General features: G+C 41.6%; 2 protein-coding genes across 2 annotated transcripts in view; one reads left to right on the plus strand and one right to left on the minus strand.

The window, feature by feature from the left end:
- Positions 1-6992: 6992 nt before the first annotated feature.
- qdpra (quinoid dihydropteridine reductase a) lies at positions 6993-20227 on the minus strand. The gene is made up of 7 exons (XM_080466059.1): positions 20049-20227; positions 19843-19935; positions 18646-18742; positions 17571-17711; positions 13652-13760; positions 10565-10648; positions 6993-8110 (listed from the first exon to the last, which is right to left on the minus strand). The coding sequence occupies exons 1-7, from the start codon at positions 20133-20135 to the stop codon at positions 8008-8010; spliced, it is 714 nt and encodes a 237-aa protein (XP_080322185.1). The 5' UTR covers positions 20136-20227; the 3' UTR covers positions 6993-8007.
- Positions 20228-59620: 39393 nt separating this feature from the next.
- The window catches only part of fstl5 (follistatin-like 5), a 228696-nt gene continuing 216227 nt past the window's right edge, over positions 59621-72089 (plus strand). The window contains exon 1 of the mRNA XM_080465684.1: positions 59621-60213. Coding sequence (XP_080321810.1) covers positions 60191-60213 — 23 coding nt within the window. The 5' untranslated portion in view covers positions 59621-60190. The remainder of the gene's footprint in view (positions 60214-72089) is intronic.

Below are 72089 nucleotides of genomic sequence, written 5' to 3' on the forward strand. Positions count from 1 at the left end.
ACACACACACACACACACACACACACACACACACACACACACAATATCCACTCACTATGCTGGCATGCACCCAAACGCACACACTTTGCATACACACTCATTCACATGCATGTGTGTGTGCACATGCAGAGAACTGGAGAGGTTTGAATGCGGGGGGGATGGGAAATGGGGAGGGGGTGTGTGGGGGGGGGGGGGGACTTTAATCAGGAAATTCACCTCCAGGGGTTTCCTCTGAGCCGGACTGGACGCTGCTCTTCTCGCCGCTTCACACAATGAATTGAATCACCGAGACAGCCCGTGTCCTCGAAAGCCTCGATCCAGTGTCAATATAGTTAATGCAATCACAGGTTGTTGATTTGTTGGTTTTTTGTGCAGAGTAATCTATTATATAGCTTCATATGCAGCAGTGTGAACAAAACTCAGCAACAATCTGAGACGAAAACAGTTTTTAATCTCACCCTGAATGATCCGAATAATCAGCTGCTTTGAGTTCTCACGGCGCTGCGTTCACACAAACACATACTGTATGTTCGATAATCTGTTTGGACGCAGGTTTTAACTGTAAAAGGAAAAGAAGATGTGCAAGAGGCCGTTTGTTGGTTTGACCTTCAATTAGCCCTCCTCACTTCATATAGGAAAGAGTGGTTTCCTGACACCAGAGCACACTGGGATTAATGTGTGAGATTATGAAGGAGAAACTAGTGTTTTTCTCTATAGTTTATAATAAGTCAGGAAATTATTCAGTTGTCTTTGTCCCTTCCAGCGAGGTGGGTGTTCAGGTGGGTGTTAAAAAAAAATAAATTAAATCTCTGCTTCAATTCAGTCGGGGAAATTAAAGTTTATTTTCGAGTTAAACACGGCAGCCATTGTGATCTCATGGAAATTGATGCAAATTCCTGAAACTCCACCTGTTATCCTGCGTCCGCCTCCTCTTATACCCAGTGTCACTTAGTTTAAACATCATCGCTGACAGACAATAAGTGTCAAGAAGAAAAAAAACAAACTGCTTCAATTAAAACTTCTCTCTGACAGCGTTAATCTATTGTGGTAAGATTCATTAAAATAAGCTGAAGCTAATGAAGACAGAGCTTCAATTATTTACCGTTTTGTTTACATGAACATAAAGTCGTTTGATTGATTTTATGATGTTAATCACTTAATTGTGGCCTATAATAAGACGCAAAACACAAGAATGTGCATTAAATCAGCCTGAGACGATGACTGGGAGAAGTTAGACGTCAATAACATGCGGTTGAAGGTACAGAGACATTTTAAGAATTGGATCATCACATGATTGTGCCGTACCGTGTAGTTCAGAGGAGACAAATACACTGATGGGAAAACGAGGTGGTTTAAATGGGATATTTTCATCTAATTGATTCCACTCACTTGGTTTTTTCCAGAAACAAAACTTTCAAACTGCAACTCACACAGAACAGTTCATTTATGCTTCACATCCAGGTTCTTTCTTTTTTTGTCATTTACATCCAAATTCTAGTCATTTTTACTTTTCAATGTATTTCCACCACGTCAGTACAAAAGAAATGCAAAAGTGCCGATATAAATATTTGTTAATATTAATCAAGACATAAATGTTATTATAATCATTATTATAATAACTCATGAGAAATTCTTCGACATGATATTTTTATTAAGATCGAAAGTGTTTTTGAGGATGTTGCATGATTAATATTGCTGTTTTCATTGAAACGATTTGAAACTTTAATAAATGACATTAATGAAATGGGGCCTTCAAACAATACAACATTTGTATTTATGGAACTTTTCTAGTTTAGTTTTTTGACACTTTTTACAAATGTTTTCTGGATTTTTGTTCCAGTTATAGAAACATTAAAACTCACAAAGCAGACGAAGGTCTTCAGTAAACTGATCTAAATATAAATTACGAAGACAGCTTCTTCACTCTGGCCCCGCTCTGGTTCCGGTCTGGTTCCGGTCTGGCCCCGCTCTGGCTCCACTCTGGCCCCGCTCTGGCCCTGCTCTGGCTCCACTCTGACCCCGCTCTGGACCCGCTCTGGACCCGCTCTGGTTATGGTCTGGCCCCGCTTTGGCTCCACTCTGGCCCCGCTCTGGCTCCGCTCTGGCCCCGCTCTGGCCCCGCTCTGGTTCCGGTCTGGCTCCGCTCTGGTTCTGGTCTGGCCCCGCTCTGGCTCCGCTCTGGCCCAGCAATGGAGTGGGGCCATAGCGGAGCCATAGCGGGGCCATAGCGGGGCCAGAGCGGGGCCAGAGCGGGGCCAGAGCGGAGCCAGAGCAGAGCCAGAGTGGGGCCAGAGTGGGGCCAGAGCGGGGCCAGAGTGGAGCCAAAGCGGGGCCAGACCAGAACCAGAGCGGGGCCAGAGCGGGGCCAGAGCGGGGTCTGACATGCCATCAGCTGTGGGCAGAGTTATCGCTGGAGTTATCACTGCCTACAAGGTAGAAGAGACTCTGAAGCAGCTTTCTGAAATCTGCAGCGAACATGGAGCCCCGGAGTGGTTATAGAGAAAATAAATAATAAATAATACGAGGGAACGAGATAATTTAAAGGGCGATGGCGGAGCCGGTGGCTCTCGAGAGTCCCGCAGAGCTCCTCCTGTCACACTAAGTCAGCTGGTCGGCTCTAGAATCTAGAAGCAGTTTTTTTCAGGCTTTTCATGGTGACACCATTATAACTAACTTCACTTCCAGGTCTTGTTTGGCGTTCTGACTGCGGTGCAGCAGGGGGCGCTCCACAATGAGACGCATCATTAACATTTTCTACCCACAGAACTTCTTTATAATGAAGCCAGACTTTTGGTTCATCAGTAACTACTAAACAAACTATCCATCCATCCATTTTCTCCATCTTCTCCGTGTCCGGGTGGTGGTGGTGGTGTCAGTCTGAGCACCGTCACCCAGATCACATTCACCCATTAAGAACCTTCCTGCAGGTGGAGAGCCCACAGGAAGGTGGAGAGTACACAGGAAGGTGGAGAGCCCACGGGAAGGTGGTGCCCGGCGTGACGCCCTCTAGCAGAAATTCACTCCGAAATGCTGAAATGTTGAAAAATAAGACCCAAGATCATTCATCTTCTTCTTCTTCTTCTTCTTCTTCTTCTTCTTCTTCTTCTTCTTCTTCTTCTTCTTCTTCTTCTTCTTCTTCTTCTTCTTCTTCTTCTTCTTCTTCTTCTTCTTCTTCTTCTTCTTCTTCTTCTTCTTCTTCTTCTTCTTCTTCTTCTTCTTCTTCTTCTTCTTCTTCTTCTTCTTCTTCTTCTTCTTATTATTATTAATATTATTATTATTATATCTATATAATCTATGGCCACTCCGGGGCTCCAGACTAAAACAAGATGGAAGTCAAAAAAACAGCAATAGAGGTACGAGGAGACTCAATGTTTTCATCCGAGGTTCAGGTCAGACGAGATGGAGCGACCCGGACCAAACCACTGTTACAGTCCGTCTCCTGGTTCCTCTATGAGCGCTGTCAGTGCTAAATTGGTGAAATCAGTGACGTACCACGTTCTGGAGTGACGCAATGACGTGGCTCTCACTGGCTCCGTTAACGGTGGAAAGAGAACCGGTTCTCTGGCGGTGCTCATTTAAGAACTGAACTAGAACCTGGTTCTTGTTGGTGGAAACGCCCTATCAGTGTCTCACACAGAGTGACTGAACCATTCTGGACTAAGTTTTCATTCCATTTTTATGTCCCTATAATTACAATTTAGTTTGTGAATTGGTTCTCCTCCTCCTCCTGTTCTCCTCCACCTCCTCCTGTTCTCCTCCTCCTCCTCCTGTTCTCCTCCTCCTCCTGTTCTCCTCCTCCTCCTCCTGTTCTCCTCCTCCTCCTGGTCTGGTCGGTCCAGAAACCTTCAGTATTCTAAGTTTCTAACTCCTCCTTGATTTTCCTCATTTGAATATTGGATCATAGGAGCTGCAGTCAGAATCTGCTGTGTCTGTGTGAGCTGGACTGGCTCCGCCCACACATGCCCATCTTGGGAAGAGGAGGAAGAACTTCCTCTCGTGGTGCCATGTGCCAGAGCAGAGCTGCCTAATTGTGGGAGGAGTCAAAGGGAGGGCCTACCTTGATTGTGATTGGCTAAACCCCCGATGACACTATATAGGGTTTGATTTCTGATTGGCTGCTTGGAGCAACACACTTTTTAAACCCTGAAACAAGCCAGGGAGAGAGAGGACAGACTGTCTTCACTTCTGGGACGTCAGTCCAGGTATGGGGACGGTTAGTACTGCTGGAGAACCTTTAGGAAGTGGATTCTGCATCTTATCAGCCCTTCAGTGTTTAGTTTGATAAAGAAAGTTCAGAAGATGGATAGATTAGAAATATACAAACAAATATAAATGTAAAGCTGACATGTTATTTTAAATGTATTTAAATAAAATAGATTATTTCATGTGTTGGTATAAGAACAGCTTAATTAGGAAAACGCTTGATCCTGCTGATCTCATCTGACTTAAACCTTCTTAAACAGTCGTTCTGAGTTTAAATGTTCAGCATCAGAACAATCGATAACAAAGAGAAGGTAAAAAATAAAATATGTTTCAAAAACTCTTAAAAGACCGATTTTAAAAGAAAAGCACTGATCCTGACGACCTTCCTCTTATTGTTAAATCATCTTCAGGGTGATGGATAACTAACTAACTAACTCACTTAACTAAATAAATAGATTAACTAAATGTAGCTATAATAATGAGCTGGAAGTTTTCCAGCAATAGATTCTACATCGGTTTCATCCCAACAGTTCGTGTGAAATTTGTTGGGAAAAATACTGTGTCCGCCTGTAACTTTGATGCTGTAGAACAGAATAAAAAACTTTATTAAATAATATTAATTGTTGTTTATTCATCAGCAAATGGACGGCTGGATAATTCACTAACAAACTGAAGTTTTAATAAAAATCCTGACGTCATGTGAGCGTGTGCAGTAAAACACTCTAACTGAAAACTATCTCCATAACATCTTAGGCTGACGCCACATTTGAAATCTATTTATCTGAAAAGGAAAACTCCAGCTGAACTGACTTGGCTGCTTCGTCCTCCTTGATGTGAGCGCTCACCATCACACGTGTAGAAGAGGAAAAGCAACCCTCAGAGTAATCTGGATACATTCTCTTTAGCGTGCAGCCGACTGGTGACACACAAATAATTTGGTTTACATTGTTCAAAACAAAAGCATCAGTGGCAGCGGGTGACGAGTTATCTGGCCCAGCTGAAACAGGAGCAACGCGCTCGGCTCAGCGCTAATCTTTGATCAGCTGAAACGCTTTCTGTGATAAACATTGACTCCGTCCCCGTGGGCAATCACTCCATAGTGCCGGCGTCATGGGAGGTAATGTATGCATAGACGTGTTGAATCCGCCTGGGGGCCCTCACACACACACACACACACACACACACACACACACACACACACACACACACACACACACACACACACACACACACACACACGGTGTACACAGTGAGATGAATTGCTACGCCACCTAGAATAAATACATATCAGCTACAGTGAGCCGAGGCGCTTTGCTCTTTCCTATTAATCCTCAATGTGGTGATTTATTGCGCTGAGCTTGTCAACAGTCCCCTGGAACTGTGGCGGTCCGGACCAACTCTGGGAGTTCAGGACGAAGGCCCGGTGGCTGCCCACAACAACAAACAACAAACAACAACAACAACAACAACAACAACAACATTATTCTCAGTGGCTGTAAAATAATCTATTTGTCATAATCCAACTTTTTAAATTGATGTCTTCCCAGATGTCGCTGCTGTGGAGATTTGCATTTTCCAAGGTGAAAGTCCTGGATGATCTGTGTGTGTGTGTGTGTGTGTGTGTGTGTGTGTGTGTGTGTGTGTGTGTGTGTGTTAACTCAACCATTTGATTAATATGACTTCCAGGGAAAAACACTGACTGGCAGAGAGGCAGTCGGACCCTGGTGGAAGAGCGCCATCTCGTGGACGTTTCTAATCATAACTGGAGATATTTGATCTAACGGAGTTCCTGTTATGATAATGTTTGTCTCTCTTTTATATATATATATATATATATAATGATTCCTTTTAACATCTAACTGTGTTTAGAAAAGTGCTACACAGAGATATTCTTCTTATTATTATTATTATTATTGTTTTTAATACTCAGCTGGGGAAACTTCAGCTTTCACTGACAAGGACAAAGCAGGTTCTTAAAATGAATATTTAAATTCATTAATTTTCTATTCAGGCTTCATCCAACTTGGCTTGTAGCAATCAACAACATAACAGTTCTAAATGTAATAAAGCCAATATCATAATAAAAAACTGCCAATTTCAATAAGTTAATACATTATTTAAGTGCAGAATTTAAAAAAAGCTACTGAAAATGTAAAAACTGGAGCAAATAAAAAATACATAAATATGTTATTATTGCTGATCAGAAATTCTAACAGCAGTCATTTATTCACCAACAATACATAGTGTATGGATGCATTTGTCTTTAACCATATTATCACTATTAAATCAGCAGAATAAAATAAAAGATGCGACTCTAAAGAGCCTGAATCGTCTTTATCATCCAGATTGGCGCCGCCAGGCTGCAGACGTGTTGAACTAAAAGTTCAACATCTTTTCCTCCTCGTGCAAAGCTGCACTTTATCATACTACAAAGAATACACACCAATAAAGGCTGTACTCCTTGTTAGTTTGCTGTTTCTATGCACCCATGGTGAGGTCAAAGTTCAAACCTCTGCAGCACCGTGAGGCTCCTGGAGGGATTATTAAAGATTATTTAATGCTGGGATTAAGATGAAATGTCACAAATGAACATATACGGATATAAATATGGAAAAATAAAGTTAGATTTATGCATCAACAGGAAGCTTGCCAATAAAAAGACGTAATTTAGCCGTGTTTACATTAAAAAACATCTTTTCTATCCGTCCGTTGACCTTTGTAATGTGGATGATCCTTCATTTCAGTGTTTTCACTGAGGAGGAACTAGAAACCGACGCTGAAACGTGAATCTGTGTTTCAGATGATCTGACTAACTTTGCTCACCTTTATTAAAATATCAGGGCACATTTCTAACAGCAGCGTCAGGTAATGAATGAAAACCTTAAAGACTTTTCCATTTTCACTGGTTTATTGTGAATTTGACACGAGACAGAAAAACCAACGGGAGGAAGAATCCAGCGTTTCCACACCGCGGACACAAAAGGACACTTGGACTCTGAAAGCGACGGAACAGAAGAAAGACGTGAAGCGAACAGGAGAGCGACACACCAGGTTAGAGAACAAGGACGTTTCTTCTGTATCCGACTGGGAGGAGGATCAGTCCATGGTCACGTGAAACCAGCTGACAGAATATCAAGGTGATTGTCATTAAATGTCATTTGGTCACTTTAAGGGACTTTGTTTGAGAGGTAATGATGAGAAGCAGCCTGGAGATCGGTTCATGTCGTCTCCGATCTGCTTCAGACTTTAACTGATCCGTGTGTGATTCTGTGGTAGAAGATGAACTACATGTTTAAGACTGGCTGGTTCATTTTTTACACAACTAAAACAAGGTAAAGCAGATTATTTGAGGTGCGGGGTCCGTCTGCTGTGATACTCAATAAGGCCACAAACTCCACTTTACAACATTTTGTCTGTCTGAGAAAAGACGGCAGAGAGAAAACATGAGGGGCTGAATGTCGACACATGAACACTGAACTGATTTATAATCTGGGTATAAAGCCTCTGTGGTTAAACTGTCAACTGGTAATATTCAGCATTTCTCCACATCATAAGCGCTGTAATAACACGACTCACGAAGCGCCTCTTCACCACGTTCTGACCAGAATAAAGCTGGATTAGGAGCAGGAAGCAACTTGACACGTCTCAATCAGGACATTATGGAATTAAACCTCCACCTCTCAAAACAAAACCGCGTGAGAGAACCTGCAGCCAGATGGCGCTAGACGCCTGCGTTTGTAAACCTCAGCAGGCAGGTCCCGCCTCCTCTCCTCCTCCACCTCCACCTCCATCTTCATCCATCCTCTACTGATCAGCCACCGCCTGAGTTTCCCCTCCAGACGTCAGCAGCTGCATCAGGCTTCCCGAGGCCGGGCGCTTCTCACCTGACGCCCAGGTGAAGAACATCCTGCAGGGAAGAAGGGATGAAAACCTCAACATCGTCTCTGAACATCCAGCTTTTTACCCAACAAGCAAGATTTAATCCTAAAATAAAACTTTGTCTCTAAATTTAGTCTCATCGTTGCTGGAGAACGAGATATTCCTCTAAAGATATATTACGATGTGAGATAAAACCTGTGAGAGGATATCTGGGATTCTTTCTACACATCAAACATGAACCGTAAAGATCTAAATATTTGAATCTGGGCCTCAAAATTAATTCAACAAAGCTTCAATTATTGATTAAAAGAGACGACTGAGTTCAAGACGGAGCCGCTCTCATTTAATTAACGTCGTCCAATTAAAGACGAAGATAAAACATCCAAACTCATCATGCAACTTTACAGGTGATCAGTAGAAAAACTTTTCACTACAAGTTTTATCGTCTTCAAAGTGGATTAAATCCTCTTCACACATCCTGAAGTGTTCCTGCATCCGACAGACAGACAGACAGACAGACAGACTAAAAATCCTGCTTCCCTGTGCCGATTGGTGAAATTTATGTGAATATAATCTGCACAGATTTCCGCTCCACCATCCAGATTATAAACATTAATGTTCCTCTCCGGTTCTCAGACTGATGATCCATCGTGTCATGAAACATGTTGTTGGTGAATTTCAGTGTGTGAAGAACAAACTGCTCCGTCCTTCATTTCCGGCCGTTTCTATTTCAGACTTTCATCCGTTTCCTCGGGATTATCGGAGAGGATCCGATCCCATCTAATCTCCTCTGGCCGGCGCCGAGCCGGACACAGAATCAACTTTCTGTCTCCACATTCCTTCAGATGCACTTTAATCATTTAATCTGAGTTTCTAAGAGATTTCAGCTCTATTATTATTATTATTATTATTATTTATTACAGACTGGATCAAACATATCTGATCAGTTTATATTCCTGTAATCCAGGACACATGATCAATAAATTGATCTAAATCGATGAACTCCATAAATTAATTTGATTTATTTTTAAGTTTTCTATAATTGAATCCATTTCTTATTCCAATCAATGTTTAAATGACCAAACGTCACTGAGGATCATTTTACCTGAAGGTTTTCACACTAAACCAAAAAAACATACATGTGATGAATTTAAAGTAAAACTGTTTATAATCCGTGTTCAGATTCTTTCATTACTGCACATAAACGGTACTACATAAAGTATTTCTAGCAACTTTCAACTGACGTCAATAAGGGAAACGGTTCCTGTGATATTAGAGCATGAAGAACTAAACGATGGCTGCAGTTCCTGTGAAGAGACGCAGATTAACCAACAAATCAAACATCCACACACTTTGTTTGACCCGATGAAGATCCAGACCATCAGAAGTGAATCCAGACCTGCTGCTCAGAACACTGAATGAAAAGCAGTTTTAATTTGACTAAAATCACTAAAGCTCAAAGTGAATAAACACAAAAGTATTCAGACCTGGATATAAAGTATTGAATCAATTGAACTCGATATCCAAAGACTAAAACCCCAAATCACTGATGCTTATGATATTTCTGCCGACGCGTGATGTTGTTAGAACCCTCCGTGTTACAAGACATTTTTTAACGGCAGTAAAGTGACTTAACGTTTAACTTCTCAGACGGATCACATCCAGCATGCTGCTCCCGTTCCCGAGGCTGTCAAGCTGCTGCCATGCAGAACTCTACGTAACACCGGGACCAGATTATTACAGCCTGAATGTGAATCCACACATAAAGTAAATGGGCTGAAGATGAAACGGTCATATGAAATATTCTCACTCTGAGGGCCGAGGCTTTAGTTGGCCTGAGCTTTTCCTCAACAGGAATCATCTCTTGATTAAAGGCAGGCTTTATTTAAAACGTGATCTTATCAGCTTATCTTATTGCTCTGCAACACTTTTTCTTTCCGTCTTCGTCTGGAAATCCTGATTATTGTTTTCTAAATTTCAAGATTTTCTTTTATTTATCATCTTTTTTTCCATTTCTTTTGCAAGGTAACAGCTGTCAGACAACAATAGTGACATAATGGCCAATAACATGAAAAATCTGACCATTTTAGATGAAATAAAGAAAATAAAAACAGTCAATTTCAGTTGATTGAGGATTTATTTGTTGACCTAATTTTATTTGGCTCGACCTTTAAAAGGTCTATTGGAAGACAGACGGAGAAAAATAGACGCTGTTTAATCTAAAAGCAAAATAAGCAAATTCTACATTTAATTTAATGTAAAAATGAGTGTTGAAGGTTTAGTTCATATCTTTATCTTATCGTTAAGTAATGATGACGTGTCCTTCTGCACATTCCCGTCCACCAGCTCTTCACCGAGGGGTCTTTGGAATAAAAGCAATCAAGTCCATAAAATAAATAAAAATACAGGTCAGGAGCTTCAAACATAAAAGTGATCCAGACAGACGCGGAACGTTCATGTGCAGAAACACTCCAACACTCACTCTGCGATGAACTCCAGCGGCGTCCACGAGCCGAAATCTGCGTCAGGCATGAACTTCCTGTTCATCGGCGTGTCCAAGGTAACGCTGCCAAATGATAATCAGAGTGAGGAGCTGCAGCAGAGACGAGGCGAGCCAGTCCCCCCCCCCATCCCACCCCACCCCCCCCCACCACACACACACACACACAGAGCAAACAATGCAGGTTTTCATTATTACTCCAGGAGCAGCTCAGCCGATATTAAAATGAGTGAGGAGAAGCAGCTCCGCCGTGTGATTGTTGTGCTGATCGTTCAGTGTGAATCATCACTGCCTTCAGAGGAGAAATTCGTTTTTAATCCCTCACAAAAAATGTATGGAGCTTTTTGGATCTTCAGATGAAGTTTAACTCGAGAGAAAAACCTGAAGAACATGTGGCTTCAATCAGCATAAAGTTCTTCAAACATCCTCGAACCTTCAGGAGCAGAAATTAATAGATCGAGTGATGATGCTTAGAATTGATTACTGGGAGGAAGATGCTCTATAATCTGGATGTTACAGGAGGAAGATGCTCTATAATCTGGATGTTACAAGAGGAATACGCTCTATAATCTGGATGCTAGAGGAGGACGGTGCTCTATAATCTGGATGTTACAGGAAGAAGACGCTCTATAATCTGGATGCTAGAGGGGACGATGCTCTATAATCTGGATGCTAGAGGAGGACGGTGCTCTAGAATCTGGATGTTACAGGAAGAAGACGCTCTATAATCTGGATGCTAGAGGGGACGATGCTCTATAATCTGGATGCTAGAGGAGGACGGTGCTCTAGAATCTGGATGTTACAGGAAGAAGACGCTCCATAATCTGGACGTTCCAGGCAGAAGACGCTCTATAATCTGGACGTTCGAGGCGGAAGATGCTCTATAATCTGATGTTAGAGGAGGAACATGCTCAATAATCTGGTTAATGGCAGTTTGGAATAAAGCGATTTATGAACTCATGATGAAAAGCAAAAACAAAAATGACTTCATTTGGTTCATTTGAGGTGAAAAAGGAAGAACATCAGTATATTTACTCTGTGGAGCTCCAGCTTTGTGTACCTGTGTGTGTGTGTGTGTGTGTGTGTGTGTGTGTGTGTGTGTGTGTGTGTGTGTGTGTGTGTGTGTGTGTGTGTGTGTGCAGCAGCAGAACTGCAAGTCATGCTGCTAATGCTAACCAGATGTGGCAGCAGGACGTTGGGAGGAAGAAAAGCAGCCAAACAGCGCGCAGCAGCCAGACCCTCCCCTGAAAACAGCGCCTCACGGTGACGGTGCAGAAAGTGATGCAGACGAGCCGCCGCGCGTCACTCGTCCATCGCACACCTTCACACGTTTTCCAGCGCTCGCTGTTTTTCCCCTGCAGCTTATCGTCGCCCAGAACAACAAAGAGCTCATTTTACAGCACAATGGCCATTTATCTTCAATCGTTCCGCCGCCGGCGCCTTTAAGCAGCACATTTCTTCTGTTACAGCAAATATAAAGCTTCTCTTTCAAGTTCAAGCTCGTCGCGGAGAAAGAAGAAGAAGAAGAAATGCCCTTTTCTATTAACACTTCAGAGAAATACCAGCGGCGGTGATAAAAGTCTTTAATCAAACAGACGATACATGTTGGTGTTGACAGTCTGAAGCTTGGTTCTTTTACTCTGTGAATCAGGGAGTCCAACGTTGAACAAACGACTCTCGTCACTGTGGAGCCCCAGACACGACATCCGAAATAAAACTTTAATTTGTGGCCAAGAAATACTAATCTGGAGCCACAATTTAAAGTTTTATTATTTCAGATGTCATGTACATCACAGGGATCATTTTAAGAAGTAATTTTCATGAGTTTTGTTTTGGCCGAGGGAGAAAACAAAGCGGAGAGCAAGGTTCAATGAAGGAGGCAGATAAAGTCTCCCGACACACTGAAGGTCGTCCTCCACCAAACACATTCAGAACACCTGAACCATCGTCATCAACGATTCCACTGCAGGTTGAACACGGACGTTAAACAGAAACACACAATGAAGAGGTCTGATGGCTCACAGCAGAGCTGCTTTACTTGTTATCAACAGTTTGAAAGCTGAAGAAACCGACATGGAGATAAAGAGAAAAACATTGGGAAGTTTTTTTTTTTGGTCAGAAATCACTTTGTGAAAAACTGCTCACTATGCTTGAACAGTTGATGGTAGCAGCTGTTCACACTGACAATGGTTTTTTTCCTCCACAGGAACGTGAATCAGAAACTTTTTTCTGGGGGGGGGGGTAAGGCTCCCAAGGTGGAACTTTTTGAAAACGCTTCCACTCCGTCTCCGTGGAAACAGAGAAAACACAACTTCACTAAAACGCTGCTTCTGCACATGCTCAGTAGAGCCAATCAGAAAAAAGTTTCCTCTGTGGAGTCAGGACTCCCAGTCTATAGTAGACTCAGTGGTTTTATTTTGACAGTCACCATAATAATCCAACTTGGTGGTCTGTCCACTAGAACATCCGTGTTCTCCTGGTGTTAATGTTTAGAGCTCATTGTTCTCTGCTGTGTGTGTGTGTGTGTGTGTGTGTGTGTGTTTTCAGTACAAAACCATATTCTTCGTTTTCATGGAAACGGGAATCTACAAAATGTAAAACTTCTCTGAAACAGAAATACAAAAACACTAAGCTGTCGTGTAAACGGAGTCTGAGGCCTCATTTACACGACAATGAAAACAAGTGTATCACTTTGGGGCTCCGTTTACACGACACTGGTGTTCTGGTCCACTGTACCACTGTACCCACGACTTTATAATATCCCGCCTCCCAAGGCAGAACTTTTCTTTGGCGGTTGCTATTCCCCCCTGCAGTGACTGCGCATCGTTTGCACACATGTCAGTGTGGTTTCATTACAAAAATGAGCAACAGCGCCCTCCCGAGGGCGAGCAGACCAACTACGTCGTTGTCAACGTGTCGTCTGCTGCTGCATTGGAAATGCATCACTTTTCTTTAATGGTCAAGGTGTCGTCACGTGAAACGTTGGGCTGAGAGATCACCTGGTTATTGATCTGGTAAACTGTGTGTGTGTGTGTGTGTGTGTGTGTGTGTGTGTGTGTGTGTGCTCACGGTAGAATGGCCACAGCGGCGGCTCCTGCTGGCATCCCGCTGTTCTTCGCAGCCAGACTCTGGCACAGCTGGTGGATAGCAGCTTTAGCCATGCCGTATCCGATCATGCCTGCAGATTACAGATGGAAAATCATTTCAGTGCCCCGGAGAAAGTACCAACACCCCCCCCCCCCCCCCCCGACGACATTGATTTAGCAGAGGGAGGTCAAGCGGCCGAAACATTTACAGAATCTTTCGACTGTTAATGCTGAAACAGCAGCTCAGGAAAATGCAGCTCAGCTCGTTACGTCGTCCTGGAAGGATGCAGGAAAAGCTGAAGAACAACGTTCAACCTTAAATTACTTGGAAGGATGTTTCCAATTTTCAGCATCTGGAAACAAGTAAATACTCCAAACATCTAAACAGCCTTCACAAAGAATGCAGAGCATCTGGGCCTCTCTGAAGCAGAACCAGGCTGGAAGCCATGGACCAATCAGAGCGAGGGGCGGAAGCACGGCGTCTCTCCCCATAACAGAAATCTCAGTGCTCACGTTGGAGTGGATCATCGCTCCTCACCCTATCTCTAAGGGGGCGTCCAGCCACCCTGCGGAGGAAACTCATTTCAGCCGCTTGTATCCGTGACCTCCTTCTTTCAGTCATGACCCAAAGCTCATGACCATAGGTGAGGTTAGGAAGGAAGATGGAGCGGTAAATCCAGAGCCTCGCCTTTTGGCTTCGCTCCTTCTTCACCACGACGGACCGATACAGCGACTGCAGAACTGCAGACGCTGCACCGATCCGCCTGTCGATCTCACGCTCCATCTTCCCCCCACTCGTGAACAAGACCCCGAGATACTTCAACTCCTCCACTTGGGATAATGATCGTAGGAGCTACGTTGTCGGGGGGCTTGCCCCCCCAGTAAAGTCTCCCAAGGCAAACTGGTCCGAGGTGACGAGTCAGACCAAAAGCAGTTCAACAAGCCCCGATGGAAAAACAACTAAAGAGAAGCGTGACGTCGCCCGGTCAGGTGCAGCCGGGGCCCCACCCTGGAGCCAGCCCTGGGGCTGGGGCTCGTATGTCAGCGCCTGGTGGCCGGGCCCGGCCCGAAGAGAGGACGCGGGCCCCTCTTTCTCTTCCTCCTGTGAGCCCACCACCCACAGAGGCAACCGTAGGGGTCGGGTGCAATGTGGATTGGGTGGCAGTCGACGGCAGGGGCCTCGACGACCCGATCCCCGGACGCAGAAAACCTCAAGTCTCGATAAGATATGGCTGTGAAACTGAACCTAACAAACCTGACATCAGAAACTCCACAACACAAGAGGCCATGGAAAGAATCATGTCTGGCATCACCTGGAAAAACTAAATAACCAAGCAGTGGACCAGAGAGCAAACCAGAGTGAAAGACATCAGAGTCAAACTACAAATGTCTTGTTGCTTTCATGATTCAGTTTAATACCTAAACAAGCATGACTTTTCACTGAGTTATCTCGGCCCGGGACGCTTCCTGTTGGAACCTCGGCGAGTTTGAAGGTTGTTTCTGGTGTCAGACTGATTTTCCCTCCACTGGATGAGAGTCTCCGGATTTGTCAGTTTAATCCCGTTGATCTAAAAAAGCTGCTCTGAGCTTCACGTTTGAATGCAGTCAAATATTCTGGAGGAACTCGAGTCACATGTTAACTTGGAGACGTCGCCCAGCCGCTCCGACTTCAAGGTCAAAAACTCAGAGGAATTCATGTGACTGGTAAGACTTTCTCCTTCCAAAACATTAAACACAATTTCTAATTCTCATTGTACGAGTCAGTTTTAAACGTATTTTTATTCATATTTAATTCCATTACTTTTGTCTGGTCTGATTTTTTATTTTAAAGGAGCTTAACAAAAAGGTGTCATTCGATTTAGTCGAGTCTTTAGAAATGACATAAATGAGCTTTTCCAAGTTTAATTGTGAAACTTGATGGATGTTTCACCGTTTCAATACAAAACATAATTAAACAATTTATAAAAAGCCTATTTGACATTAATAAAATTGTGGAGCGTATTTTTTATTTGTTCTTATGATTAGAAATGTGTATTTTTGAGTAAATGCATCGGTTTGACATGAGCAAGCTGATTATTTCTCCTTGATTGGACTCATACTGGTGGAGTTCAACTTCATAGAATCAGATACAAAAACCGCCTCGGTGGAAAACTTGAAGTTTTTTTTAAAAAAGTTTTAAAAACTCATTAAATTTGATGGTAAATTAATCACATTCAGTTGTTTTATCAGATTTTAAACAAGGTTACAGTGTTTGGAAGTGTAAATCCAGAAGCCGAGTTCTGTGACACTTCCTCAAACTTTGATTAAGAACAACAAAGTCGTTCAGCCCGATTCTGCAGACGTTCGTTTGCTTTCCTTCTTGGTTTGTTTGATCAAAACGAGTGCGACTTCTTCTCAAAGCCGTTTGTTGCATTTCTTAACTCAGATGTAATCAGAATTAAGAAAGTCGATTTAATTAGAAACTAAGTGGCTGAGAGAACCGCGTCTACAGTGTGAGGGGATTCGCTCAGCGTGTCTGTCCATGTGAACAATGTGCTGAGTCATCGTCTCTCTAAGCCGGTCGGCTCTGTGCAGACTGCTGAGTCAGGCCTTTGGATTCAAACCGTCACATGGCGGCTCGCTTTAGAGGAAAGCTTTTCTGGAAGCCATGGATGGGACCGACATCATGTCCGACGAGACTGGAAGCTTTAAACTCTCCCACAATCAACACAAATAAAAACTATTCACATTTTAAAAACTCAAAAGAAGAACAGACGTCACGCCTTGAGGGTTCGATTCCAAACAAGCAAAACGTCACTTTTCTCACTTAAAACTAGATTTTAGTTCAATGCTTAGTTTCTGCCATTATTAAGAAAAAATGTTTACGACTCAATGTGTGAATTTTACAGTCAAATTTGATCATTATACTCACTTAAACTAGTTTTCATTGTATGCAGTGTTACCTAAAATAAAGTGTTTTATCAACTCAATCAGTTCTACTCTGCATTTAAATCCTATTTACTATCATTTCTTCAGTTTCAACTCCAATATTTCTCATAAATAGGGTATTTTATAGATGTTACGTCAAGCCAAGTCAATAAAATGTACTAACAAAACTCAAAATCCTGTTTCTCTGTTTTATATTGCTTTGCATTTTAACACAAAGAATAATGCTTTATGCAAGAAGTGAGCAAGTAATAACATTAATAATGACAAACTAAATTCTTTACATTATTTTGTCTTCATCATCTACCTTAAAATGTGATCAACTACACTTCCAGATGTTTCCACGTTATCTGAAGCTGGTGTCAAATTACAGAGTGCTGCTTTCAGATAAAGTGTTAAATGTTCAAACCAGCAGGTTGAAGTAATTATTTGTGATTAAAGCTCATTTTTCTACTTGCTGTGAATAAACTCAGGCTGCGTCAGATAAAACAGCAGCCAGCAAGAAGACGAAGCTGGTGTTAAATCACGGGATGCTGCTTTAACTCTGAAATATGAAACAAGATCGTAAGTGTGTGTGTGTGTGTGTGTGTGTGTGTGTGTGTGTGTGTGTGTGTGTGTGTGTGTGTGTGAGCATATATTTCTCCCTTTAGTGTTCCCGTCCTTCACAAGTAAATATTGACATTTTCCTCGTCTCACAGCAGTTTTACAAATAAAGATCGACTGTTTGGTTGAAAGAAACTGAGATGAACCGAAGTGCTGGAAGAACACGGAGATATAAAGATTCTTTTTTTTTATAAAATATGAGAATCAGCTAGAAAAGCTCCTAAAGCTCCTAAAATAAAACGCGCTTTGTTCAGGGTGTCTGAAGATGAACGGATCAACTGGATGAAAAGAGAGAAAACGGCGGCGTCGTTCACTGAGGGACACAAACACGCCGCCGCCGGGCAGACCTCGTCACGGGGCGGGGCCCGGCTCACCTCCGGTGCCCGACTGGGCCGCCTTGGCTCCGGCCAACGTCAGCAGGCCGCCCGGCTTCAGGTGCAGCGCCGCCAGGTGGCTGGAGATGGTGGACGTCCACACGCTCTGCTTCCACATCAGGTCCGAGTTCTTGTACAGGTCTGGAAGAGAGTCCACAGGAAGTCGTGACGGATGAGAAACACGGGCCGGCGCTGATCCGACAACAACGTGGTCAAAGAGCGGAAAACGACACGATAGTGAAAGTTCTGATGTGAACAGATTTAAAGGCGTCATGAGTGTTTCTGTACGACGCATAATTCAATGTTAAAAAAGCAAATTCTTGACTTTTATGTTGGTTTAAACACGATAAAAAACAGTTCCAGTGTAAAAATCTGACCTTTTAAATGGAGATTAAAGAGGAAAAGGTTGAACAGAAATAGATCGAGAGGAAAACGAAGCACCGTCTCATCAGCTTCAGTTTCTAACAGACTCTGTCACCCGAGCTTCATCCATCATTACTACAAACTTTATAACTCCACATTAATTCACTCAAAGCTTCTTGATGAAAACAACCAGAATCACTCCAAGGATTCAGAAATCTGGTTACAGGTGGTTGGATGATTTATTCTGACACCAAAGATGAAAAACTCAATGATGAGGACTGAAGGAAAACACTTTTTAAACAAATCCTCAAGAAGAGGAAAAAGTTTGTTTTTTCAGGTTATAATTTAACAGATTATTAGAATCACTGATGAGGCACTAAATGTTTTAATGACTGAAACATTAAGCTGCACGGTTCCCATCAAGCCGACACTGAACTTCAAACTGCTCCCACTGGGTGGACCGAGCGCCACATGGCAGCCACACCCACTGGATGAATGTGTGCTGAATGGGTGAATGTGATCAGCAGTATGAAGCACATCGGGAGCTGCTCCAGCAGTGGAAAAGTGCTATACTAGTCAAATGAATCTACAATTATCTGGACAGAAAGAAAACCCCCAAGTTAAACACAAGTGAACCTAAACTGTCATCTTCAATACATCAGAATTAATAATTGACATGAAAAACAAACATGAGAACAGTTTGAACTCTGACCTTTGGAACTGCAGTTGCCTCCTGCCCAGCCGCCCGCCACGCACAAGATGGCGTCCACCTTCTGTTCCCCGAGCAACCGAGCCACATCGGACGTCACCTGCAGGAAACAACGGAAACCATCACACCGATCTGACGGATCGAAAAACCTCAACGTGACGTCAGCTCAGGCTGAGAGGAGAGACGTGACACACACACACACACACACACACACACACACACACACACACACACACACACACACACACACACACACACACACACACACACACACACACACACACACACACACACACACACACACACACACACACACACACACACACACACACACACACACACACACACACACACACACACACACACACACACACACACACACACACACACACACACACACACACACTGAATGAAGTCAGACTGCAGCTGAAATCAGCACCTCCACATACAAAAGGTAGTTAATGTGGATTCTGTGGATTCCAGCGAACATCTTTGCTTTACAGTCAGATTTGAATCAGCCGGTCCCTCCGTCGGGGTTCCACGCCTCAGGGTGGGAAAAACTGATCATCAGTTACCTCAAAAATAGGAGCTACAAAAACATGAAGTTATGAAAGTTGAATCAAGAATATCAAAATGTATGTTTCTGGTACACACGCACCTCCAGAAGTATAATTCAAACAGTAAACCTGGATGTAGGCAACGTGATTTACTTTTTTTACATAACGTTTTTTATTTGTTTTAATACTGGAGGCCAGACAAGCCCAATTGAAGTTTAAATATGATACGAATCAGTTAATTTATCTATTGTGTGTAGAAATAATGAATCGATTCTCCTTTTCCCAATTATATTTTCACTGATTTGTAAGACATGCCTGTTAAACACATAACATAATTCAAAATATGGAATTAAGAGAATCCACGTTTACTGTTTGGGGAAACGCTAAAAAAAAAATAACACAGATTATTTCAAATGAAACTTTTTAAAATATGAATCTCGACTTGCTAAATTCCCAGTGTTCCTGAACGCACCATTAGCTTTCACGCTTTATGGGAGGTCTGAACAACAGCAGGGAAAAACAATTACAATTTAAATAAAAAACGACAAATAGAACATGTCTGCGTTCAGCTGACTTTAGACTTCAAATTAAAGTTGTAGTTCCGGTTCGCTGTGAGCCGCGGCCCGGTCGGTTAGAGGCTCACCTGTCCCGCCTGCTCCGGGAAAGACTCGCTCAGCTTCACCAGCACGTTCTCGTTCGCCTCCTCGTTGGCGCCGATGTCGATGCTCGCGACCCACTGAGGAGACACACAGGCGGTCAGAGCACCGGGGGACGGCCGCTGACAGGCGGCGGCAGCCCGGGCCAGCAGCGCGGGCCGGCTCAGGGGGAAGAAGCCCCGCTCACACTCACCCAGCCTCGGGATTTAAAATGCTGGACGCACTTGGAGCCCAGAGCCCCGCGACCTCCGTACACGATGACCCGCTGAGGAGCAGCCATGACCGCGGGCAGACTGAAGGAGGAGGACCGGGAGGAAGACCGGAGCAGATATACACGGAGGAGGAGGACCAGAGCAGATATACACGGAGGAGGAGGAAGAGGAGGAGGACCAGAGCAGATATACACGGAGGAGGAGGAGGAGGAGGAAGATGGGAAAAGGGGGCGTTTCTCTCTGCTCGCTCAACAAGTGGGCAGAATTCATGCTGCGTTCAAAGACCATCAGAAACAACAGTTTCCAATAAAACACGTTTCACTTTCAGTTATTAAATTATTTTAAAACTTTATGCGCGTGTCTCTAAACTCATTGAACCATCTGTGAACCGTTAACTTCTAATTATTAATTATTGTTATTGTCAAAAACGGAACCATGTGGGAATTAGAGTCTCTCTCTCGCTCTCTCTCTCTCTCTCTCTCTCTCTCTCTCTCTCTCTCTCTCTCTCTCTCTCTCTCTCTCTCTCTCTCTCTCTCTCTCTCTCTCTCTCTCTTTCTTTCTCAGGTTGTTTGGCCTTTACAGGCTTCTACAAGGGATGCTGGAGGCTCTGGGAGAGGCTTTTTCTGTCCCTATTTTCGTTTTTTGTTAAAAAATTAATAATGGAAAAAAAAAAAAAAAAAAAAAAAAAAAAAATATATATATATATATATATATATATATACTTTTGTTTGGTTGAATTTTATCTTTGCATGTGTGAAACTTGCAATTGGGAGAGATGATGGAACTTATCTATCTGTCTATCCATCCTGTTTAATGTAAAGCACTTTGTGAAACAACTGTTCCTAAAGGTGCTATATAAATAGTTAATAGTATTGTTATTACTCATCTGAGGAAAGACAAAAAACAAAAGCAACTTTTTGAGGGGTGTCATTTTGGTGATAATTTTGTGGTTTCATGAGCAAACTGGAATTCAGCTTTTTGGCCGTGTGATCGTGACCTGATACTTCGAGTCGGCAAAAATCTGCAGCAGGAAACATGCACTCCTCTTTTTAATGTCATTTCATCCTCATAAAATGATGGATTTATTGTGTACGTCACTGCTGTGTGCTCTATGATTGTGGCTCCACTGTACCAAGCTGCCAGGCCTCCTGCACTGCAGAGATAATTACATTACAGGTACATCTAGCCACACTCCTACCTACATTGCTTCAGCTGCAGACTGTAAAACTCCACATTTCAGTGTTTTTCTCTTACTGTTCTACTTCTTCTGATTTCAGATTAATGAGCAGATTAGCCAGAACTTTATTTCCTTTCTCCTCCAGTTCCTGATCTACAGCTTCTTCAGTTTGCACAACTTCACAACTCATAAAAAGCCAAAGCATCATTTTGCATAATATAAACTTACTTCTTGAACTGAAATATAATTTGGATTTAAAATGCAGGAATAAACTCCACACGCTCAGAACTTTAGCATTAATGTTGTGTGAGTGCATGGACTTTATATACTCTCTGAGTACGTTGATTAAATCACACAGTCACACACACAAAGTTACATTCAATAGCAGAGAGCAAATGAGTGAAATCATTAAAATGATAAACCTCACATTATATTCTACAATTTTATTTCTCTACAATAAAGCAGCATGACAGTAGAGCACATCAAATAGTGATTATTATTAACACTGGAAATGTGTATTCTACTTATTAGGCAAGAAATCTTACACACCGGTAAAATGAAAGAACTAAAAGTAAAAAGAAGTAAAAAGAAAGGATTTATCAATACAGGATTTCATCAGTATATTATTGTATGCATCATTCTATAGACAAGCTTACAAGCAGTCACCTGTGTCTTTGTAGATGTTTGAAGAAAATAGACAATGTCTAAACTCTATTGGTTGATATTAATTGTTAAAATTTAAGATTATAGATAGCAGACCTAAAATGAAGTGTTTGGTTTTTGTGCTTTTATTTCAGGAAAGTTTCACATTTACACAGAAACGTTCTGAAAATTACTTCAAGAAACAGCAGTGACACTGAAAATGATGTAGTTTTCATGTTAGACCACTAGTTGGTGCTGTTTGTTTTTGTAATAGAACAACACACACACATACACTCACACAAAATAAAACTACCAGGTTGGATTGTTATTACAGTGACTGTCAAAATAAAACTACCAAGTTGGATTGTTATTACAGTGACTGTCAAAATAAAACTACCAAGTTGGATTGTTATTAAGGTGACTGTCAAAATAAAACTACCAAGTCCCAGGAGAATATGGACTGGGAGTCATCACACCATGGAGGAAACCTTGTTTTAATTGTCTCTACTGAGCATGTGCAGAACTACTGTTTATCTGAGCATGTGCAGAACTACTGTTTATCATGGTAAATTTGCATGCGCAGTTTTAATATTTCCGCCAGAGCATTTTTAAAAAGTTTCACCTTGGGAGTCGTTCTCAAAAAGTCTTAAAATCTTTTGCGTTTTCACTTGAAATTGTTGTCATGGAAACGGAGCCTAAAGGCTAAAATACAGGGTGCAACTTTGGGCACTTGGAGATGAAAGATTGGCTCATTGGAGAATCGTTAGTAAAACCTGTGCTTGGAGATCTAATTGGTCATTGTATGTCGCGCCGTGAGCTAGCTTCACCAGACGGCCGCGTTGGGGCTCATGAGCCTGTTTGTTTTGTTTACACGGAGCGAGTTTTGTTGGAAAATTAAAGACCAGTAGCGGCTGGTCAATAGAGGGCGCCGCCCCCCCCCTGGTGGAAGCAAGAAGAAGGTTAATTATTTTTTTCAATATAATTATTATTATTTTTTTCAATATAAAATATAGGAATAAACTGTAATACTGTTGAAATGTGTTTATGCCAACTAACTTCTTGATTTCTCTCTCTCTGGTAGTCAGTGTGTGTGTGAGCAGCAGGGGGCGCTGCAGAAAGCCGCCCCGAGGAGGCGGGGCTTGGTAGCGATCTCACCAATGACTGATTAACACCAGAGTGACTGACGCAGTATTAAATGGGGCTCAGTTCAAATCGCCCATAGTAAGTAAAGTAAGTAAATCATTTTATTTCAAACCTGCACACAATACAGCTTACATAACATAAACAAGTGCATGGTTTGAAAAGGAGATGGATGGAACAAACGCTTCTACAATTCCAATCCCCCCACTCCCCCTCACAAGACACAACATCACAATCAGTAAAACACAAAATGGTCACAGCAAGACAACGAGCAGCCGGAACGCTCTCTGACCCCTCACCCCCCCTCTCCCTTAACGCTCACAGCCGACAGCATCGGTCTCTCTCTTCCAAATATTTTATCATCACATTTCCTTCAATCTTTTTTTTTTTTAAATTGGATAATGGCAGAACAAACTTTGAGCTCCTGGCTAAACCATTCCTCAAGAGAAGTCCCCCCACTGAGATTCACATGGATTTTAAAGTAGTTCTAACTTTTGGTTGGTACAGTTTGTTACTCCCCCTTAAGTTGTATGCATGATGCGCGTCTCTATCACAAAATCCTTTTGGGATTTTTGAAAGTATCCCATGAGATCCCATGAGACTCTCAATCTCAATGTAGAGGGTTCATGTCCCAATCCGGGCGCCACCTTCCCATGGGCTCTCCACCTTCCTGTGGGCTCTCCACCTTCCCATGGGCTCTCCACCTTCCTGTGGGCTCTCCACCTTCCTGTGGGCTCTCCACCTTCCCGTGGGCTCTCCACCTTCCCATGGGCTCTCCACCTTCCTGTGGGCTCTCCACCTTCCCGTGGGCTCTCCACCTTCCCGTGGGCTCTCCACCTTCCCGTGGGCTCTCCACCTTCCCATGGGCTCTCCACCTTCCTGTGGGCTCTCCACCTTCCCATGGGCTCTCCACCTTCCTGTGGGCTCTCCACCTTCCCATGGGCTCTCCACCTTCCTGTGGGCTCTCCACCTTCCCATGGGCTCTCCACCTTCCTGTGGGCTCTCCACCTTCCCGTGGGCTCTCCACCTTCCCATGGGCTCTCCACCTTCCTGTGGGCTCTCCACCTTCCCGTGGGCTCTCCACCTTCCTGTGGGCTCTCCACCTTCCCGTGGGCTCTCCACCTTTCCGTGGGCTCTCCACCTGCAGGAAGGTTCCTGATGGGTCAATGTGATCTGGGTGACGGTGCTCAGACTGCCACCCCCACCACCCGGACACGGAGAAGATGGATGGATCTTTGAAGGTAGAGATTTTGTTGATGCCCTGAACATTATTTGAGCAGTTTTATAATTCACCAAATCAATTAATTTTAAAACTGATGATTTAAAAAAAAAGTGGGTTTGTGTGATCATGATATTCTCCTTTATGAACGACTCTTATAGCCTCTTTTTGTGATTAGAGGCAATAAATTAGACTTATAACAATTTCCTCTATGACTCTCCTCATAACTTCCACAAGTTTTGCAAGTTTTGTCCGCAAATAACTAATATGAGGTTTCCAAGAACTCTTCTCATCTATCACAACCCCTAAAAATACATTTTGTTGAACTCTTTCAATTATTATGTTATCAATGGACAATTGTGCAGTAATGTCATTTTTTCGGTTTCCAAATAACAAATTTTGTCTTTTTTAAGTTCGATGATAACTTATTTTCATTAAACCAGTTTTTAAGTTTATTAATTTCCTCAGTAATTTGTTCCAAAAGTTGCTCCAAGTTATTTCCTGAACAAATAATATTCGTGTCGTCCGCAAAAAGTACAAATTTCGTTAATTTAGATAGTTTAACAATGTCATTAATATACATGATGAACAGTGATTGGTTTAGTCAGTTCTGGTTTTTTCTCATGTGTTTCTATGAGATGGTGAGATGAAGACAACAGGCAGTGAGTCTCTGATTATTAACTCTGTCATGTCTCTTCTTATTTACTCTTTGAAAGGAGAAATGTGACTGAAAAGCTGCAGATCAGGTTCAACTTTCTTCATCGTAGTTATTTTTAAATGCACACAAACAGAAATGTGTTCAGAATTTTGCAAATGTGTTCAGGTTTGTTAATGTGAATAAATGTTTAGATATGATCATATTTATTAATGAATGAAAATATAAGCTTAAAAAAGCAGTTTGTTGCGTCTCTTGAGGTTTCTTTCAAAGCATTCTAAAATGCAATGAAAGTTGAATTGATGTGTTTGAAAACAAACCTGATATCTTTTGTTTTTCCTGAACTCAGACGAACCAGTAAACCAGTAACAAAACACATTCATTTTCTAAAAGGGCCTAATGAAGCTTCTGCTTGTATTTGTTTACAAGTATGTTAATAAAAGAGTCTTAATAAGTGTCTCTATCCACTAGCTGTTTAAAAGAACTATGATGTTTCACCACTAGGGTTGTAACTGTCGGTCATTGAGAGTCCACGATTCATACTGATGGCCACAAGGAGGGTTCAGGCAGGCGCAGGATGGCATCGACGTTTGAATGCAGCGAGCTCAGGCGGAACCCCACAAACTTAATAACAGGAGCTGCAAAGATGCACTTCTCCCTGTTCAGCGTGAGGCTGTGACCGGCGAGCAGATCCAGACCCTGGAGAGGCGGTCATCATGCAGGGCGGATGTTGCTCCGTGTACCACGACGTCGTCCAGGTACACAACCACCCCGGGAATGCCTGCGAAGATGGTGGCCATGATTTTCTGAAAGCAGCTGGGAGCTGAGCTGAGTCCAAAGGGCATCCGGGTGTAACAAAAGACCCCCATGTGGGTCACAAAGGCGGTGAGGTTGCGGCTGTCAGGGTGTAGGGGAACCTGCAGGTAGCCCTGGCGAAGGTTGAACTTCCAGAAGACTTTTGAGCCGTGAAACTGCGCAGACAGCTCCTCCACTGTGGGTAGTGGGTATCCGTCTGGGACCATCGCTTTGTTTACCTGTCTGAGGTCGACACCGGGTTGCCACCACCAGATTGGGGATCCAGGGCGAGGCATCGACTCGATGCCAGCATCCAACAGTTTCTGCAGCTCAACAGTGACATCATCACGCAGGGTGAGGGGTAGCCTACGCAGAGGTTGGATGACTGTTTTCACAGCTGGGTCGATGAGCGGCTGGTGGTTGAAGGCAGTGAGGCAGCTCAGCTCAGTGAAAAGTGATGGCCAGCGCTGCTGCCATGGCGTGTTCATGGTCAGGATGGTGTTATCCAGGCTGTCAGTGATGGAGAAACCCAGGGTGCAGAACAAATCGAATCCCAGGAGGTTGGCACCATGCCAGGACACCTGGAATGTGAAGACTGGGAGGACTCTGGAGCCATAACGACCAGAAAAGGTAGCGGTGCCGAATATGTTGATTTTAGTGTGTCCATAGCCATACAGCTCCTCTCTCCTGCTCTGATGGTCTGTCTGGGAAAAAGCCGCCGGACTGTGGACTCACTGAGCAGAGACCTTGAGGCAGCAGTGTCCAGTAGCAGCGATAAACACACGTCATCCAGCTCCACCGTGCACCAGGAGAAAGGTTTGTTGTTGGCGCCCACAGAGTCAATGGTTGTCGGGTTTGATGGGCTTGATGAGCGGCGCTGGGTTCTTGTTGAAGCAGGCGCTGAGAGGCACATTTTAGTGAAGTGATTGAGTTTAGTGCAGCGCTGACATCTCTGTCCCGTGGCTGGGCAGACCAGAGCCCGTGTGCCGTGGGAGAATGAGCCACAGTTTCCGTATGGCCGGCATGCTGAGGCATCCTGGTGTCCCGCAACATTAACCTGGACCTCGTTGTGAGGACAAGTGGGGCCGGGACCCTGAGCTGCTGGGGCCACTGTCTGTGCCACCGGAGCAGAGTATGAAGGAGCAGGGTCTGTAGCCACTAGCCGCGATGTTAGCTGAGCAGCCAACTCGAGCTGAAAAGCCATGTCCACAGCCTGAGACAGAGTCGTATCGTCCGGCACCATAAGCAGTCTCTCTGGTAAAATCAGCTGTGTGCTCGGCTAACTGATCCCGAATAAACTCGTCTTCTAAGTGTCCAAACTTGCAGAGGCTAGCCAAGCATCCGAGGTCCGTGACGTACTGGTGGACGGACTCACCGGGTCTCTGTCGGCGCTGTCTGAAGACAATCCGCCGGACGATTACGCTCTGTGGAGCAGCGAAATGTCCAGCCAGTAAGACAACACAGTCCCGATACTGATCCACTTACCTTGTCCCTCGTTTCCCAGACTGTGAATTAGCAGAGACTTTAGCCTAGCATCACTCGTGTCAGCTAACCTGGCGGCGGCGATAAACGTTTCAAAAGACTCAAACCAGCGGGGCCATGGGGTCGGTGAAATGTTCGGCAAAGCGAGGAACGAAGAAAGTGGTGAAACTGGAAAAAAAACTCCATCCTTGTCGCCAATATTATGTTTGAAACAGGAGGACGGCGACTGCGTGCCTTAGAAAACCGTCTTTATTCACAGAGCTACATTACCCAGGATTCCCTGTGAAAATTATACATCACACTGTCGTGACACACACATACATACACAGGTCACTGTGTGCAACAGGCTGGAATCGAATAATAATAAAGAGCCTCACCTAAAAGATTTATCACCAGCCGCCACTGTGAAAGACCACAACAGGAAGTGCTAACGTAGAATGCTACATCACCTCCAGGCCGTCCTCTCTCTCTCTGAGCCACCTCCATCTTCTCATTCTCTTTTTCTGGGATTTCTCTACGAACACATAAATGCCACGACGCTGAGGATCTGTTCACATTATGCGATATGCAACACATTCCTGCTGCGAGCCAGCGTGTGCTCGTACAGTCTGCAGACCGGATTATTTACATTCGTGTCGTGAAGCGCGAGAGGCTGAAACTGCTAAGATTGTTAAAATCGCACCGTGTGGGGAAGAGGGAAGATTCTAGAAGGAGAAACTGTGCCTGTGCATTTAACCACACACAGGCTGACATTCAAGACACACACACACACACACACACACACACACACACACACACACACACACACACACACACACACACACACACACACACACACACACAGCTGGAAACAATCCAGAGCAATCAGGGCCCGAGGGAAGACTCCAGAACATGAATGCTGACATTATAAAACATGAATATTAACAATGACACGAGACAAAAACCATGACACGCGGCAGCACGACAAAACACAGCGAGAACTGGCGTGATAAGTATTTCAAAAATCATTCTAATAAACTGATTGAACCAATTTAGAAATGAAATCCCTGACTGGTGCTCTGCATGTCTGCAGCACTTCTCATTCAGGCTGCATGCAACAAGCACTAGGTGCTGCTGTAACACTGCTGCTCATGACACCGCACACTGAGCTACATCCTGCCATCATGTTGGTGCGGCGAAACCGAGACAACGAGACAACGGCACAACAAGACAACGAGACAACGAGACATCCCCGGCTCTCATGAATAATACAGGCGAGATGGCCTCGGCTCCCCCTGTCACTGTAGTGAAGCCCACGATCTGTCACACTCACCTGGATATGACACACAGGGAATAAATGCTTGGTTTGTCTAGTGTCACACACACACACGCACACACACACACACACACACACACACACACACACACACACACACACACACACACACACACACACACACACACACACACACACACACACACACACACACACACACACACACACAGGTGAGCTGTGTTGTGACAGAACACAATAATGGCCGTCTCTGCTTCAGACCTGGAGCAGGAGGCTCGTATCTCGCCGGAGCCCGACTCTCCACAAACACAGAATTAGAAAGAAAGTGCAGGGAGAGTAATCTGTAATCTGTGGCAGGTTGAGTCTGTGTCAGCGGCTGGAGGCTGGAAGTGGACCGGATAATGACTGCAGCAGCAGCAGCAGCAGCAGCAGCAGTGCAGGGGGCTGTATAGTGGTCAGGCTCAAATCTGGACTAAAAGCCTGCAGATCTAAAAAAAAAAAAGAAGAAAGAAAACAAATAAAGATGGAAAATGTGTGGCATGGGGAAGCAGGGGAAGATTCAGAGGGTTGGGTTTTTTTTTTGTGGGAAGAAAGTGTCATTGAACCGATGTCTCTTTAATATTTTGATTAAGAGTGTCAAACAAGTTTCAGTTCAGGGGCAACAAACAGTCCAACGTCATTTAAAGTGGGCTGGACCGGTAAAGTAGAGCCTGAATAACCTTTCAATTTAAACTGCTTTTTGTCATTGCATTTACTGGACGAGTCAAGCCGCCTGGAAAAGAAATAAGCAATGCAATGCAAATCAGCAAGAGCAATGGGGGGTCTTTCTGTTCAGGGGGACTAGTCCTTACCTGATTGACTAGTCGAAAAAGCAAATGGAGAAGTCAAAGACAAAACAGGAGAAGCATTAACAAAATGGAATAAGCAAAGACAAGATAGAAAAAGGAATATGTATAATTGTCAAATTTTTGTATTATTGATTCTCTTTATATTTCTCCATTTGTTTCCTTTTGATTTTGGCACTCCTGTGATTCCATATCGGACGTACCCCCTGTCGCCATTTGCATCTAAAGAGGGGAGGCGGATATTTATGTCACAATTCATAACTGTGTTTTTCCAGGAGTCTGATTGGCTACCATGGCTTCATGAGTCTCGTTACACTGCCCCCTACAGGTTTGGCTGCTCATAGCAGCTCTGTCCCAAGGTGGATATGCAGTCTGTGTAAATGAAGATTTTTATTTTGTTATTTTTAATTTTTTCTAAAAGGTAGAAAGGGCATATATCCGTTTTTGTAAAAACCCGGGGACATGTAAACGTGGCCTAAGTACATCTTCGTTATTCCTGGACAGGTGAACAGTCATTCACAGGACACGCAGGCACGCACGCAAAAGTCACTTAAACTATACACTTGACATATTTCTTCATATTGATTTCTTAACATTGTTACATTAAATGTTTTTCTCATCTGTCAACAATAATATTCTGTTAAACATGTTGTGTTGGTCTCGTGATATGGAATGTCGTAGTTTTCACAAAGTGTTTTACTTTCCCTCATGTCACGATGAAGTTATATATCATCATGTAAAATACAGCTTCAGTAAAGTAAATTTTGTTGTTTCAAGTTTTCGGGTGTTGGTTCATATTTTTACAGGCAGTTCGTTCCTGATTTAAGAACTCGCAGCACTTTAAATGTTCACCAGCACTTTGATCAGCACACAGCACTTTATGATTGGGCTATTTGCATATAGAAATAAGTTTGCACATTGTTGTTTTTAACTTATTTATTGAATTTTCTGTTGTCTGTAGATCCGACCATCTGTGGAGGCAACACAACAATTAATTGATGAATTGAGCTTTGTGCAATATATGTGTATTTAAGACTGGCTGATTTGTTGATGTGTTGCTGTGAAGGTTTAAAGATGTGGGTGAGTGTTGTGTGGTGTGTGAGGACAGTTTGCGCTTACCTTTTCTTTTTTTTTTTTTTTTTTTTTGAAATGTTTATTTCAAATGTCAAGGTACGAAACAACAAAAATATAAGGAAAAAAAGAAAAACAACAATAAAGTTTTCCTCTCAAATAGATAAATAAATGAATAACAGTAATAATAATATAAAAATAAATCAAGAAAAACATAAAACATCGTCATATGAGTATTCGAAAAGGAGTGATAAGTAAAACTTATTTACTCCCACCCCTTGTCCTAAAGTAAATAACATAATTAACTTCCTTCCATCTCTCACATACATACATAGATACGCACACACACACACACACACACACACACACACACACACACACACACACACACACACACACACACACACACACACACACACACACATGCACACGCACACGCACACGCACACACACCTGTGCAGTACAAAGAATATATATACATACATGTCCATTCATACATATCTACAGACAGACATAAACACCTATACCCACACACAAGCACACAGAGTACACACATCATACATAATGCGTATGCTGTGAGTAAGATGTACTTAACATTCTATAATACATGCACACCTAATCAAACACTCATGCTAAATGCATTATTACATATAAACATACATTTATACCTTCTTCTCTTGTGTTCAGGCCGGTGTCCAGGCAGAAGATTCCCCCTTGCACAGACACTGCAAAAGAAGGTTCTGGGTTGAACCAAGAGGAGGAGCGAGTTGGGGGGTGACACATAGTTTTAGCAGGGTTTAGGATTTAGTTTATTATTTAGGTGTTTGGTTTTTAGATGAATTTGCTATATGGGTTTTCTTTTATTAACTTATATTTATGGTTTTGGTTGGGAGGATTTTAACTTAGTTTTAAGACAGTAAGGTTAACTTTTATGACCTATGGAGTTTTAATGGTTTCACCCAGTTGAGGGAAACTCTATTTAAGGCACCATTTTACGTCATTCAGGGTTCTGCTGCTGGAGAAGCCACTCCTGAATCCTCAAATGCACTTTTTTGCACTTTGCACTTTTTGTTGTGCACTTTTGGAAAATAAAAACAAAAAGACGTGGAGCACCCTAAAGCCTGACTCGGTCTCAGACCGCTCTCCGGCCGGTCTGAGGCCATGAGGGGATCCGAGGTCAACAACACCTTCTAATTTGTCTCCATTACATTTCATGCCCTCGTTAAAATATGCACAACAACACCAGCACACATTGCCTCACTGTTTATTGCTTATTTACCAGGATTTGTTCTTTGAATTACACAGAATTGGGAACAAATTTTAAAAAAAAAAACAAGAAACCTTACTGTCTCATCAAAAAGACAAAATGCACACTTCCGGTGCGCTTCCCAAGTGGCTTCACGGTACAACAGCTCCTGGCTCTTTTCCTACTTTTTCCTACTAACTGTTCTTTTTAGTTTCTGCTATGTGTGCTTCTTTCTCTTTACTATCCTGTAGTACCACTGCAAATTTCTCCACATGTGAGATAAATAATGAATACTTTATCTTATCTTATCTTAAACTGTGGAAACTGAACATGTGGAAATCAAATTCTGTCACCAAACATAACCCAGAAACACTTTTTCAAACTCATTTCCTACAAACTTCTCCTTCCTTGCTGCTCAGTAAATCACATTTTATACAGTTTGTTATATTGTGTCCGTATTTATGATGCTTTATTTCTTTGCATTGCAGTTTATGAGACAAACGTGTTTCTTTGTAGTTTGTACGTTTCAATACCTTTTCCAATTCAATTTCACATTATTACACATAACTTAAGTTATGAAATAAATATGTTTGGATTTCTTTGTATGTGTGGATTAATTCAATTCAACTTTATTCATATAGCACCTCATACGACAGTCATTTCTTGGCGCTTTTAACAGAGAGAAACCCAACAAATACACAAAGTCCTGTGATTATGTGGCTTGTTACCAACGTCTGGTGAACATTTCATACCAATAGTACCTTAAGAAATATATCACTGAGAAAAATGCTGACGTGTTCAATACTTAACATATGTTATTTTACTGTGTTTGCTTCCACTTCCCCTGTTTCCAAACCATCAATCAGCTTCAGTGGATTCATTCCGCCCATCTTCACGTTGTATTTTCATTAATGATCCTCTGTCGGCGGCCTTCTTGTTTATCAGAGTGATTTGTTGGCTTTTTATTATTTTCAATTTAATAAAACACTGAAACTGTCCTGCCTGTTTAATCGTTCTGCATCTGCACACAGATTTCATTGCAGCCGTGAGTCGAACGATCGAAACAGATTTCAGTCTATTGATCAGACTGTCAGAAAAAAAGACATTATTTCTGATGGATGTGAATTTGGTTTAACATGTTTATGTCTCCTCTTTTAGACGAGAAACTTAATTATGCTGATAGACTTTTAAACTGTTTTGTGCCTAATGGCAATCATTCCACCAAGTTCCTTTGAAATCAGTTACATTTGCCCGTCCTACATTGACTTCACTTATTAAACTTCCTAACCTTGGTGTGTTTGCTTGATTCTCAGTGACTATGATTTGTGGTGATTGATAAATGCTGCGACTTCCTGTTGGGCTGCATGGTGACAGTCAAAGTTAAAGTTTGGTCAGTATCTAGATAAACCTGAACATTTATTTGTTGATAAGCAGCTTGAAGAGCGGCCGATTCAAGAAGGAAACACTGTCGTATTAGAACTTTAATAAAAGTAGAGGTTTTACGAGGAAGATCTTTAGATTCTGTTTGTCAATATGCTACTAATGTTATTCAGGCCAGGACCCTATTGTTTTTGTAATGTTTCTTATTCATTCATTTTCTCCCGCTTATCCGTTTCCGAGTGGTGGGGGTGTTAGTCTGAGCACCATCACCCAGGTCACAATGACCCATTAAGAACCTTCCTGCAGGTGGAGAGCCCACGGGAAGGTGGCCCCCGGCGTGGGACACGAACCCTCTACCTTGAGATTGAGAGTCTCGTGCTCTACCTACTGAGCCAGCCGGGGGCCGTGGTCAGAAGACTGTTGCATCATTCACACCAGGATTACATAAAACCACGTTTATCAGACGATGGCCACTTAACCTGCTTGTCCTGACTTTCCAAATGAAAGCCCCAAAGTTCTTCAAAATAAAAGTCCTTGTTAACAAAAATTACAATGGTGACTTCAAAATAGAGATCAAGTGTTTAGCTGGGCTTGGGGTGAGCTGGCTTTCAAAATAAAAGCCCCCAATTTATTTTCAAAATAAAAGTCCTTGTTTATCAAAATGACATTTAAAATCTTAGAAATTGACGTTACATTGTTAGCTAGGCTTGGGGTGAGCTGATATTGAAAATAAAAGCCCAAAAGTATTTTGAAATAAAAGTCCTTGTTCATCAAAAATTACAATTTTGACTTCAAAATAAATATTTAGTGTAGCCAGGCTAGAGGTGAGCTTACATGCAAAATAAAAGTTCCAAACTCCTTCAAAATAAAAGTCCTTGTTTATTAAAAATTACAGCAATTACTTCAAAAATTGAAATTTAGGAATCAGCTGGATTAGACTTTAGTTAGCTTTCAAAATAAAAGCCCCGCACATGTTTTAATGTAAAAGTAATTTTTTTGTTAAAAACCTTCAAAATTTATATTTGATCAATATTGAAACGGTCCAGAGGCTATGATTGGGCCGACCCCGACGGGCCAGAGGCCAGAGTGTGAGGTCCTGATCAAGGCTGCTTGCAGCTTCAATTACTTTTTTTTTCTAAAGACACTTTTTTTTTACCATAAGGGTAGAAACTATCCCCACATCCTTAAAGCACCATTTACATTACAAGTAAAATCGCATTTACTTTAAAATTAGATAAGAATTTCCTTTTATTTTCAAATTTTTTATGAAGTTGCGTTGTTTTGTGTTTACACGACAATAGAGTCAAAGTGTTTTCAAAAAATAATGTTGTTAGTGGCTCTGAGCTCTGAGTTGTGTAAACACACCCCCTCCACAAAAATGACTTTTCTGTTTTCACTTGAAAATGTCGTGACATACATTTTACAAATTCATCCCAGTTTCCCAGTTCACTTATTTGTTTTAATCATGATTTTATTAAAACAATAAAAATCAAAAGGCTTCACCCTGAGAGCTGCTGAAGGTGTCGAGGACTTTTATTATATACAACACCTATATAATAAAATGATATTCGTTCTTCACCAGTTTCTTCAGGGAAATGAAGATTTACATTTGAGCCTTTCTGAGTGATGACTTGTCTGAGTGAGTCTGGTTTTAGATCAAACGCTCTCCTGGATGATGGAGGAGAGGATTCAGTGAGAAATGAGAAGCTCTGCCTGCTTTTTTTTTTTTTTTTAAGTCGTGTTTTGAAAAGTGACAGTAAGTACCTCTTCTACTGCTTTTTTATCCTCTGGCTTCTTGAGTTTGATTGCCGATGTGTCAGCTGTCAGAGTGAAAAACTTCAACTCACCGTTTCACAAAGTCACAAAGTCAGAGAAGTTGTACCTTTTAAATACGAAATATTCGGATCGCGAGGTTATATAATTCATTAGCTTGCTCCCTCCAGGGGTCATCGCGTGGGATCGTCTGCCTTGTCGTTGTCATTGTCTTCCTCTTCCTCATCTTCCTCCTCCTCTTCATCTTTATCTCCATCATCAGCCCTCATACAGCCTGTTAGATCGTTCAAAAGCAGTTTCAACAAATGTTCTTGTATCTAAAAACAGACTTTCCCGCAGCTTTTATCACTCCGGGGCAGTTAAAATCTGTTCAAAGTTCCTGTATATTTAACATAGAAACTGGAGGTTTGCGTTTGAAGAACAATGTTTTGCCTCTTCAGATGAACAGAAACAAGGTGGTAACTGTGATAAGCAATGTGTGTGGTTTTATTTTACTGTTATGCATGACTTACCATCTTGCTCTTCACATATTCTTCACATGTAGAGCAACATTCTCATTTATTTGGTGTTTATTCTGAAAACTCTGGAGGGGAAAAGCTGCGCGTGAAGCAGCTGGGTGCTCGACCAGCTCGTCACCGAGTGCTGGAAATGATCCATGCAGCTGGTTTACCAGAGGCACGAACACACTGAGGCAGGAGGTGGAAATAAAACCAAACAACAAGCCAGGAGACACCAGAAGCATCAGAACAGCTCCGGGAACCCAAACTGGAAGATTCATAAACAAAGCTCGGCCACAAATGTGTATCATTGGAGTTTGAATTGAAGAGTCCAGGTTTAAATATACTCTATTTTCTGATATAGAGCAACAAGCACATGATTTGTTTATGAATATTTTCCTAATATTTATGTCAGACCAGTAGACCGCCGAGCCCGACTCAGTCAGATCTGAACCGCTCATTAAGCAGGTATCAGCGGCCTCATTAGATCGAGATAACAAGTGTTGTGGATATCAAAGTCTACAGCGTTTCCCTGGTTCTTGTGTCTGTTTCATCAAAGCCGAACATGAACTCATGGCACAAGGATCCAGACTCAAAAGAAGCAGCTGGAACAATTATTTCCACAAATGCTTGTGAGCTACATGAAGAGGAAGATAAAACTGAATGTGAAGGACCACAAGGCCAAAAGTGACACAAACTGAAAACTAATGTACAACTGAGGCAGGAGTTTTACCTTTTTACCAACAAAGGCTGGCAGAGCAGGTTATGTTTCCCTCTGCGTTTATTTATTCATCTGTTTATTTATTTATTCATTCATTCATTCATTTATTCATTCATTCTTTTTTTCATTCATTTCCTCCCCCAACAACAGTTGGGTGACCAACGAAATTGTCTGAGAAGTTTATGTTTTCATCTGTGTGTATTTATTTGTTGGTTTGTATGTATTTTACCAAGTTTTCACAAAAACTACTCACCTGAATTGCATGAAATCTTCAGGGATGATTTGTCATCATCCAAAGACCAATCCAGTAGATTTTGGGATGTTAACCACTGACCGTTTCCAAATAAATCACAAAAAACTGTGATTTCTTTTTTTTTAAAAGCCTCCTGGAAGAGATCAAAGGAGATCAGCATCTGTTACCATGGAGACGCCCCCTACTCAGTGTTCCACTCAGTGACGTAGCTACCTGACAGGCTAGTTAGCATTAATATGAGCAAATGGCTATCATGCTAGCGATGCTAACACAGTTCTACAAACAAAAGGTTGCGCTCTACCGAGTGCAGTTCTAGTTTCCGTTCATGATTTTACTAGAGATATATTCATATGTTTGTGTATATTTGCAAATCAATGATATAACTTCAAAAACAGAAATAATGCTCATCGTGAAATATCTATGTATATATAAACAGTATGTGTCCTAGTGTCTTTCATTATCTATTAAACACATTTTTACACTTTTCAAGAATGAAAACCTTACATAGAACAAACCTGCAGTCCTGTTGAAATGCTTTTAAAGAAGCTTTTAATTGCTTTGCTCATCAGTTTTAATCCTCCTCACCTTAATTATAATGAGATAATCTCACATTTTATTGACGAATTTTAGTTAGGTGTGTTTTATATTTATGTTTATATGTATATTTATATTATGTGTGTTGTATATTTGTTTTTGAAAAGACCCATGAAAACTACTCATCTCTTCCATTTGTTAATGGTCACCTCACAAAAAACTTTTCTCAAGGGAGATTTATACAGGAAATAAAAACACGTGCACTTAAAGTCATAACTCATGAGGCTTAATGCAAATATTACCAAACTTCTTGTTCACTTTGACTTTATTGACTTGTAGAAATGTGATTTCCTGCTGCGTGGAAAAGTCAGGGTGTCTGAGTGAAGAAGAGATTTGAATTCAGGTTAAATGTTAAACAGATGAAGAAAAAAGGGAAACAAATGATCCGAATATGTTTAAAAGTTGTTTCAGAAGTTTAGACTCTGTGACGGAGTGAGGATATCGAGTTTGGCCCGATGCAATAGTCTGGAGGTCTCTTCTTTAATCCACACATCGATCCAAATATCGATGTTATTATTTTGATTCTAGGTGGGATCAAATCTAAACGACTAACTGAAGTTTCACCAGATGAAATGAACACATCAGATATTATTATAAAATCTAAATAAAGCAGAAACTCTCACTGGTAGAGAGAGAAAGTCCTGCTATAAACTCTGTTCTGCTCTTGAAGTAACTTTATTTATTGTGCAAATGACATAAAACATATAATTAAAAATGTTATTTATAGACCGGAGTGAATGAAAAGTATTTGATTGGAGTAAAATTCTGTGTTTAGTCTGAAAATCTGTGCTTGAAGAGTCAAACATGAACATCTCAAGCCGTTAACACAACGAGGACTTTTTCTTTCTTTAACCAAACACAGAAGGATTAAGAAAATATTCTGAGTGAAATAAATCTGTTAGTGGCAGTTTTTACAGTTTCTCTGAGCTTAAGGACAAATATTCAAGAGTTCAGTTCATTGCAGAGCTGAATAAAGTTTCATAATCACGCCAGCAGCAGCACCAATCGCAATATTTAACATAACAATATAATCATATATCAACAAATATATGTTTAGCTTCCATAATGACAGGTTGGAGACTTTCAATGCAGCAGAGCTCATTTGAAAACTCTCCAGATTGCTTTGCTGTAAAATGAGTAAAAAGGCAGCTGGAGTGGGTAAAATGAAAGCATGATTAATTATCTGATTTAAACACCTCGGCCCATAAACACTGGCATCGCCAATAAAAGTGCTTCATCACTGGACCGCGGTCGTCAGTCAGAGTAACTTTACATTGATTAGCAGTTACTCCTCCGTCTGATGAGACAAGAGGTCTCACATTATGTCAGGAAATTCCCCCGACGAGCCTCTGAGCCTTTAAATTCTGCTCTGCTTTTCATCTGAAACCTCGTCCCTCCTTTTCTTCACAGACACAGTCGATCGTGCCCCGCCGCCCTCCATCCCGCCGCCTCACCCCCTCGCCACACTGCCACCCCGCATCCCCGCAGCCCTCCATCCCGCCGCCTCACCCCCCCGCCACGCTGCCACCCCCGCTGCCCTCCATCCCGCCGCCTCACCCCCCCGCCACGCTGCCATCCCGCCACCCGCAACCTCACCCCCCGCCGCCTCAAGCATCATCCAGTATCATCTAGCATCATCCAGTATCATAAGAGTTCATCCTGGATCACCCAGAATCAATCGATCATACAATGTTATCCAACATTATCATGCATCATCTTCCATCATCATCCAGCATCTTCCAATGTCATCCTGCATCATCTTGATCATCCAACACAATCCAACATCATCCTGCATCATCCAGTATCATCCTGAATCATCCAGCATAAACCAACATCATCCATCATACTCCTGCTTCATCCAGCATCTTCCAACATCATCCTGCATCATCCAGCAGCAGACAACATCTTCATCCATCATCATCCAAGATCATGCAGCATCATCCAACATAATCAAGCATGATCGAGCATTATTCTTCATCATACAACTTCATCCATCATCATCCAAGATCATGCATCATCTTCCATCATAATCCAACATCATCCAGCATCATCTAACATCATCCTGAATCATCTAGAGTCATCCAACACAATCCAACATCATCCAACATCTTCCAACATCATCATCCAGCATCATCCTGCATCATCTAGCATCATCCAGCATCATCCAGCATCATCCAATGTTATTCAGCATTACCCTGCATCATCTTCCATCATAATCCAACATCATCCAGCATCATCTAACATCATCCTGCATCATCTAGGATCATGCTGCATCATCCAACATCATGCTGCATCATCCAGCATCATCCAACATCATCCTGCATCATCTAGAGTCATCCAACACAATCCAACACAATCCAACATCATCCAACATCTTCCAACATCATTATCTAGCATCATCCAGCATCATCCAATGTTATTCAGCATTATCCTGCATCATCTTCCATCATAATCCAACATCATCCAGCATCATCCAACATCATCCTGCATCATCTAGGATCATGCTGCATCATCCAACATCATGCTGCATCATCCAGCATCATCCAACATCATCCTGCATCATCCAACATCATGCTGCATCGTCCAACATCATGCTGCATCATCCAGCATCATCCAACATCATCCTGCATCATCTAGGAGCATCCAACATAATCCAACATCATGCTGCATCATCCAGTATCATCCTGCATCATTCAGCATCATTCAGCATCATCCATCATCATCCATCATCATCCTGCATCATCTAGGAGCATCCAACATAATACAACATCATGCTGCATCATCCAGTATCATCCTGCATCATTCAGCATCATTCAGCATCATCCATCATCATCCATCATCATCCTGCATCATCTAGGAGCATCCAACATAATACAACATCATGCTGCATCATCCAGTATCATCCTGCATCATTCAGCATCATCCATCATCATCCAACATCATGCTGCATCATCTAGGAGCATCCAACATAATCCAACATCATGCTGCATCATCCAGTATCATCTTGCATCATCCAGTATCATCCTGCATCATTCAGCATACTCCTACTTCATCAAGCATCTTCCTGCATCATCATCCAACATCATACAAAATCATCATGCATCATCCAAGACCATCCAACATCATCCAACATGATCCAACATCATCCTGCATCATCCAACATCATCATCCAGCCAAACAACCAGACCCCCCCGTTGGAATTTGATCTTTTCCGAGATAAAACCTCTGCAGCTTTTCCTCGTTTGTCCCGAAGCTGCGTCAAGCACCACTTTGTAGCCATTCGATTTCCCTGCTTCTCCTCGCCGGAGACTCCTAACAGGCGCTTTGAGAGTTTTGGCCTGGTGTGAGTTTGTTGATTGCGACGCTTTACGACTCGTAAATGTGTTTGGTAGCGTAGCGGCTTGGAGTGGTTTCCTAATGGGAGCTAATCAAAGCCGAGAGCAGCAGGGGAGGAGGGAGACAGATAGCAGGAACTCCATCCAGGCAGGGCAGTGCTTTCTTTTTTTTTTTTCTGTTTCAACAAGCTTCCTGGGTGACGTTCAGCCCATCGGGCATCGAATCTGTTTCTGACAATGACCACGAAACAACCAGGAGATCAGAACCAGAACGCACTGTCAGCCCAATAATAAATGTCATGTGAGGGGAGGACAAAGAGACACAAAGGGATGCCAGTGGACTCCGACACATCCAAGACGCACAATGACTGCAAACAGACACAAGACGAGCAGAAAGAGATGCAAATTGACTTGATCGAGATGCAGAACCACTGAAAGAGATGCAATAAAACCCTCGACACATAAACAGAAGATCAACACAGAAGCACACAAACCTGCAGGGTCGATATTTATAGTATTGATATCTGTGGCGCTCCAGTTAAATGACAGCAGCTCTATTAAAAACACTGATAATCAACACATTCAAGGCAAAAGTGTGTATTTGCCATCTCATGACTAACTTTTGTTTTATCCATCTCTTTTATGCAAATCTCACTAAATGTAAATAATCAGTCAGTTCTCGTGTTGCACGTATATAAAGCTGTGCTGTTCGGGCGTGCCTGGAAATCGGTGCCACATTTGATCTTCACACTTCTGTATGAGAGGGACTTGAAGAGGAAACGTGTGGAGAAACAAGCAGGAGAGCTTTTCCTTTCCTCAGTCGACACTAGATGTCCCCATGAGTCTTTGATACGGACGGAAACCCTCGGTGTGTGCAGACGCTTCACCTTGATGGGCATAAACATGTATTTTTCCTTCACAGGGGTACTCCTTGGTGATAGATGACAAGATTACACAGAGATTATACATGAGATAGAAAAAACATGGAGACAATGTTAAGGGAGAGCGGAGCCGGTTTACTACAGGGCCTCCTGTCACGTCAACACGACCCGGGCATGAAGGTGTGAGCTCACAAAACAAAAACCCTGCACACTGCGGGTCAGGCCAGATAAACGCTGAGGATTAGATCGCCAGGCTTGACGGGTGTAAATGTCTCATATCTCACAGCAGCTCAGCCCAAAGTGGATTATCAAGCACATATTGGTGTCAGAAGTGTACTGGAGGGCAAGTGATGGGAGGAAAAGAAGGTCGGAGGGGTAATCTTGTCGGGAAAGACGTCTAGAACCGATGCAGGATAAAAGTGCAGGCCGCCTGGAGGAAAGACTTCGGACCTGCGTGCAGAAGCAATAAAGCGATGAAGCGATAGTGTTGCCACTGGCGGGACGGGAGGGTGAAGCTGTGATTAGAGTTAAAATCCTGGGAAATCTGCAGCTTCTGTGAAGGTGCTTATTGAAGTCTTACTGTCAGGGCGGCGAGGAAACAATCAAAATGGAGTTCAGGGAGGAATCAAGAGCGGGATTGATGCATCTGTGCCGGGGACTTTGGGCTCAACGATGGAAAAAAAAAAGACTTTGAAAAATAGTGTTCCAGGTAGCAGCTGCTCATTTCTGTCCAACTTATCACTGTGATGAAGTAGAAATATCTCCAGAGCTCTTCGGCTCGCCCCAGAGAGCGAAGCTTCACGTTTCGCTAAGGTGTGTTATTTGTTTCTCATTCCGCCACACGTTAATGTGGGAGACGTTAATTAGACTGAATTCACTTTCTTTAATGGAAGTGTGTGGATGGATAAAGCTGCTGTACAGTGTGTCAGCGGACTGATTTTACACGCCCGCCATTTTTTTGAATGCCTGATGATAAAAGCAACACTTTCTGTTGAACTGCCAACAGAGAACGAGAAAGAAATAGGATACATATTTATTTCTATTATTTCAGAATCGGCTCAGAAAGCCAGTTTGTGTGTTTCTTTCATTTAGTATTTGACATTGTGGGATGCAAGAGAAGACCTGAATGAAAGCCTGTTCTGTTGTGAACAATGTACGAGAAGCTGCATCCGGAAAATAAACACTGATATGAATTTTTATCGCGCTGAAGATAAAAGGAGAAGGTATCTTGTAAAAAGCTTTTTTTCTGACAGATAAAGCCAGATCTCATCTTTATTTCTGATGTTCTGTTCACAGTGGGAAAACGGCGTAATGATAAAAGCTGCGATTCGATTGAAGTTTGACATTCACAACCAAATATGACAAAACCGCAGCGATGGTTCAGGTGAGCTGCACACTCGCCGCGTTAGCGCCTGTCAGAGACATAAATACCAGCTCAGGTCGTAGGAGGAGAAAGTTGAGTGTCATCAGCATAAACACGAATGAAATAAAGGATTAGTCCGATTGAGGTTTGACATTTACAACCGAATGTCTCACCAGATCAACCACACTGTGTGTGTGTGTGTGTGTGTGAAGTTACACCTGCAAGTCACCTTTTATTCTGATGCATCGTTTTCCAGTGAAAACTTTTGTTATCTTTTGGGGGTCTGTTTCCATGACGACGACGCTCAGAGCCACTGAAAATACAACTTTTTGAAAAGGCTCCGACTCCGTCTCCATGGAAACAGGGAAAACAACTTTTCTGAATCGCTGCTACTACGCATGTGGACTGGTTGTTAACTAGCAGTTCTGCACATGCTCAGTAGAGCCAATCGGAACAAAGTGTCCTCCCTGGTGTCATGACTCCAAGGCCTTATTCTCCTGGATTTGGTACTTTTATTTTGACAGTCACCGTAATAACAATCCAACTTGGTCTGTCCATATGAATGTCCTTGTACTCCCATTGGTAATGTTCATAGCTGATTGTTCTTGTAGAATGATCGAGAGAAGACTTTCCCCGGGTGAACTTCCTTTATTGACAACGTGAACTGTCTGACATCAGCCACGACACGCGCTCACATTATGTGTAGGTTTTGTCTCACGCTGTCGTAAAGCGTCACTGTCGTGGACTGCTCCAAAGGTCGATGTGTGTTTTCATATAAACCATATATGACAGTTCTTCTTCTTCATGTGTGTGCTTTCATTACAGAAACAAACAACAGCACCCTCTAGTGGTCTAACATGAAAACTATGTCATTTCATTTTCAATTTAAACGTTGTCGTGGAAACGGGGACGCTTGAGTACGCATGCACGCCCGCACGCCCGCCCGCACGCACGCACGCATGCACGCCCGCACGCACGCACGCACGCACGCACGCACGCACGCACACACGCACATGCACACACGCACAAACACACACACACACACACACACACACACGCACGCACGCACGCACACACACACACACACACACACACACACACACACACACACACACACACACACACACACACACACACACACACACAATGGTTAATCTATCACCCAGTAGCTTTGAATTCAAACCCGCCTGTTGGAATATTTTCTTCCTGGTTTGGTGAAACTCTTCCCACTGTAGAATCTCTGCCTGTTGACGCCTCGGGTCAGACGAGAGTCGTTCAGGTCACTTTCTCTCCAGGAGAATATAAATCCTGAATTCTCACGCGAGGCTGTTAAAAGTGAAGCAGATTCTCAGATGAAAGGTGAACCATCTTCATGAGTTAAGACACGTCCAGTCGTCTTCATGACTAAGACATCTGTGCTGTCAAAGCTATTTTTTTTTAACTTCTTTTGATCTTTAAATGATAATATGATAAGTTAAGACACCTTTACATTTTCTCTTTTAGTTTGAGTGCAGAGAAATTAAAGTGCATTCTTAAAACAGTTCATATTTAATCAAGAAGTTCTTCTTTATGTATTTATGTTTTGGTAAAATCCTTTGATCAACCTCAATGTTTCTCTGCAGACTGACGTTGCTGTCAGCTTCTCATTTCTTTGGGTGGAGGATGTCTGCATCCGTCACTGCGAATGTTTCAGAATGGCTTCATGCTAATGCAACATCACCAGCACGAACTCGGCTGATTTTAACGCCGCATCAGTCTGATGACCGCCGCTGTCGCCTGTTCAGTCCCATGCATTGCTGATGATGATCAACCAGAGACACTGAAGCAAAACTGAGGCCGTCTGAGACCGAGATTCAAGTAGAAACTCCCCCAATTGGAGAATTTAATGTGCACGCACACGTTTTCCTCAAAATAAGCTTTTTTCTGGTAGAACATCTTCAGTGTGTCTAATTTTGATTTGCCTGCGGTCGAGTCTGTGCGGACAACTGACGTCATGTGGAAACCACAAGTGAGCCGTCAGTGACAAATTTAACCCCCAATCCTGCAGTTTTTCTAAACTTCACTGAGGATTTGTAGTGTTTCTTTGCTGCCAGTGCAACACGCTGCTTCCTGAAGGCGCCTGACCATCCTGATGGAACAACACGGCTGGATTATAAGGAAATAATCTGAGTGTGTGTCTGATCAGGCTTCAATAAAACTCAGCAGTTTGGACTGATGTGGAAATGAAGCATTTTAGATATTACGTCTAATATATTATGTAATTTTTTCCATATTTTTACATCAAAAGCATCAATCAGGTGTGTTAACTGCAAGAAATAAACCAACCAGGAGCAAATCTCAGAGTTAAGTATTGCATAAGTGTGTCCAATTTAAGATAATATGTGTGTTTTAAGATAAATGACAAAACATAAGCAACTCAGTAGTTTGTGACAACAGACTGTCACACATTAAATGAGAATTAATTCTTTTAAGAGACACTTAAAAGCTATAAAATGTAAAATATAAAAGATTTTGGTCGGTATTGAGACTTTACAGACTGAAAACTGAAGTAATTTAAAGCGCAGTGTTAATGAAGTCATACTACTGTACATGTTTCTTTATAGTGTCAGTAATCCAATACACAACGACATATCATTATTTCATTCCTTGTTGTAAACGCCAGTGCAACTCCTTTTAGATAAAGAAAAAGTACAGAAATCTGTGATTTCTCAGAGATTTATGATAAAGACATTCTCACGCTAATTGGTGTCGAAATGAAAGCAGCAGCTTTATAACAACTGATGTTAATTAACTAATTCTTTTCCATGCATTCTGTGAAAAGTAACGAGGAAACAGATGGGCACGGGGATGGTGAGGAATAAATATTTAAAGAGTCACATTGACTAAGACTAAAATCCAAAGCTTCATTATTTCTTTCTTTAATGAAACTCTTCCCTCACTTAAAGTGAATCTCAGAGCTGGAGCCAAATCCCAGAAGCTGTTCGTGACGAACGAGCCAGTGTTCATGTTCTCAGACATTAAAAGCAAAACACACTCATTTGCTTTTGTTAATTACTGCATACACAGTTCTCCAAGTCATCTTTAATGTATCTGTCTGCTGGTAATTAGATTTAGTAAGTAAAACATCAAGATTGATATGAATCTATGTTCGACAGCCTCGTTTCTTCTTTTTCTATTTTTCATCCTCTAGAAGTGACTGAATCTACTTAAAGCAGTTTGACCAACTTCTGGGGCAATTTTGGCTCTATTCTGCTCTATGTGATGTATATCTATCTGATCTTTATTCCTAAAGTCAGTACTTGTGTACAATTTGTATTCCATGTAGAAATTGTGTACATTAATGAAGGTGTGTGGTTAAAGTCTCACTTATCTACACCTCCAACAGGGAACCATGATCAATGACATGTCCACCTTGTTGGACATTTATGACAAAAATACAGCCAAAATAATTCAATTATATTTTTATTCTTATAGCACCAAATGCAATACTCTCCTCCAAAGGCACTTTTACTGTGAAAAACTAAAGTTTCCACATGAACAAGGAGAGGAGAAGCAGGAAAATAAAAACCTGCAGAACCAGACCCAGAGGAGGAGAATATCTGCTGTTCTGGTTGGTTTTTTCTTTTCTTTTATTAGTTTAGTTCGTTTTATTTCAGTAGCATTCATACAAAGCAGCAAACAAGAACATTATTACAAAAAATTAACTGTCGAGCAACCGAAGAGGGAATCGGTTATTTACAAACAAAAAGTACTAAGTAATCAAATACAAAACTAAATGACTAAATGTAAATTAGAAATCACTTTTCGGATAATAAATATCAAATTAACAATTCACAGCATAACCTTGAAATATTTTACATCTTGAATTATTTTTGAAAACACAGAGAACTAAAGGTTTTCAGTTCCTCATTAAGTCCATTCCAAAACCTCACTCCCAAAACTGACACACATCAATATTTAACATTTGTTCTTACTTCACAGGTTTCAAACATTAACACCGCAATTATAAAAATCCTTTCTTTGGTAGCAAGTGACCCACCCACTAAAAACAAAGTCAAGGCAAAGAAAATAAAATGAAATAATAATAATAATAATAATAATAATAATAATAATAATAATAATAATAATAATAATAATAATAATAATAATAATAATAATAATAATAACAGTAAAAAAAATAAAAAAAATAAATAAAATAATAATAATAATAATAATAATACAAAAAATGTATCATGATAATAAATACATATAAAATATAATACAATTTAATTAAAAAAATTATCATAATGAACATATAAATAAATAAATAACAGAAAAGTAGAAAAACAATGCAAGTATAAAAAATATGATGGAAATGAAACGATAGGAGAAGAGAGGGAGGGATTAGTCAGATCTGAGCCAATCTGAGGTTAATTCATATCACAGAATCAGGATGATATCTGTGTTACTCCTGACAGGAGGGCGATACATTCGACGGGTCGTGTTTGGTGACAGGATCGGTGTGACACAGGTTCTTCACTGTCACTCTTCAGACGTCGTATTGACTCAACATCTCAGAGGAACACATCAGCAGCGTCTCGTCACTTTTCTCAGAACTCCTTCATTCATTACAGTCAATCCCAGCTGATATTTAAACGGAGCAACTTACCGAGCCTTGACCTAAACGCCATGAGAGCTTCAACATTTTTAACATGTCTGAAACAAACCCAGCAGGTTGATTTTTAAAAGTTTCATTTTTTTGAAGAGAATCCTCACAGAACGTGTGACACTTCCTCCCACAGAGTCCTGAGCTCTGAAGCAGCAGCAGCAGAAATGAAGTCCAGGCTGGGGAGCAGGAGCTGACATGTTCGCTTGCTTTGCATAATGAGATCTGATCACAATATGGACGGGATGCAGGCGCGCATATAAATCATAGATGTGAGATTGTTCATAAGCTTCACGGTCCATCCTGTTGTTTCCCACCGTGGAGCGAGGAGGAGCTCAGACCTTCAGGTCAGGGAGAAGAGCTCAGAGCAAACACAGATATAGAACCTCCGGGATTACAAAGGTTCAAATCATAGAATAAACTTACAGGCTATGCTCGAAGCATCAAATACAACCATGAAAGGATTTTTAACGCATTACAGGTTTTTGTGTTGGTATATTTTGGCTCCATAACATCAAACCCACAGTACATAGTATATTCTGTTTGTACACACTATGTGCTTCTATCCAGATAAAAGAACAATCTTCCTTTCGATTTAAAGCCTCGACTTGCTCTTGTTGTCTCCGATCCTGAGTTCAGAGTTTTGACGATTTCCCATGTTCCAAAGAGATGCCGACACTTTAGTGATTTCATTTCCTTTATTTCCAATTTGTTTTCCAGAGCTGATAAATGAACTGCTAATATCCCACTAGCGTCCACAGATCAATAAATCAAAATAACAAATAAATCATGATATTCAAATTAAATATAAGAATTAATAAATAATTGATGAAGATCTTGTACCATGAGGAACCTGGTTCGATTCGTGGCTCGGCTGCTGACCGCGGGAGGTTTGCATGTTATTTTCTTCAGGTGTGTGTAATTGTGTGTATTTCAGTGTGTACCCGACCTTTTGCACATTGACATCAACGCAATGAATTCGGCAACCCTGCAAACCCGAGTTGGTTCAAGCAAATATAAAAGATTGAATTACTTCTATATTTAAAAAAAAAAAAAGTGTGAAATTGTTTAGCTGGGGTCATTGAATATAAATATAACAGCAGTTTTTCTTTTTTTTTTCTCGGTGCAATCATCACCGGGTCTGACAAACTGTCACCTGTTCAGTCTGCGTGCCTCAGGATCCAAATTTATCTTTATGATTTCTGCAGGATGTGTTTATTTCATAGAGCTGCTCCATCTTACATTTTATTTTTGTGGCCTATAGCCAGAATATATTATGACCCCCCCCCCCCCCCCCCCCCCCCCCCCCCCTCACACACACACACACACACACACACACACACACACACACACACACACACACACACACACACAGTGTGCTTGTCTGGATGGTATCTTGGGGACATTTCCGTGTGGATTTTATGGGTTCATGCTCTTTATGTACAGCCGCCGCCGCTGCCAAGCACACTCCACTCATTAGCACATAACTTTGCAGAGCATTAAAGGGATTTATGAAAGTGTATCTGCATTTCTCTATTTGGCTTTAAAATGTTTGGTATTTGTCTCTCGGGGTTTAAAACATACACTTCGTCCTCTGCGTGCCTTCCTTTTTTTAAAAATACATTTCTTTCTGTGACTTTCTTCAGGTTGCTGTAAAATCAGCAGAATCGTGTTTCCAGAAGGTAAAAATGTCCTGAAATATAATTCAGATTTCTTTCTTTTTCTTCTTCTGCCAGTCATTTCATCGGTGAGCTTTTGAACCTGAACAGTCAAAACGATCTCTCTTCTTGTAAAATGAGTGTTTTATGATGTTTAATCCTGCTGAGTCAGATTACCTTGGACTTCCTTTGGGGAACAACGCTCATCTAAGAGAGACATCAAACAACTACAACACTCACTTGTTGTACTTACTAAAGGTTTTGACTGGCGGTGGTCTGCTATTTCTGGGTCTGCATCCTGTGGGAAACGTTTGGCTGCAGAAGAAGGTTGTGATTTATTCGGACAGACATACACACACAGCCCTAATTAATGAGAACCATGAAACCTGTCTCTCCTTTTGCAAATTATTTGACTAATTAGAGGAGTTTTCAATCTGCTGAGCAGAGATTAGGTTTGGTCTGATGCGCTGGTCTGGAAGCAGCAGTGTGTCGATCCGTTTGTAGACTGATATTAGAGCGATGTTTGGACTCTGACCTCCAGCCAGAGACAAAAGCTTTCACTCCGAGTGCCACGGCTGCTGCATTATGAATGCACCAGCTGAGTGTTTCATTATGAATGACTCGGCAAAGCCAGCCACTCCTTTTCAAAGCATTGGTCTGTGCATAAATAACTAGAGGAAAACAATGATGGGCGATGCATTCTGGGAGAGACTTTAGGAACAGGAAACACACAGGAAACTCCTGACAGGATGACAGGACGAGAACTCAGACATGAAACATGAACCCAGGAAGTGGAAACACAAGTTAGTTCTGGTCAGGATATTTTTGACTGGATGAGAAAGTCAAGTTCAGATCTCTTGGAAAATTTTCTTTTCCACGTTTGACCACACGCTTTTCAAATTTATGGCCAATGGCCTTGAAAAAAGTACAGAAAGAAGAAATGTTCTGATCTGAACTCAAACACAGGACAAGAGAAGAAAAACTAGAACCTCGGTCAACATAAACTAGGCTTTAAAAAAGGAAACATATAGAAAACAAATCATCATAAACAAAAATCGAAAAGCAAAACAACAAAATGACAAAGTATTTGACTAACTAGTAACTGACTCGAGTGAATCTTTGACAGAATAACAGCAGCACCTGCAAAACTACTCGATTACCTGTGAGTCAAAGTAAATGTAAAGAGATGAGGCTGGTGTCAAATTCCAGGTGCTTTTAAAAGAGGCTTCCTGGAATGTGTTTTCCCTTGCGGGAGCCTTCATGAGAAAGCAGCTGCTCCAGATGGAGGATGAAGTGAAGGCTGAACCGGGGAATGGATAAATACTTCCTCATTAAACTCTGCTGGAGTTTAAATATGTGAAGGAGAATCTGAAAGTTTCACAACATGTCACATTATGGCAATTTATTTTATGTCATTAAAGATCGTCAGCAGTGTTTTGTTTAAATAGGTCATATTACGCAGAATCCACCTCCTAAATGTTTTTTTATGAATGAAATGAAGTTTTATTTTGGTTGTTTATATTTAACAAATGTATATTCCCTTAAAGAACACAACCATCAGTACTAATCGTCCCCATACCAGGAATGAGACCCAGAAGTGAAGACAGTCTGTCCTCTCTGTCCCTGGCTTGTCTCAGGTTTAAAAAGTGTGTTGCTCCAAGCAGCCAATCAGAAATCAAACCCTATATAGTGTCATCGGGGGTTTAGCCAATCCCAATCAAGCTAGGCCCTCCCTTTGACTCCTCCCACAATTAGGCAGCTCTGCTCTGGCACATGGCACCACGAGAGGAAGTACTTCCTCCTCTTCCCAAATTGGGCATGTGTGGGCGGAGCCAGTCCAGCTCACACAGACACAGCAGATTCTGAATGCAGCTCCTATGATCCAATATTCAAATGAGGAAAATCAAGGAGGAGCTAGAAACTTAGAACACTGAAGGTTTCTGGAGCAACTGATCAACTGTTCAGCTGCTCCTGCTAAAGCCAGAAGATTTAAGGGACGAATGACTCTAACCTAGTGAATGAATATTAAGTCTTTTCCACTCAGAACTTGGCTTGTTACATCAGCTGTCACTTTCCAAAGAAGGGAGATAAAGGAAGGCTTTATTTCTTACACGATGTTCTCCAAGGTCCCTCAGAGTGGCGCCGATTCTTCAGCACAACTTGAGCATTTATTTAACGACTCGAAAGGGAAAGGGAGGAATCTGCATCCAGACTAACGCCACAGTGTTGGAGCGGCGGGTAGCAGAGACGAGGTGTCAGCCATATGCCGAGTCCAATCTGCAGCGTCCGTCGGCTTGACACCGCAATATGGAGACACGCTCGACGCCGCGCAGTTTAGCAGCTAATGGGATGCAAACGTGGTCACATATCACGTCTGTGTGAGCCGACGCTCACCGTCCAATATGTCACAATGTATTACCACACACACACACACACACACACACACACACACACACACACACACACACACACACACACACACACACACACACACACACACACACACACACACACACACACACACACACACACACACACACACACCATGCTATATTTCACCCCCTTGCGTCCTTTCCAACACGCGGTGTGTTAATTGTCTGCATGATGAATTGCGGCCGTCTCGCGCACGCCGCTCATTTGCAGGCGCAGATGTGGCAACATAATCGGTGGATTTGCAGGGAGAATGTCAAGGGAGAGCTCCTTCCTCTTCGCCTTAATGAATCATGCTATAACTTCATTTTGCAGAAGCGCCAGGACATTTGGCGTATGTGCTGAGCGAGCGTCGGCACGTGCATCATGTTTGATTATGCTGACGTGAGTCTGGCGGCATGCTGCACGCACGTGACAGGAAGTGCAGGACTTTTTTGGGGGGATTTGCATAAAAGTGTGTCACCATATCACTGAGGTAGTAGGTTTTCTTTTTATGTTGTTTCAGAGGCACTTGTCATGATTACTTTTCCTTTTCATGGTTTCTCAGTATGTGTCAGTTGTTGCTTGTTAGTGGAAGAATGTGTGCAGTTTTCTGCATAATCTCAATAAAAGAAATCTGCCACAGCATGTGAGTGAGGAGGGAATGACGTCCAATGGGATTGCAGGAGGTGCAGGGAAGGTAATCTTCAAAGAAGAGAACCTCACTTTGCTCCAGGCTTCGGGAGGAAAGATAAAAATACTTCATTTTAAAACAAGTGACCTTTTGTGGCAAAGAGTGAGTGACCTCTGCCTCCAGCTCGTCTGGATCAACGGTCTGATTGTTCAAATGTCACAACAGGAAAAAAGAAGGAACTTCAAAGGGAGATATGAAGGACAATGAAATGTTTAATTTTGCACATTGCTTTTCATTTTGAACACAATCTACTTATGTAGTGACGGTTTAAGCAGAATTGAACTCAAAAGGTTGCCCATCAAAAAAAGAAAAGGTTGGAAATGTCCTCATGACATGACAGACGATTCACCATCGAACATACAAGCCAAGACATGAATGAACTCATGAAGTCAGGATGAGTATCTGTCACTTCGACACATGCAGGAGTTAAATATGAGGCTTTGTGTCTCGATGTCTGCAGACTGTAAGATTCTTTCTCTCCCCATCAAAACACACTTCCTATTCTTATTTATGCTTTTTGAGTTTTCATTTACTTTTCATGGTTGATTGTTCTTTTTACTGCATATTGATGAAGTGAGGTGGAGGAGCTCCGTTTCTAACGTTGAGCTTCATTTTAATTGTGTGAAATCTGCTTTATACATGAAGTTTGATTGATTGATTGATTGATTGATTGATGGATTGTCTGCACCGATGTAACAACCGGTAATGTGAAAATAGCAAATAAAATAATACATGTGCCAATAATCTCATAAGATATTACGAGATTGAAGTAGAATTTAAGAATCCTTAGGATATAGATTTTGGAGGTTCAGTATCGGCTCTATTATGTTCAGAATGTTCAGTTTGATTATGTTATTGCTTGTTATAGTTAATGAAAAGAAGAATAATGTTAGTCAGAATATCTATTATGAATAATGAGTAGACAGCATAATTAGGAAAAGAATAAATAAATATATAGATGTAAAAATGCTGATGTGACTGTTGATTGGCTCTGAGCTCCGTGAAACGTCACGTTTAGATCAGAGGTTGAGCTCAGCTTCCTTGTTGTGTCACTTTGACTGACAGTCCTCTCACAGATTTGCCCTCAGTAATCTGAGCTGTCAAGACGAACGCTGCTCCTTATATTTCTATGTTCTTGTCAAACAATTGTGTGAAAGGTGGAAGGAGTGTGGGTCACGTGACCTCTGCTCACAAGTATTTCTCACACTCTGCAGCCAGACGTCTTCTAAACATAATCATCTGCAGCAGAGGGATGAAACTGGAGGAGAGATCAGGAATATATTTATGTGTTTTCTCTTTTCACTTACAAAATAATGTTTGACAAAATCCTTTGTCCAAGAAGACATCTCCACTGGTCGATGTTATCAAGTTGTTTTCTTCTCTTCAGATCATTTTACAAAATCATTAGATTCCTTTTAGAAGTCATTTTTATAGTTTTGTGCTTCCATTGGTGTTTATGCATCTGCTTATTTGTTTTTATTTGTTTTATTTTTATAGTTCTTTTAGAATCTCTTTGCTGTCATTTGCCTGTTTTTATAGCTCTGCCGTCCCCTTCGGATGGCTTCGCGTCTGTTTGGGAGGATTCTTCCAGTCTCACTTTGGTCATTTGTCCGTCTCATCGCAGACTCTCTGTGTCTCATAAAGCTTTTCTTTTCTTTTAAAGACGCTCTGTTTTGTAGTCTGAGTCTGACTCTGGTCATTCTGAGACTCATCCTGGAGATTCCCTCCATGCTCTGCATCGCAGCTTGATGTTTTATTGTCCCTTAAACACAGAAGAAGCAACAGACTTCCCAACTCCCCGTAGTTTCTGTGCTTCTGTTTTGTTGATATTTTTGGAATAAGTGATAAATCCTTCTTTCTTTTTGCTTCACTTTTGTTTCCATGCATCTTTTTGTGGAGTTGAAGTTTGTTGTCATTTTGAGGCTCATTTCTTTGTTTTTGTTCCTTTTCTGAATCATTTTGGTATTTTTTTTTTACATCTTTCTGTTTGTTCTGCGTCTCATTTTGATTGTTTGTTCTTGTTTCTTTCCAGTATTTTAAAGGTAAATATGTGTCATTAGCTGATTTAACAGTCAAACGTAAGTCAAGTATCGACACTTTCAACATGGTGGAAACTGTTTGTGGGCGAAAATGATTAAAAACACCTCCACTCTATCAATATTGGTTAGTAAACCTTGTAAATCTTCTGTGTGAGAGAAGAGATGTTTCACCCAGAAAACAACAGGATTGCAGTGTTTCTTGCCTCTGAGGAGGAAGCAGGAGAACATTTTTGTGTCTGCAGAATCAGTGGAACAATAAATTCCTGTTGGAGATTCAGCTGAGAGACGAGGAGGGTCACTGCTGTTAGACTGGTGACTCGTTCACACCTGGTAAGTGTGATATAAATCTGTCTGCCAGATACCGAGAGGAAGAGGCAAGTGTATGTCCACTCCACCAGAACACTGTCAACACCATCAACACCATCAACACCGTCAACACCATCAACACCGTCAACACCATCAACACCATCAACACCATCAACACCATCAACACCGTCAATCCCATCAACACCATCAATACCATCAACACCGTCAATGCTGTCAATACAATCAACACCATAAACACCATAAACACCATCAACACCGACAACACCGTCAACACCATCAACACCGTCAATACCGTCAATACTGTCAACACGTCAATACCGTCAACACCGTCAACACCGTCAACACTGTTAACACTGTCAATACCGTCAATACCGTCAACACGGTCAACACCATCACCACCATCAACACCGTCAATACCATTAATGCTGTCGACACCTTCAACACTGTCAATACAGTCAACACCGTCAACACCATCAACACTGTCAATACCGTCAATACCGTCAACACTGTCAATACCGTCAACACCGTCAACACCGTCAACACTGTCAATACCGTCAATACCGTCAACACGGTCAACACGGTCAATACTGTCAATACCATCAACACGGTCAACACGGTCAACACGGTCAATACTGTCAATACCATCAACACCGTCAACACGGTCAACACCGTCAACACGCCACTATCCTGAACACCGCCAATACCGTCAATACCATCAACACCGTCTATACCGTCTATACCGTCTATACCGGCGAAAGCGGCAACACCATCAACACGTCAATACTATCAACACTGTCAACACCATCAACACCGTCAACACCGTCAATACCGTCAATACCGTCAATACCGTCAATACCGTCAACACCGTCAACACAGTCAACACCGTCAACACCGTCAACACTGTTAACACTGTCAATGCCGTCAACATGGTCAGCACGGTCAATACTGTCAATACCATCAACACCGTCAACACCGTCAACACCGTCAACACATCACTATCATGAACACCGCCAATACTGTCAATACCATCAACACCGTCTATACCGGCAATAGCGGCAACACCGTCAACACATCAATACCATCAACACTGTCAACACTGTTACCACCGTCAATACCGTCAATACCGTCAATACCATCAAGACCGGCAATACCGGCAATACCATCAACACTGTCAACACATCAATACCGTCAACACGTCAATAAATCAATACTGTCAATACCATCAACACCATCAACACCATCAATACTGTCAACACCTTCAACACCGTCAACACCGTCAACACCGTCAACACCGTCAACACCGTCAACACTGTCAACACCATCATCCAAACTAGTGCAGCTACGGTTCATTGTTTCACTTTTAAAGTGTGAAGAAGAGTGTGGTGAAGAAGAGCTCCTGGTTTGTCGTAGAAATCCACAGATTTCTGAACTGGGACAACCCAGAAAAAGTTTTATTCCCTGGGCAGTGTGTTCTACACTGAACTGCAGGCTGGATTGAAGCCGAGCCAAGGCTTCTACTGTTTCTCTCGTTGTCTCTTGACTGATGCTGCACAGACTTCCCGGGCTCTGGTTTCGTTCATGCTACAAAAAGAAAATGCACTTCTGTGAGAAAAACTGCAAAACATTCAAATGAACAAATTATGGGGAGATTTTAACTGTGAGGTTAAACGACCGTTTGTCTTTAAGTGGGGGAAAAACTGTTTCAATAAAAAAAAACTGCATAACTCACATTTTGTGGCGGGCGAACGTCTAGGCGGAAAAGCGGAGAAAAGTTGTTCCCACAACACAAAGGAACAAATCACTCGACATGAATCGTGTTGCGCCTCAATACAATTACAGCCCACGAAGAGCCGCCGCTCTGCGTGGCGTTTCAGTGTACAATCATGAAGTGGTAAAAGGATCATTTCAAATGAATGGAAAGTAGAGCGAACAATCAGCTGAGCGGAAATACATGCATGAATAAATAATGATACTGTATAAATAACCTCATTGAACAAATAAAACACAGCTGGAAATGACGTGATATTTAAAAACTACAAAGATCCATTCAGTTACTGTTAAATATCCTGTCGCTGGTGAAGGCTGCTTTTAATGGCCTCTTGATGGAGGACAAATGTCTTCTTTGGTTTATGTTTGTCTTCTTTTGCTTCTTATGCGATGATTTACGGGAAATCGTTTTTTAAGTCAAATATAACCGATCTCTCCACACTTTTTAGTCATATATTCTAAAAAACCTGAACCATCAAGGAAATAGTTTCAGGTTGTTCAAGCTAAGTTTGTTTGTTCAAAGCAGACGTGGAGACGGTAAAAGTAAATCCTCAAAACAAATCCATTCTCCCACACAAAGTTAAACCTCTCCTCACTTTTTTGCAGCATTTTATGCCACTAATGGAAATAATGAACCATTAATCTGACCGCTTCCTGCCAGTTCTCTGCCTGGTTCAGCTCTTCACCTTAACTTCCTGGATGATCTTCTCTCTGTCGTCTTTCCTGGTTGTTTGAGCTGAAAAGTCTCAACCTGCTGCTCCGAGGCCACGAGCTCCTCTGTAGCAACTCCCTCAAGCTTTCACCAAATTATATTCAAATAAATGTTTTTAATCCTGTTTTAATTTTGCTCCACAAAGAGAATCGTTCAAAGAGACGCTGATCCTGCTGCTCCAGCAGACAAGTGTGACACTTAAATTAGATCAAATAGATTAGAAAATAGAACTGAAACTGTTCCATTTTGTAAAATCAACATGATATACAGTTTTAGTAAATATTGTAACTTTTAAGACATACACACGTCTTGCAGCTCCAGATGTATTTTGGAAACTGGGAAAAACTGCTTTTTTTATCTTACAGGTTGCAGGTCCAACCATTCGAATCATGCATGCGGGATCTGTTTAACCCTTTAATAACTACTTTCTCTACTCGTTTCTTCAGGAGGAACTTCTGAACCAGCAAAGCAGATGAGACGCCACAACTAATTAACATAAGTCATGTTGATGTGAATTCTCACAGACACAGAGCTTTATAAATAGACCATGAAGAAACTGTCGGAGTTGTTTCCTAGGTTAGTTATGTCTCACTGAGCTGGTCTCATATTCCAGAAACATCTATGTGTCACAGTTTTAATCCCAACTCTTTTTCACTTTCATGCATCTATTTTCTCCACAACAATGATCACAGCGACATTATTACTATTTATTTAGTTCTGGTATTTGTCAGGGTTTGCTGAATGGAGGATGTTGTTGATTAACGATCGCTTGTAGGAGCAAGAATACAAAAACCAAACAATTTGAATAAGTAAGTGGAGATCATGGAAAGAAATGCAGAAACACAGAACAAACTCAAGAAGCATCATTATAAACCACAGCCACCAGGTGCAGACAATCACACACTCACACACAGGTTAAACACATCAGCAGCAATCCGACATGAGGAGGGAAGTGAAGGAGAATGAAACAGGATACTAAAGTCAATACTTCATGTGATCTACTGTAATTATTCTACACATCTATATCTATAAATAATGCATGCATATGTACAGTGAAATAAGCTTCAGGATTCATAAATACTAAATAAAAAAGCTTTTCTATAGATGGGAACAACTAATCTATCGTCTCTATTTCAATCAATATCATGTAGTAGACTAGGATGGGTTCGTCTCGGTGGAATCAGGTTCCCCTGAGAAACTGAGAAAGAGTCTTAATTTATGCAGTAATAACAAAAAGAAAAGTCTAAATAAACTACAACTTTTCTTTGATTCCCTCATAATGATTGTGCTCTTTCTCCTCCAGTTTAAAATGCCTGGAGGTCACAGAGTTAATGTGGGCTCTATAAGATACTTCATCCAGAAAGTTTGACATCCACTAAGCCTTTATTTATTAGATATATGAGCTTAAATCTATATTTCCAATCGATATGATGATAATCAGAACATTTAAGGTCACGTGAAGTTGTGTTACGATTTGCAGTAAATCAGTGATGAGAGTGAAACAACTAAGTCAACATGATTTATCTGGAAGAAATGCAAGTGTACAATACAGATCGTTACAGTTAGAGTAAGAGTGAGGGAGAGCGTCAGAAGCCACAGATATACATACAAGATTGCACACTAATCCACCAGGAGAGCTCTATGAAGGCTGGTCCATGTAGTTTCATAGGTGTATTATTGACACCAGTGTTTTCATTATGTATTTTAACATTACTGGTAGGTTTCGCTCCATGAGGAGAATTAGTCAAACCAGAGGAAAAGACTTGATTCAAAATTGATTTAAGGTTCCAGTTTGGTTCAGACGAATATTTTATGTAAAGTTCTTACAGTTGAGTTTGAAGTGAAAAGTGAAAGTTGATGTAGTTTGTGTGTGTGTGTGTGTGTGTGTGTGTGTGTGTGTGTGTGTGTGTGTGTGTGTGTGTGTGTGTGTGTGTGTGTGTGTGTGTGTGTGTGTGTGTGTGTGTGTGTGCGTGTGTGTGAGACTGAGGGAGTTGATCAGAAAACGGCTCTCTTCTTGTGTGCTCTTCCACGTGTTGGTCCACAGAGTCTCGTGACAACAAACACTCGTTTCCACCTATAGAGCTCTATAAACGCTGCAGCAGAACTCAATCCATATATTTCAAGAGCTCTACAAATGCCTCCTTTTTGTATTTCATCGACAGGAGGGTTTGATGGCGTCGCGCTATGACAAACATGAGGCCGAAACCGTCCAGCAGGAGGCTCCAATCTGGCCCCGGAACCACCAAGAAAATAACATTTATAAAGAAAACAGTGATTTTCAAACACCTTTCTGAAGAGAAGCAGACACAAAACAGGACTGAAACTCGAGCTGAGATATCGTGATGAAAGCTCCCTGGTTGTTATCAAACTCGCCTCAAAGTCATGATGTCAGGGGGAGTTTGTAAAAACATCCAGAATGCAGCAGCTAAAGACGTTTTCTGGAGATTTCACTGGATTTTGCATCATTATCATTGGCTTTAAGTGGAGATGAGGTCATTTTCTGTAGTCATTATTATTTTTATTTTTTTTAAATATCAACATTTTCATCATGTATAGTCACAACAAAAAAATAAATAAAAGTTTAATTTTAAAGGTTATTATGGTATTATTTTATCACTCAAGATGAAATCAGGCTGCATGTGGCCAATGAAGTAAGAACTTTAACACATCTGATCAGTGAAAAAAAGAAAATCACAATCTTACACATTTTTACATTTGAGTTGAAGGTATATTTCAAGGTTACACTGAGGTTAAGGTTCCCTGTAGAGTTTGTGCATTGAAATGTGCAGTGTGTGTGTGTGTGCGTGTGTGCGTGTGTGTGTGTGTGTGTGTGTGTGTGTGTGTGTGTGTGTGTGTGTGTGTGTGTGTGTGTGTGTACAGTACGAGAGGGGCAGCCCTCCTCTCTCTCTCTCTCTCTCTCTCTCTCTCTCTCGCTCCCCTCCTCTCCCTCTCCTCCTATTGAAGGACAGTGACTGTTAGAGGATTGAACCGCTGCGCGCTCCGTCTGTCGGTCCGTCCTCGTTTTGTTGCGCCTTTGCTGCGCACTCCGGGATATTTGATTGCTCTCTCTCTCTCTCTCTCTCTCTCTCTCTCTCTCTCTCTCTCTCTCTCTCTCTCTCTCTCTCTCTCTCTCTCTCTCTCTCTCTCTCCTCCGGCTCTATGTAATCCGGTCGGGACCGTGTAGGTGCGGGTTGGGGCTGCTGGCTCCTGCTCGGTGTGAGATCGCTGCGCTGCGCTGCGCTCGGAGCTGTCCACTCCGCCGTGGTGCTGAACTCTACGCCCTCTTCTCCTCCTCCTCTTCTTCCTCCTCCTCCTCCTCTGTCCTCTACCGGCTCTACTGTACGCTGCTGTTATTTTGGGAAAGGATTAACAACCTCCCGTTTGGCTGCTCGTAGGTGCAAACTTCTCCGAGTACAGCCTTGTATTTCCCTTCTCTTCGGAAATTCCGCTCCAGTTTCTGTGGATTAGAGATTTTTCACCCACTTTGAGAAGTGCCGCTTCAGTCCGGTTGTTTGGATTATTTCTCCTGGATGGTTTACGTTTGGACACACAGGTAAGTGTGTTTTTTTCTGGAGTCATTTAAACCTCTGTGGTCTGAGTGACTCGTCTTCATCTGCGAGGCGCCTCAACTCTGGTCCAATGATCCTCCAGGTCACCTCCTCATCTCTCCTCATATCTCCTGCCTTAAACTGTCACCGTGTCTCCTGACTTCTACTGCCAGGTCCCGGAGGCTCTGCTCCTCTGGTATCAGGCGTTGAGAAGTTGAACGTCGAGTTGCTGTTATTCTGTCGTGGCGCTCCAGCTGAGCGCACAGACGCGCACGATCGATGTTTTCTAAACGATTGGAGACGCGCCACGTTGCCCAGAGCTTTTTAATTCATCCGCTGTAGTACTTAGCGTGTTATTTTTTTTCCTTGGCACGCTAATCCTTGAGTGACACCGTTAGCAGCAGAGGGATTATACTTTTGTTTTTCATCCTGAGCTTTGCGCCTGACTCATATTGCAGGGCTCCGGAACGTTCTGATCCGGCCATTAACCGGGAACAGTTTTGGGTCGTTGTTTTGTCTGAGAGACTCCGTGACTCTGCAGCAGATGGACTTAAAGCCAACATTAAGACCAGATTAACTTCTGCTATCGATACGACTTGAGATTTATAGTTTAAACCCTGAAGCAAGACCTTTCTGAAGGGAGCTTCACGTGTTTTTCAGAGAGAAAACAGAATAAATGCACATGGATCCGTTTGTTTTTACTGTTTCCCTTCATTAGAAACCGTAAACAACTCAGCCATTTGTTACAAGCTCTCATCTCAGCAGGGCTAAAGTAACTAAGCCATTTACTCCTGATTGCACTACACTAATGTTCATTTCAAAGCTTTTTTACTGCTTTAACTTTCAGTATTTTTAAAAAAAAATAAATTACAACAAAATCCTAACTGCATTTCCAATGATCACTCATGAACTTAAATACAAGTGACGTCACACTAGTGTCACAATCAGTCCATTACATTTAAATGCATATTTTGGATTTACATTTAAAGTAAAAACACTTAAGTGACATTTTCAACATGTTTTTCCTATGTTGGATTGTGGAATATTGCAGTATTCCTTAACTCATAATAATACCTTCTGAAAGAACAAACGTATTCTTCCTGAGTGGTTTTGGACAGTTTTAGCTTTTTAGTATTGACTTTACATTTTTTCGCAACTCGTTTATCATACACAATCATCTTAAACCCTAATCACAGAGTAGAGTCACACTCTCTCGATAATACTCAGGATTTACACTTAAAGTACATTAAGTGGAAAACACCTGTGAAAATTACACTACTTGTTTGTTATCAGTTGTTTTTTTACTTATCTTTTCTGTTTTAATGCTTTAACTCATTATTACACTGCTGCTTTCTACAAATGGAGTTTTGTGATTTTCCCATTATAAATAAAAATCAGGATCAAGGAAAAACTATTGAAAAATAATGTTTTACCATAAATATACGTATAGAGAACAGACAGTAGTAAGCTCTCTGGCCTCGCAGGGAAGTTCCTAGCGTGGAGTTTTACATGTTCTCCCTGTGTGTGTGTGTGTGTGTGTGTGTGTGTGTGTGTGTGTGTGTGTGTGTGTGTGTGTGTGTGTGTGTGTGTGTGTGTGTGTGTGTGTGTGTGTGTGTGTGTGTGTGTGTGTGTGTGTCAAACATTAGGCCCATGGGACAAAACCACCAAGTTCATGGTGAATATTTCAAAGAAATTGTCATTTTTTGAACAACTTTCTGAGCTGCCATGAAAGCTTCCTGGATGTTATCAATCAGCCTCAGAGCCGTGCTGTCAGGGGGAGTTTGTAAAAACTCCCAGAATGCTACAGGAGACGTTTTCTGGACATTCCACTGTTTTTTGCACCAGAAGGTTTGATTAAAATTGACTTTATGTTGAGATTGGAGTCATTTTCTCTACTAATTGTTCAGTTTTGTCAAAATACAGGCATTTTCATCACTTATACTCTGCGACAAAGAAAAAACTTTAAAGTTTAAATTAAAAGTTGTTAAGACATTATTTTACCAATCCAGCCCACTGACGATGATGTTGGACTGTTTGTGGAACCCAAACTAAAATGTGTTTTACACTCTTGCTCTAAATCAACGTTAAGTCTGAGTGAGTGTGTGTGTGTGTGTGTGTGTGTGTGTGTGTGTGTGTGTGTGTGTGTGTGTGTGTGTGTTTGCAGTGTTGATGTGTGTTGATCTGTATTACTGTGAATGCTGACTGTCATGTATTGAAGGCTGCAATTGGCTCCTGCGACCCTGAGGCAAAGAAACCAACATAAGATAGATGGATGAAGGATGATGGACGATGGACGATGGATGATGGATGATGGATGATGGATGATGGATGATGGATGACGGGTGATGGATGGATAGATGGGTAGTAATGGTGTCACGTTGTCTTTTGTCATGTTGAAATGAATACTTGAAGAACAGTAACGTAGCTGCGCTCATGCGTCTCTCTTACAGGTAGTGTTTTTACGGCAGGCTAATATAATGACATTATAACTCCACACGTTACTTTGGCCTGTTTCATCCAGTGAAGATCTGCTCTTTGGAGCTCTCAGTGCTTGTAATTTAGCTCTGAACAAAATTGTTCCAGACATTTTCACAAAAGAAGAAGAAAGAAGTTGTCACACGATCAGGGTCGTTCATTATTCGGAATTAAAAACCATTTCTCTCCACTTGAAGCTCAGCGGGGCTCCTGAAGACCCATTGTACTCTTACTGTTTTTCTGATGTGGAGAATTAAAGTGATTTTTTTTCCAACAACTATTTTTTTTGTCAGCCTGAAAGATTCTCACAGTTTGTGATGATTTGCTTTTCCTTCATTCATTTTACTCAAAGTTCTGTACGTGTGGATGATACAAGAGAGAGGACTTATCCTGACAAATGGCCTGCGTGTAGAACTCCTCATCTATCCCAACACACTTTCCCTGACAACCTGCAACAATAATTAGAGTTCCTGTCGAGAAAGTCTTAACTCCACTGAAGCCCAGCAGTTTCATCGCTCAGCCATCTGCAATCCAACTTCAAACCCTTTATTCCTGTGGTGCATTCACTTTATCTGCTGGGGCGCTTTGAAAAACCTCCCGATAGAATCTGTTTCCAGTGGCGCATTAGGTGAGTCTGTGAATCTGGTGTCAAGGCTGCACTTACTAATTGATCCCCCACTTGAATGCAAACCAGGAAAACTGAGTGAGATTTCCTTTAGAGAAGTTAAAAGCATATTTGAGCCGCCGGTTGCTGGGATGGTTTACAAATGAGCAGTTCCTATTAGGGGAATCTTAATAAATTGAAATGAGACAATGTCTCTTGATTTTCTCTGCTCAGCAGAGCTCAAACACACAAAGACGGCAACATAACCGGAGAGCAGATTTTCACCAGATTCCCACTGGGAAACCATCAAGCTCCACGCCACCAAAACTCCCCAAAAAATCCTTTTATTCTCCTTCTCTCTTTCTTTATATACAATTAAACCATTTAACAACAGGTCGGCAATGGGTGCCTGCTGAGCAGGTACAGTGTTAATGGAGCTGCTCTGATTTTCATTACAATGACTTTCTTCCTGCACCGCGGGGAGGCAGAGACTTTGGAGTCAATAAGGCTTTTCATCAGAGGGAAGAGGAGAGAGACGGTGGGAAACTGATCAAAGCTTTTCAGATTTAAGAGGAAAAGCACTTTGTGTGAGGATGTGGGCACCAAGTAAAGGCGGATGGCAGAAGGGAGGGACCGATTTGGAAGATGTGACAATAAGGTGTGTGTACGGCAGGAAAATGGCTTCGATTTGAGGTCGTTACTGTGAACTCAGGTGTCCTGACATCGCAGCAGGTTAAAAAAATAAATCTTTAGCAAATGACCCTCTGATGCCTTCAGGGGCTGTTCAAGAGGACAACCTGCTTTCTAAAAGTGCATTTTCTCAGAATATTACTTGTGTTTTTTTCTCTTTTTCATTGTGCGAATGCTGCAGCTCAGGTCTGAATGTGTACTCACCTCCATTCTCTGCTTTGTGCTGCTGGTGTTATGCACAGCATCATGTATTCTCTATAATGGCGCCTGTGGCTCCTGCCTGGATGCTGAACAAACGGTGGAGATCAAGACTGTGACCCTTGAAGCTCTGAAGCTCAATTCACAGACACAAATTGAACGTCTGTAAAGAGTTTGAAGGCTCTAGACAATGAACGACCAGACTAGATGGAATAACTAACAGTTCACGTTTAAAGCTACTTTCATAATAAAATACTACACTGATAGATTCTTATGAAATAACTGCTTCCGCCCTGTTTGACCTGCTTCGTCTGTTTTATTGGAACAGCTCAGCAAAGACACATGCTAATCAATAAATCAATTCAATGTCAAGTCAATTCATTTTCCAGATTTTGGAGTGTAAAGAAAATCAGAGTGGAACAAAATCTTCAATTCCATCGATTTATGTATGTATGTGTCCTGCGGACATGTTCAGGGAAAATGTTCATGTTACTCCGTTGCTCAAAACTTAACTTAAAAATCTACTTTAATTTAAAAAAAAGTACCATAAAAGTAATCTTAAAACACTGCTGGCAGCTGGGCACCACAGTGTGCAAGTTGTTGAGTTTCATCTTATGTCTTCAACTTCTGTGAAACAACTTGGGTTGTCAAACTATTGTTCCTAGTTTGGTCCTCAGTCTGCCCCTGTGAGAAATACTTTATTACTTTATTTATCCAGACGATGTTTCTGTCCCATAACATGACCAAAGCCAGTTTCTATGCTTTATATTTACTCCACTGATAAGAAACTGTACGTGACCATTTGACCGGAGAGCATTAAAGAAAATGACTGTTTCTACTCAGGTTCTTCCAAATTGGAAAATTAGTTAGTTTTCATTTATCGGTGCAATTTGACCTGGGTGACGGTGCTCAGACTGCCACCCCCGTGACCTGGAAACGGATAAGCAGGAGAAAATGGATGGATGGATGGATGGATGGATGGATGGATGGATGGATGGATGGATGGATGGATGGATGGATGGATGGATGGATGGATGGATGGATGGATGGATGGATGGATGGATAGTTTTCATTTCTACTTTGTTGTTTTTACATATTTATTTACACAGCATGTTAGACTGCGATCTTAAAAACCATCTAAGCAGCTCAATGTTTATGTATTGCTTGGATATAATGTTCACTATTGTCAAAAAAATAATTAAATAAACGATTCCCTAAATCCAGAAGTGACTCCCTGATGAAGAAACTCCTGGTCTCACACCAACACTGACTCCACTGGAGCAATTTAGAGCTTTAACCACTTCCACAGTTTATCTCAGTACTGGTTGGATTTTGTTACTGTGTGATTTTTATTTTTCTGCAGGAAGAATTTCCCTCAGTTGGTTTGAGTTTGACCAGCAGTGTGCGGCAAAGCTGACAACTGTGACAATCAGCTTATAGCCTTCCTCCGCACAAAGGAAGACATCACAGAAAGAAGCCAGCACAGGAATGAATATATAAACGTGACAAGAGAAGGGTTTATATCCACGCAGATGATTGGATTTAGTAGAAAAATAATCAGTGGTCTTAGTTAAAAAAAAAGAAAATTTCACGTGTCCTCGGTGCTTTTTGTTTGTTTTCACACGTTTCATCACTCAGAAAGCCGAAGCCACCTCAACAATGACACTTGTGACGTCTCTTCCCCATTTTTCATCTCCCTCCTTCCCACTCGGAGCTCAGCTTTAACTGCTGCCAGCTCCCATCTGCGTCTCCGTGCCTTTGTTGTTCCTCTCTGCGATACGTGGAATCTTTATTGTGCAGCAGACCCACACACACCGGGGTTTGTCCTTCTGCTGCCATGTTCAGGAGACTCTACCTACCAGCTTTACTGTCTTCTCTTGAGAGTCGGGCGGGTCTGATGACGGGGAAAAGACGATTTCCACCTGACAGATGTGCATTTTCTCTTTAATGGTTCCACAGTTTTGCTTGGAAAGATGCAAGTATTTGATCTTTTTGTAATTAGAACATGTGTCGAGGTTCAGTCTCTCCCCTCAAACTGACCAAGTCTCCAGATCAGATGTGCATCTGTGGATTTATTTCATTTGATAACTAGTGATTCTAAACTGTGTGATTCTGTAGTTTGAACAGTTATCATTTCATCATGGCGGTTAGATTATTAGTCTGGGTTCATCGATACTGATACCAGTATACCAATACTGCATAGAGAACTAGTACTCATAGAAGCACTCCGATACAATCCAGTGAGTTACACCATGTGCCAGCAACGTCGCCTGCAAGACATTTGAACCAGCAGAGCCCGATGGCGCGCAGCAATTTAACTGCTTATTTGTTCAAGAGAATTTTTCTCCAAGCCACGCTACATGCTACATGCTACATGCTACATGCTACATGTTACCTGCTACCTGCTACATGGTACCTGCTACCTGCCACATGCTAAATGCTACATGCTACATGCTACATGCTAAACAGTGTTGAAGCCCACACAGCAGCGATGCTACATGTTACACATGATTAAAGTATCTATCCTTTGCGAGTGTGAATTAGACTTCAATAGGCATTCAATAAGTATTATGTATCGGTACTCAGTATCGGTAGGAGCTAAAGGTTAGAAGTCGTACTCGTCCTTTAAAAAAGTGGCATTGGTGCTTTTCTAATTATCTGATGAGTGGAATAATAGTCCAAATGATGATAGAAAAACTAAAATTTCTATTAGAAAACTAATCTGCATGTCCTGAAATGTCATTGACAAGCTGTATATCAAGACAGTCTGCAGTATTTGACCATGTTACTTTTTGTTTGAACACAAGATCTTTCTTATTGGTCAGATTTTGCACTATATCGTATGTTTAATTTGATCACTCGCTCACTTTCCTTTAGTGAAAACACGCTGCAAATAATGGACACTGAGAAAAATTCAGATCGCAATTAATTAATACTGTAAGGAATACTACGACACGTCTGTGGGCAGATGTTTTGAATGACGGACTTCATTTTGATTCGTGGGCAACTTATTATTAGTTGTTTTTTTTTAGCAAATTTGCACATTTTTCTTATATATTTTATGTGTTTTATGTGCCTGTTTTGTCTGGAACCTTAATGTATTGCTGCTTGTCTTGGCCAGGACTTTCTGGAAGAATGACTTTGTTTCTGGTAAAATAAAGGTTAAATATATAAATAAAAACAACCAGAAAACTATTAACACATGTGACACATATTTGCTGAGGAAGATCAAAACACATTAAAATTCAGCTGTTTATTTTGCCAATGTCTTAATGTCCCGTCCCTTTTGGTATTTAAAGAAGTTTAAAGTGTTCTTTATCTTGATAAGAGTATTTGAAGAAAAAAACACATTATCAGCAGCACAAACTGGCACCACTTCCCTCGGATCCTGTCTGTTTTTCTTCGAGAATCGATATGAGCTAACAGTTTGTGTTTTTGCCTCTTGACTTCTGAAAACGCTGCAGGTTTCTGGAGCATGACCTCCTCCACTCGTGGTGCTGATTGGACTCCGAGTGGATTGTCAAATTGTGATTTCATGCTGCGTGGCAGAACAAGGTTTTCCCGGCAACGTCTGGGTGAAACAGTGAGTCGGCCCTTTGGCAGATGGACAGACCGTATTAGGTGAAGCTAAAACCTTAAGGGTGAAGTTCAGCGGGCTTTATTCTTGTGCTCTAATCCTGACGAGCTCACCGGTGACGCATTGTGGAGCGTGTTTGAGCGGGTCGGGGTGTTTGTGCCATCGGCCGAAGCCGACAGGAGACAGAGCGGTCCCTCTCTGGCATAATAATGCCATTGTTTGTTGTCTGTTGGATGTGTTGGGCCACTTTGGAGGCGGATGTCAGGGTGGCCTGGCCATGCGTTGCATTTTAATGACGTCTCGGGTCGCGGCTCGTCATTCGCCGGGGCCGTGGCCAAGTGCGACGCCATGGTCCCGGGCACAGTACAGTAGATCAGATCAGTTTGATTATGTAATGACTGTTAACAATAGGAGAGCCGTGTGAGTCTGCCAGGCTTCTCCCTGCAGCCGTGTAGCGACAGCTCGTACCTCCTGACATTTAAAACGCTCTATAAATTAAATGGCTGTAAAAGAAAAGTCAAGGTCTCTGCTGCCGCTGCCTGGTATGGACGGGCTCCCGGGACCATAAATGATTGTGATGTGTCGCGTCGGATGTCCAAGTCGCTGTCAAACCTTTGTCACGGTGAACTTAGCAGTGCACTCAGGAATCGACTTCCCCTGCAGGGCGTCTTGTAGTTGCCCTTCCTGCTCACAACAGTTAAAACGTGGAATTACTTGAGGGTTCAGTTGCAGCTCGTCGAGCACAGTGGGCTGTTTGTAATTCTCTGACGTGCTGCCAAATGAGATAGAAATCTTGTGAAGATAGATACATTACACTTAATTTTCTCACTTGGTGGTTATTCTGAGCTGTGATGAATACACACACTCTGAGGGTGAAGTCGTTCAGACTGTGGTACAGTACAAAGAGGAGCAGCCAGGATTCTGGTTGAGGCACTCTAACAGGGACTACCTTCAGGACGGCCTGAAATACACACAAAGTACATCCAGGGAATAAACTCTCACAATATTAACATTTAATGTAACATAAATATTAACTTTAGTCTCTTTAGTCTTTCGTCTCCTTTCTATGTGTTTAATGTGGCTTTTATTCTTTATACTACTATACAGATACGATGACTTAACTTATTGAAGAAAAGTTAATGAAGCCAATGTTCTGAAGCTTAATTATTGTTATTGTAATAGTGATGACTATGTTGTTTTTGGCACTTTATAAATAGCATTGAAATTAAATGAACACTACTATATTAACTTGGCTGTAAAGTCTATTGGGTCTAAAATGGAAACAGGAAGTCTTTGCATTCAACGATTACTGATGCAACCTGACGTATTGAAACAGATTTGAGATTGTAACAGGAACAAGTGTTCAAGTGTAACAAGGGAAAGTTAACAGTAAAATCAATACAAAGAGCTTAAAAAGAATCAACTTTAGTCAGTAAGATGTTCAGTGACTTGCCTGCTCTGCTGTACAGTCTGGCCCATAGCTCTAATCACAACTAACACCATTACTAGTGGTTGTGCAGTAACTGGAAACGTATACATGTCTTAATACTGTGAGTAATTAATTATAGAAAAAATATGTTGGAAAATGTAATAAATGTACAACAGTGAGCGTTTCTCCCCTGAGAAAGTTCCTTTCAGTTCCAAACATAATGAACGTACTGCAGCGACTGTATGATGTTCAGTGTTTTCAGTATCACATCCCAGAGAAGTTTGTCTGGAGAAATGTTAGAAATTAACGTCTTCTTATTTTTATTTAATGACACCTAAGCACCTGAAAATCTAAAGTTAATCTACCGGTGTTGAAACATTTATTAGATTAGTCACATCAAACATCAGGTTCGTTTTGCAGGCGATAATTAAGCGACAGCTGTTTTAAAATTTACATTTTCATCTGCATTTTGATTCAGAAAATATGAGAAAAATTACATTTTCTCCAACTCTCACTGTCAATTTTGTGTTTATGATGCATATGAAGCTATTGTTAGTGTTGTTAGGTGAAATGAGCATAAAGCCACAAATTCAAAAGCTTCTGGAGAGTTAAATACTGGCATTATTTCACAAAGTAATCAATCAGCAATCAATCAAACAGAGCAATCCTTCAGTAAACACTACATTTCCACAGTTTTTTTCCACATGGCGTATGAGTGACATAAGAACGAGTTTATTCAGTATGCAAAACATACGTCTATCTTCTTTTCAATCTCCGTGTATTTATTTTGACGGGAGAAAAATGTGCATCCTGTTCTGAAGTTTGGGAGGAAGCGTCTGAGAGGCTGCAGGTTCCCGCCGTCAGCCTCCATGATCACTGAGAACCTCCTGCTGAGAACAAAGCGCCGAGCAAAGTTAGAAACACATCAGAGGCTCATTATCGTTTCAGTGATTGACCAGTTGAACTCCGGTGACTCTCAGCATCTTCTTAAATTTCTCACTTCTCTAAAACCTCTCGGCGCGACACGCTTTACCGCTTTACTCCCGCAGATGTCCTCTCGTATCATATATTCAGTGAAAGATTCCAGTTCTATTATATTCTGTTGTTGTCACGAAGGGGAAACCCCGCCTTGTTTTTGCTCCTGCCGGATTCCAGCGGCGCTCTCCGAGTGCCGGCGTCATTGAAATTCCACATTTGATTTCAAAAGTTTCTCTGCCTAGATTTGGACTGCCTGCCAGGATTTATAGCAGATTAACTTTGAAAGTGATTTAGCTCTCAGGCTCCACAGTCGCTAGCAGGGCAGAAAAATAACTTTCTCTCATCCTCTATTTCCATCCTTTCTGGTTCACGTATTCCCACGTTCCTCTCAGTATTCCAGGCGTGTGGAGTGTGAGCTGTTTGCGTGACCCTGCTTGTGGCAGGCTGAGTGTATCAAAAGTTAATTAGAGGTTTGGGTGGGAAAACAGGTGATTGACAGTCACGTTGGCACAACTACAGAGGAGACGCAGGGCTGTGTGTGTGTTTTGTGTGTATTATCTCTTCACACACAGACACAACATAAAAAGCGGGAAGCCTTAGAGACGTTCTTCCTTAAATTCAACTGTGGCGTTCGGAGTGGGAGACACGCGATACTCCAGCACGAGTTAAAAGAGTTATTCTATTTGGTGTGTTTGGATATGATCTGAATAAAGAGATAACAGGATGGGAGGAGGAATGGGAGATAATCAATGATCACCACATGCAGCCAACAGATTTACACAGACGCCTTGTCGCAGACTTCATCTGGCGGGACGCTGCTGTTCTCCTGGTGTCATTGGGAGCAGCCGTCCTCTCTGGTGAGTCGGGACGTCGGATCCTTCAGGCTTCAGGAGGACAGTTGAGAAGGGAAAGTTGCTTCTTTGAAGCTGCTTTGAACTAAATATGGCAGCAAACTCAGAGACGGGTAAATGTAGGGTCTTTCAATCTGACTGAGGAATGAGGGCGACATGACGAGGCCAGTCTCTCAGACATATGTTGAATAAAACCCAAATTATTTTCTTATGGGTCAGAAAGTATTGTAGGTCCTAAGAATGTGATGCAGAGCCGGACGATCAGGAAGTAGTTAGTGTATATATTTATATAGATAAATAGATATATTAGATAACATTCTTACTACAGATGTTTGCATATGTAATGCTCTCATTGTTAAATAGAACTATCAAATATTGGATAAGATTTTACTTCTTCCTACCCCTTTTCAGACATGTTAGTTAGATATATGAGGTGTGTTTATGTAGGTTTATAAGTGTATGGGAATACTTGAATATAGATTATCTATTTTCTCTGAATATATTTTCATAAGCTGTGATTTATTTATTCACATAATCATCAAAATGTGCATATATGGATATGTATGTGTGTGTATACGGACTAGATAGATATTAGTTTATGTATGAGATTGCACATTTGTGTGTAAAATACGATTTGCCTGAAATTAATTGATAAAAACATAAAAACAGTTTAGAAGACGGATAGATCAATGATCAGTGATCCTCATGATACTGTTGTTATTTTAACTGCAAACATGTAAGAGTCATGTATGACAGTCCCGATCTCAGTCAGATGAGTAAAAATACTCATTTACTATCAAAAGTAGAGTCAACAGTTTAGGAATTACACAGTATTGAGATGTGTTAAATCAGGAAGATAAATAATCTGATGCAAGAAACACTGATTGGACAATTATCGAATGGTAAAATGAACTTCTTTACAATAAAACATGCTATCTTTGAATGAGAGTGTAATAAAACTAAATAAAAAAACAACTGCTCAGTGTTCTACTTTTCCCACACAAGACATTTCAAAGTGTTTTGAAGGTGCTGAGAAAAAAAATGAAACGCTGATGAAAGCTTGACTTAAGTCAAACAGA

Source organism: Lipophrys pholis, assembly GCF_963383615.2.
Source record: "Lipophrys pholis genome assembly, chromosome: 6".
Taxonomy (NCBI): Eukaryota; Metazoa; Chordata; class Actinopteri; order Blenniiformes; family Blenniidae; genus Lipophrys; species Lipophrys pholis.

Coding starts and splice junctions, on each gene's coding strand:
- qdpra (XM_080466059.1), bottom strand. CDS start 20,135: ATGGCTGCTCCTCAGCGGGTCATCGTGTACGGAGGTCGCGGGGCTCTG. Junction 18,743..19,842: donor TCCCGGAGCAGGCGGGACAG/GTGAGCCTCTAA, acceptor TGTTTCCTGCAG/GTGACGTCCGATGTGGCTCG. Junction 17,712..18,645: donor AGGCAACTGCAGTTCCAAAG/GTCAGAGTTCAA, acceptor ACTCTCTTCCAG/ACCTGTACAAGAACTCGGAC.